This window comes from Tursiops truncatus, chromosome 1 (assembly GCF_011762595.2).
Source record: "Tursiops truncatus isolate mTurTru1 chromosome 1, mTurTru1.mat.Y, whole genome shotgun sequence".
In the NCBI taxonomy this organism is placed as follows: Eukaryota; Metazoa; Chordata; class Mammalia; order Artiodactyla; family Delphinidae; genus Tursiops; species Tursiops truncatus.
In genome coordinates this window covers 162,759,083-162,829,806 of record NC_047034.1, presented here as the reverse complement: position 1 = coordinate 162,829,806, position 70,724 = coordinate 162,759,083, and the positions used below count along the sequence as shown (strand labels likewise).

Here is a 70,724-nt window from a genome sequence, read left to right as displayed (position 1 = left end):
CAGCGGCCATGGCTCACGGGCCCAGCCGCTCCGCGGCACGTGGGATCCTCCCAGACCGGGGCACGAACCACTGCATCGGCAGGCGGACTCCCAACAACTGCGCCACCGGGGAAGCCCCTTCCTCCCATCTTTACTTCTCTTGGGATCTCTTCTTGATTCTACGGTCTCTTATGACAATCACATCCCTGCAATATTGTCTTTAGCCCCTCTTTCATTTCATTTTACTTAGCAAAACTCATCCTTCTGGTGCCTGTGTTCAAGTATCTGAAGATCACTGATAAAATCATACAATTAAGGCTGACTGGTTTTCTGTTCTCAAACAGAAAATGGACTCAACATGGAAAATTCTACTATGTTTTTTGAATAAGCACAATTTTCTTCTTCTCTACTCTCTCAAGATGACAGTTTCATTTCTTTTCCTTGTTCTTCAAAATTTGTACCTCCTTTCCTAGGTTCATTCTTGTTTGGTGACCTTGCCTCATTTTTTCCTAAGAGAATTAAAGCCTTCAATCACACCGACACATTTCATCTTCCCGCCGCTAAATCTGCAAACCCACCTGCTTCTGCAGGCCCAGGAGAAGCTGTCCCCGCTTCTTTCAAGGGTGTCTGACTCTGAATCTCTGCCTCTTTTACATTCTCAAAGTGTTTTCTTCTCAACTGGGTCATTTTCCAATAGCTCACGGATATCTGTAATATCTCTCTTGTTTCACCCAATGAAACAAGACACATATCTCTGTTCACTTTCTATTCTGTATGAAACATAACCACAGACTTAGCGGCTTAAAACAATCCAGATTTATTGCGTCACAGCTTCTGTGGGTCAGAAGTCCAGCAGGTTTTTGCTGGGCTCTCTGTCCAGGGTCTCACCAGGCTGAAAGCAAGGCTCTGGTTGGCCAAGGCTCTGATCTCCTCTGAAGCCCAGGTTTCTCTTCAAACTCACTAATTGGTGGCAGAATTCAGCTCCTTGCTTCTCTATCCACACTGTCTCCCTAGGTTAATGTCAGTTCATCTGGTGATGTGGCTTTAAACGCCATTTAGATACTGAAAGACTCACACCATTTTATCTCTAGCCCAAACCTCTTCCCCAAGTTCCAGACTCATTTCTGTGGGAACTTATCTGATAGTTTCATTCAGGTCTCTCACTGGCATCTCTAACTAAACGTGTCCTAAAGGGAACTCTGGATTTCCTGCTCCCCAAACCCGTTCTCCCTCTGGGCGACTGCACCAACCCGCACCCAGTCAGAGAGCCAGGAACCTGGAGTTTTCCTTGATCCCTGCCTTTCCCTCACTTCTCATACACAGCCTGTCAGGGTCTGTCATTACACCTCTAAATTACACACATCTGCGTCAGCACTGTCTGCACCCTAGCCCTGACCTCTGTCACCTTTTCCTGGACTACTGTTCTAGTCTCCTTACTTCCATCCCAGACCCCCTAAATCAATTCTCCATATGGCCCAAAGGAATCATTTAAAAGCATAAATCAGGTAATATAACTTTCCTGCTTAAGTCATGTGAATAATTTCCCAATGCACTTCAAATAAAATTCACTTTCTGGGACTTCCCTGGCAGTCCAGTGGTAAAGACTCCATCTTCCACTGCAGAGGGTGCAGGTTTGATCACTGCTCGGGGAACTAAGATACCACATGCCTCGCAGAGCGGTCAAAAAAAAAAAAAAAAATTCACTTTCCCCCCTGGCCTATGAAGCCTGTGGTCTGTGTAATCTGACCACTGTCTTCTCTGAAGCTCTCAAAACTGTCATTGTCCTGCCTGTCCCTCTGACAGAACAATCTCTCTACTGTTCATCAGGGCTGGTTCCCTCTTTCCTTCAGCTGTGGTTTAAATGCTACCAGCTCAGAGAGCCCTTCGCTCTCCAATGAATCTAAAGGGTCCCCTCCTAGTGCTCCCTCCGTCTCTTTCAGGGCACTTGTTTGATGTGTGCACTTGTTTATTGTGCATCTGCCTTACCAGTCCATGGTTGGTTTCACCTTTGCACGAATGGTGAACTTGCAGAGAATGGGACGCTATTCTAGCTGTGGGACAGGGCTGACTTCTAACCAGCCAGGCTCCCAGAAGCCTCCCAAGTAGCAGCAGAAGAGCGAGTGCTGCAGGGGTGAATTATCCAGGATGTGAACTCAGGGCTGGTCACTAGATTTTTTTTTTTTTTTTTTTTTTGCTGTATGCGGGCCTCTCACTGTCGCGGCCTCTCCCATTGCGGAGCACAGGCTCCGGACGCGCAGGCTCAGCGGCCATGGCTCACGGGCCCAGCCGCTCCGCGGCATGTGGGATCCTCCCGGACCGGGGCACGAACCCGTGTCCCCTGCATCGGCAGGCGGACTCTCAACCACTGTGCCACCAGGGAAGCCTGTGGTAGCTGGATTTTTATTCCCTGTTCAGGCAAGGGCAGTGGAGTGTTTCTATGATACTCCAGCCAATCCATATATCTTGACACCACTATTTTTATCAATGAGACCCATTTCTATAATTAAAAAAATTTTTAATTTATTTTATTTTTTAGCAATAAATGTATGTATATTGTTTTTGTAGACAGTGCTATTGCACACTTAACAGACTACAGTATAGTGTAAATATGACTTAAAAATATTTTTTATTTTATATGGGACTACATTGATTTATAATGTGTTAGTTTCAGGTGTACAGCAAAGTGATTCAGTTATACATATACATATATCTGTTCTTTTTCAAATTATTTTCCCATTTAGGTTATTACAGAATATTGAGCAGTTCCCTGTGCTATACAGTAAGTCCTTGTCGGTTATCTGTTTTAAATACAGTAGTGGGTATATGTCAATCCTAAGCTCCCAATTTATCCCTCCCCCTCTGTGAGACCCATTTCTAATATTCAGTGTGCCAACTGGCACGGCTTCTGGGGTCAATGAGAATTAAAATAAGCTGAAGCTCTGGTAGTGGTCAGGACTGGAGAATGGCCCTTCTGGCTAAATGAGAGCTGATAACTTCCAACCCTCTTCCCTCTCAGTGTGAATTACCAATCAGAGCAATTGTCTGCTCCCTGGAGCAGAGCTGAAACTAATACACATCTAACATCACGCAGTTTATGCCCAAATTCAGACACTACAGTGAAGTAGAACCAGTGGAACAGGCTAAGCAAAAGGGACCTTGGGGGTTGGAGGGTGGGTCTGGAAAGCCAGCCAGTGGACCCAGGGCTGGTGGGCTGCTGAAACAGTGAGTCTGGGTGATGTGTCCTCCAGGGCACACACCCAGCCCAGCAGACGTAGATCACATCAGAACACAGTCTTCCCTTATGACCTGCCACCTTGTTTCAGAGCCACCCCTGACCTCCCCCTTCGCCTTCCACGATGCAGGCTGGTACCAGGGGCTCCTTGGGGATGTGGAAGGAGAAACAGCTCCAGAGGTGCTTGACCAAGGCTGCCCCCTTCTCTTTCTCTGCAGCTCCCAGACTTTCCACCTTGGACTCAGGGACTGCCTCTCCTGGGTTCAATTTCCTTGGTCTTTCTTCCTTATATCACTCTCTGGGACACCCTGGACGCTAAGAAGGTGGGCTTCAACTATCTACAAGTGTCCCCTTCCACACCCCCCCCCATTCTCTCCCTGAGCACAGAGAACAGCATACAATGGGTCCTCAAAAAATATTCCTTGATGGAAAATTGCTTTCCTGGCTCTCACTGGCATGGTCCTTTTACTGAGTTTATGACGTGGGCAGTAATTATGAATCCTTTGCTACAGACAAGGAAATGAGGATGAGTGTGTCTGCCTCACCAGACTGCCAGTTCTTCCAGGATGGGGCTCTGTGCTTCCGTCTCTCCACACCAACACACACCCCGCACTGAGCCTATTTGCTGAATTGCACGAGGGCAGCTAAGGCTTAGTTTCCTTATCCGTAAAATGATGCATCATGTCTGGCGTTCTCCATGTGCCAGTACCGATCCACTCTTCACTTTTCTCCATTCTGCACTGGTCAACAGAGGCTGACATTTCCTAAGACTGCAGCTCTCATCAGGTTCTGGGACCATCCCTTGCTCCCTGGGTGGTGAAGCTTCCTGCCGCTGCTAGCCCCTGAGCACCTCACCAGCCTTTGTTGGTTCCTTTAACTGTGCCCACTACTTTGAAATAATCCTTTCATCAAACCCTTTTCAATTACTCCTTTAAATGTGCCATCTGTTTACATCCAGTGCCCTGACTGCTACAATAATTGGTACCAGAATAGCCTCAGGAAACAGATTCTTGGCTGGGATTCTGGGATTGGGTTGCTCACACATCTTGATTAGTGTGTGAACAGCCTCCTTGAGGGGGGTAATGGACGATGGCTATCTGCGGCATCACAGTTACTGCCTTTATGACCAGTGGTGGCGTGACATGAACTGGTAAGATGTTGGGAGATCAAGTAGCTATGACACTTAGTCACTATGGTGACAGAAGTGATTACAAAGACTGGAGTGGCCTTCTGACTCTACATTTGATTGCCCTTGGAAACACACACAAAGGAAAAAAAAAACAGATTGAAAGCCTTGAACTGGACTAAATGGGAAAGAATTCTCATTATGGTCCTAGAGGCAATGAGAGGTGATGGAGTGCATCCTGAGGAAATCAGCATCCCTTGTGAGGAAACTGCCCCAAGTGAGGTCCCTGCAGGATATTTATGCTAGGAAGGCTGGTTTCCTCAGACTGAAGGCTGGGGGTGGGGGCTCGGGGCCGGGTAGGGTTGCTGCCTTCACCAGTGAGGAAGATTCAGGAGGTGTTGGGGGTTCCAAGTTCTGACCAAATGTCCCCATCCCATGCTTGGGTTTCCCATTCTTTCTTAACCAGTGCCTTTCCATTAGCATAAGAGACTTGGTAGGGTTGCACATTTAACTGGCTCTGCAACCCTGGGGCCCTGACCATCAAGGCCTGGGCTTGGTCCTCTGCTGTATCTGCTCTGTGACTACCAGAATCAAAGATTCCTTCAGAGTCATTCTGGAGGCTTTTTTTTTTTTTTTGCGGTACACGGGCTTCTCCCTGTTGTGGCCTCTCCTGTTGTGGAGCACAGGCTCCGGACGCGCAGGCTCAGCGGCCATGGCTCACGGGCCCAGCCGCTCCGCGGCACGTGGGATCTTCCCGGACCGGGGCACGAACCCGTGTCCCCTGCATCGGCAGGCGGACTCCCAACCACTGCGCCACCAGGGAAGCCCTTCTGGAGGCTTTTTGAATATCCACCCTTGCACTGAGTCATGAGTTCAAGGCTTTCAATTCGTTTTTAGCCTGAGTGAGCTCAATGTGACCACAGACCCATCCTGTGTCTGTAAATTAACTGGCAGAATCCCACCACTGATTTCCTGACTCACGGTAGAAGAGCACTTAGGCGTGGAAGGGTCAAATGGAAGCCCTTGAACGGCAACGTCCCCACCATCAAAACAGCAAACCAAAGGCAACACTACATCCCTAAGGGAATTCTAGAAATTAGCACCACCATCAAGGGTCTGAGATATGTCAGGGGGTCATTCCTATTAAGACTCAGTTTAACATACCTATTTGGCTGGTGCAAAAACCAGTTGGGTCTTGAGGAAAGACTATAGATTACTGTAATTAATTATAGATTACTGTAATTACTATAGTTAACTAGGTGGGATGCCAATTGTAACTGTGATTCCAGACATGAAATCTTTACTGGAACGGATCAACACAACTCTTGCCCTCGTGTACATCTTTGACCCCAAATTCTTACTTTTCTATTCCACTAAGTAAAGATCGTCAGAATTAGTTTGCCTTTGTGTAGCAGGGACAGCAGTGTATCTTCACTCTACTACCTCAGGGCTTTGTTTAGTCTCCTGATTTCTGCCATAATAGAGTCCAAAGGGTTACCGATCATCTTGACATGGTTCCAAACATGCTGGTCCATTATATTGATGACATTATGGTAATTGGGCCTAGTGAGCAGGAAATTGCAAGCACTTTAGATTCTTCGTAGAACATATGTATGCCAAAGGAAGGGTGATAAATCCCATAAAAATTCAGAGGAATGCCTTGTCAGTGATGTTTCTAGGGTAGCCAGCGGTCTGGGGTATGTCAGGGTATCTCCTCCAAAATGAGAGACAAGTTACTGAACCTGATACTGCCTACAACAAAGAGGGAGGCCAAACATTTGATGGGACTCTGGATTTTTGAGGCAATATAGACTACATTTGGTCATGCTGTTCTACCCAGTTACTGGAAAAACCTATAATACTGCAAGTTTTGAGTGAGGCCTGCAGCAAGATAAGACCCTACAGCAGGTCCAGACTGCAGAGCAAGCTGCCCTGTCACGTGAGCTTTACGATTTAGAAGTTTATGGCAGAAAAATATGCTGTAGGGACAAGCTCCAGTAGGAGAGTGGCAGTACAGTTACAGACCCTTAGGGTTTTGGATTCATTCATGCCCTCTTCTGCCAATAGCTCTTCTCCACTTAAAAACAGCTCCTGGCTCACAGCTGGGCATGATAAAGCCTGAATGCTTGACTGTGGGACACCAAGTGACCCATGCAACCGGAACTGGACATTTTTGTTTGTTTGTTTGTTTTTGTTTTGCAGTACGCGGGCCTCTCACTGTTGTGGCCTCTCCCATAGCAGAGCACAGGCTCCGGATGCGCAGGCTCAGCGGCCATGGCTCACGGGCCCAGCTGCTCCGCGGCATGTGGGATCTTCCCGGACCGGGGCACGAACCCATGTCCCCTGCGTCGGCAGGCGGACTCTCAACCACTGCGCCACCAGGGAAGCCCGGAACTGGACATTTTCTGATCCATCTAATCATCAGATTGGACATGCATGGCAACATTCTATTATTAAATAGTATATGTGAGATCAGGTCTGAGCAAGCCCACAAGGCGCAAGGAAATTGCAGGAACAGGTGGCTCAAATCCCCGTGGGAGGTCCTCGTAGTGCTTCACCGCTTCTCTCTCAACCCAAAGGTCGGGAAGTTGCGATGGCAAGTTATCATGGAGGAAAAGGCAGACATGGTTTCCAAATGAGTCTGCATGGTATGTGAGCGCCAGCCACAAATGGATAACTGCCACATTAAAGCCACACTCAGAGTGTCTCTAAAGGACAGCGATGAAGAGGTATCCTCTATGGGCAGAACTTCTTGTTATACTGATTGTTCATTTTGCATGGAAGGAGAGATGACCAGAGGTACAGATCTACGCTGATTCATGAGCAGTGGCTCACAAGTTGACTAGCTGGTCAGGGACTTGAAAATAAGAAGATTGGGAGATTGGTGATGAAGAGTTAAGAGGTCTAAGGGAAAGACATATGGATGAATTGCTTGAAATGGGCACAGGTGTTGAAGTTATTTTTAACCCACACAAATGTCCTGAGAGGGCATCCATTGTGAGGGAGGGTCTCAGTGAGCAGGTGGACAAGATGACCTATCCTGTTGATGTCAACTTCTTTCCCCATCTGCCCTGGTTCTTGTTCAATGGGCCCACATACAGAGTGGCCATGATGGCAGGGAAAGGGGCTATTCATAGTGTGGTAGACGAATAATGACCTCCCAGAGATGTCCATGTCCTAATCCTAGGGACCTGTGAATATATTTTATATGGCAAAGGGTAAATTAAGGTAGCAGATAGGATTAAGGTTGCTAATCAGCTGACCTTAAAAATAGGGAGATTATCCTGAATTACCTGGGTGGACCCGGTGTCATTACAAGGGTCTTTAAATGTGGAAGCAGGAGGCAGAGTCAGAGTCAGGGTGGTGTGAGGTGAGAAAGATTCTACTGGCCGTGGCTGGATTTGAGAATGTAAAGAGGCAGCAAGCCAAGGAATGCAGGCAGCCTCTAGAAGCTGGAAAAGGCAAGAAAACAGATTCTCCTCCAGAGATTCCAGAAAGGACCGCAGCCTTGCTGACACCTTGATTTTAGCCCAGTGAAATTCCTTTCAGTCTTCTGACCTCCCAAAATGTAAGATAATAAATTTGTGTTGCTTTAAGCCACTAAGTTTGTGGTAATTTATTACAGCACCCGTATAAAGCTAGTACACATAGACTCAACAGATTTCCCTCACCAAATCTGATTGGGCAGTTGGCACTGTTGAGTGCCCAAGCTGCCAGCAGCGAAGACCAAGCTGAGTTCCCCGTATGGCACTATTCCCTGGGGCAACGGTTCTCAAAGTGTGGACCAGGAAGCCCTGGGGGTCCCCAAGACTCTTCCAGGGGTTCTATGAGGTCAAATCTACTTTGTTAATACTAAGACGATATTTGCCTTTTTCACTGTCATTCTTTCATGAGTGTACGGTGGAATTTTCCAGAGGCTACACGACGTGTATACAACAGGCTGAATGCTAAAGCAGATCTGAGAATCTAGCTCTCTTTTATTAAACCAGACTCTAAACAGATTTGCAAACATGTCAAATAATGCCACTCTTCTCACAATTTTTGTTTTGAAACTTATTTTTCATTAGAATGTTATATTTATGTTGCTATGTAATAGGTTTATTAGTTTTAAATAAATAAAGCTTTACTTTCTAATCCAGTAAAATAAATATAAACCGTATAAACAAAAACCCTTTGCAATTTTTAAGAGTATAGTTTTTCAATAATTTTGAAGAGTGTAAAGGGATCCTGAGACCTAAAAAATCTGAGAACCACTGCCTTAGGGGGACCGGCTACTTACCTATTGGTAGGTTGATTGTCCCCTTCTTTTGTAAGGGATCTATGACCTCATGGTAATGAATATGTATTCCTGCTCCGGACTTGGCTTCCCTGCCTGCAGTGCTTCTGCCAGCCTCATCATTTTTGGACTTGCTTATTCATCACTATGCTATCCCACACATTGCCTATTTTCATTTTATGGTGAAGGGCACATAGCAATGGTCTCACCCATGGAACGCACTGGACGCACAATGTGCCCCATCGCTCAAAAGCAGCTGACTGGGTAGAGAAACCTTCAGCGCCAGCTGGGAGACAGCAACCTTCAAGGTTAGGTTATTGACGTGTAGGATGCAGTATAAAATCAGTGGCTCCACCTCTCTCACAGCCAGAATGCAGAGGCCCAGGGACCAAGGGGTGGAAGTGGAGGTGGCTCCTCTCACTATTATTCCAATTAACCTCCTGGAGGACTTTTTGCTGTCCATCGCTCAACTTTGTGTTCAGTGGGTCTGGAGTCCTTAGTGTCCAAGGGAGGAATACTTTCTCCAGGCAACACAGATGTGGTTCCTTGAAATTGGAAGTAGAGTCTTCCTTCTGCTCATTTTGAGCTCTGTATGTTGCTTAACTAAAAGGCAGAGTGGGCATCAACTGTACCAGACAGAGTGATGAATCTGGGAAGTGGAGGGCGGGCAGGAAGCCCACGTCTAGAATCCAGAGGATTCCCTGGGTACCTCTCAGATCTCCCGTGTCTAATAACAACAGTGGAAAACGGCAACCCAATAGACCACAGACCAATAAGAACCTGAATCGCATAGGAATAAAGACTTAGGACACACACACACACACACACACACACACACACACACACACACACCTGGTAAAGAACCAGATTAGGACACACACACACACACACACACACACACACACACACACACACACACACACACACACACACACACACACACACACACACACACACACACACACACACACACACACACCTGGTAAAGAACCAGATTAGCCAAAGTGCTGGCAGCTGGTGAGAGGAGCACGGAAGGGGTGGAAGAAGGCGTGACTGCTAACTCAGACCTCGTGACCAGCTACCGACGCGGGGCTGGGGCAGGTTTCTCCCCACTCTGCTGTCTGATTGGAAGAGCCTTGATGATGACTAAGTTAGGCTCCAGGTGAGTGTGACTGAAGGATGACAAGGACGTGGTGAGTATGACAAGGACATGGTGGCTGATGAGACTGTTTTTTCCCTGTTAGGGATGAGCTTTCTTTACCCCTTAATTTTTTTTAAGTATTGAGGTGAAATTCACATAACATAAAACAAGCCATTTTAAAGTGAACAATCAGTGGCATTTGTGCAATCATCACCATGATCTATTTTCAAAACTCCTTCATTACCCCCGAACAAATGCTGTAACCATTAAGCAATAGGAACATGAGTTTAACAAGGACAAGAGTGAATGGTGGGGGGAGAGGGGTAAGGAATTTCTTTGCTTGGATACCCTGTCTCCCCTCTAAATCCACTCTGCCCTTGTTCCATTCCTGGAAGGCTGACCTCTGTGGACTACACTCAGTGAAGTCACTCAGGTGCCTCTGCTTTGGGCTTGCAGATGGGTCTGACCCAAAGGGAGGCACCAGCAGGATCAAAGTCAGAATATTTATCCCCTGGCTCCGTCTGGCAGAGGCTGTGTTCTGCTCCCCATGGCTGCAGCCCTGGCAGGGCATTCCCCTCCCCGCCCCCATAGTAACAACTCCCTCCTTTTGCTCTTCAGGTCTAGGAGTTGTAACGGCTTCCTGTAATGTGAACCCCCTGGGTCCCATCCCTGGTAGGTTCCCTTAACCCTGCCCATACCTCTGTAAAGACTTCCTTAGTCGAAGGCTCTTCAGTAACCCTTTGAGTGTACCATCCATTTCTACCTGGGACACTGATACAGAAATGGATGGTGTGGTCCCTCCGTATGGTCCTTTTGGCATGGACCACTTCAGATTTTATGGATCAAACCAGCTCTGTTCACAGGTCCCAGTCTGGGCAAAGGAGATGCTTTCCTCCACAAAGCAGGTTCCAAGGGTGCCGGGGGTATGTACCAAGGCCTCACTGCCCTCTGGCGGTCAGCTCCTGAAAATGCACCTCAGGGATCCAACCTCAGCGGATCTCAGCCCACTGGGCACTGGTGCTGAGCCCATTTCACTCCTGAGCACGTTTCACCCAGGGGTTACTGTCCCCACTTTGCAGCGGAGAGCCTCTCCATTGCCCTTAGTATAAATCAAAATCTTGACCATGGGCTACAAGGTCCCATCTTCGCCTCCCCTCCTGTCACTCTCTGACCCAGCCACATCAGCCTTTCCTCAGATCCTAGGGTGTTCCCACATGCAGCTCCCAATTAGAACATATGGGCACTCTCTGAAACCTTCTTCACCTGGTTAACTTCAGTTCATCCTGTAGTTCTATCCATCACTCAGGAAAGTCCTCCTCGTCACCCCTTCCTCCCCTCACTGTCATACACACACACACACACACACACACACACACACACACACACACACACACACACACACACACACACACACACACACACACACACACACACACACACACACACACACACACACACACACACACACACACACACACACACACACACACACGGGTTTTCCTGATAGCACTGATTAATGTTGCTCTTCCCCAGAGGCTGAAGGAGCGTCTTGCTTTGCTCACAGCTGTATTCCTGGTGCTGCACCCACAGTAATAACCACACCAGCCCCTGACATGGATTAAGTGTTTCTCTGTGCCAGCCATTGAGCCAAGTCCTTGGGGGCTCTGGGCCACCCTCCTCCCACAGGTCCCTGGTCCCCAGGGAGCAGCCCTCGACTCTATCAAAAACTCACACGGATTTATTAGAATATGAAAAAGATTCGGTTTCTTCTGTACAGGCGGCAGAGCGGCAGCAGCTGTGGTGGCTTTGAACATGGTTGTCAACGTCACCCTTGCATGGTGACTCCTGCCCCAAACAGCACTTACATGGAGAGGAGGGGGGACAGATGAGCACCCACTGCCCAGTCCATTGGGAAGGGGGACGCTCTGACTATTGCACAATCCTGGGGAAAGGAGTACCCTTGGGAGAAGGACAGACACCAGTAGGCCTGGGCCTGGCCCATGGTGGCAGTGGGAGTAGGAGTGTGTGCCTGTGAGCAAAGGCCTCTGGGGACCCAGGACTCAGCCCACCCACCAGCCCTGGCCGGTGGGAGATGCTCAGGGGAGGCCCCTACCCTGAGGACGGGGCTCCACAGCAAGCTGGGTGCAGTGCTTATAAGAGAGGTTCCAGGGGCCAGTGGGGGAGGGGAGAGGGATGAGAGAAAACAGGCCAGCGGGAACTGAGGGTCAGGCCCAAGAGAAAGAAGGTGCCAGGAGGCCTGGCATCTGTGAGTTAGAGAAAATCATGATTAGGGTGGGTATGTGAGCGGGTGAGGTCATTTCTGAAATCAGAGCCCTGGGGACAGAGGACTGTTTTGGGGGAGAGTGTTGGGCAGACAGGCACAAATGAGGATGGGTAATGCTCCAGAGTAGGATGGCTGGAGCTCTGTTCAGCTAGAGGTTTTCAAAAATGTTTTAAAAACAGGAATGCCCTCTGTGCAAATAGAATCTTACATGGAAGTGTGAACAAACAAAACAGATAAAAAGGCAGCACTCTCTGGTGCCCCTGACAGAAGCCCCTGAAGGGCCCAGTGGTCCCCGCTGGAGCACAGTTTGGAGAGCTGAGTCATATCATCGTCCAAAGCGCCTCAGCTCCAGACAGAGCTCAGAGATGCCCTCAGCCTGCAGCTCTGAGTAAGGACAGGTCAGGTGGCTGGCCAGGGTGACACAGCTGGCGGGAGGAGGGTGGGACGGCCATGGGTCACTGATCCCTCCCCCAGTCAGATGCCTGGTCCCCTAGTCTTAACGCTGTTAATGGAGGGACAACAGAGGCCCCGGCTCCTTCCCTTTCCAGGAAGGACCAAGGCTGAGCCAGAGGCTCTTTGGTTAGAAACTAAGATTGACTTCAGTGAGGAGGGTGACAGATTGGGAGGGGGCCTTCCGAGGTCTGGGAAACTCAGAGGCCCTGGTCTGGGTATGGGAGAGAGCTTGGATCAGGAAGGGCAGGGTTTGCCTCAGCCCAGCAGGTCTGCCAAAGGACTGGGAAGGCAGTTCTGGTGGGAGGGAGGGCGCTTCCCAGGAGGCAGGGGGAGCCGTGCTGCGGTGGGGGCTGTGGGCCCAGCTGCCATGCGACAGGGGGAGGGGCAGGGCCAATCCAGGTCGGGAAGGACGAGGGGAGCCCCGCCAGCAGACCCCTGCTCTGGTGGGAGAGTCTGTGGTGGGACGGGCACCGCCCGCTAGCCCCAGTGCTACTGGCCCTTGGGGATGAAAGGCTCTCCCTCCCCAGGCTCAGGATGGGGGCCTGGGTCACTGAGGCAGCGCTGCATCCTCTGGGAGCTGGGGCTGTCACTTGACGCAGGGGTGAAGACGTCGTCGGTGCCCGGGGACGAGAGCTCCTTGGTCCGCATCATGATGCCCCTGTCGTCCTCGTGGTCCTCCTTGGCCACCCTTCCTGGATCCCGGTTCAGCCCCAAGACCTTGCCCTTCAGCTCCTCGTTCACCAGGTCCACAGACTCAGGTGACTGCGGGGAAGCTGGGTCGATGGTGATCACAGGCAAGTCGGCCTTCGGCTCATAGGCCAGCGGGTCTGGGGACAGAGAGCCAGGCACAAGCTGGCTTGTGCCCCTGAGCCCTGCCCAGCGTGCGCCCCACCTCAGCCCGTGCCAGCAGCTCCTACAGAACCTCAGCAATCCTGGCGCGCTTCAAATCACTCCACAGGGGCCTTTCCAAGCCCTTGTCAACACGGCAGATTGCTTTTCCTCCCCTCGGACTGGGGTCTGAGAGGTAGGACTGTGTTCCCCTCCTCCTCGGCCCTGGGGCTCCCATAGGAGTCCCTCCTCAGACCAAGAATTCAGGCTCCCTCCTGAGTCACCGGGTCCTGGAAGGCCTGCCCTTGTTTTCCCCACATGCTGGTGATCCCAACGGCGCAGCCGCCTCCAGCCTCCCTGCCAGGCACCCAGCTCCTCAGCATGAGCCCCACGTGGAGCGCTCTGTCCCTGGGGAGGACAGCAGGGCCACTCTTCTGCCCCCTTTGGTGAACCCCAACTCTACCCGATGTAGGAGGAGCTTGGGAGGTCAGGGAGGGAGCAGCCCGTCCTCCCCGCGGGCTCTCTGAGGCCCATTCCTGTTGGAGCCTCATCCTCGAGATGGTGGCACTGTGTGCCCAGCCTTGAGGCCCCTCGCCCAGCACCCTACGCCCTGCCTTACCTGAGCCAATGCGGGCCCGCGACATGGTGGGCGAGTCCAGCTTGTGGGCCGGCACCGTCAGGTAGTTGTTGATCTGACAGAGGAAGGGCAGACAGGGGTGAGCATGGGTGGCCCCTCTGGACGGCACCCAAGGCCAGTGGCCACACCCTCCTTTGGTGTGTCTGGGGTGCCCGTTCCCTCTCTGCCCGGGCCAGTGCTAGGTCCTGAGGGCTTGGCCCAGCCTCTTGTCAAGCTCTGCAACCTCCGGGGTGGCCTTGAACACCCCCCTCGCTGCCCCGCCTCTCCCACGGTGACACTTGCCCAGACTCTAGCTCCAGCCCACACCTACCCCTGAGGTACAGACCCAGAGAGTCAACTCAGGAGTGTCAACCTGGGCCCTGGATGGCCCCCAGGTATCTCAATGCAACACGCTGGAACTGAACTCAGCTTCTCATCCTCCTTCAAAAGCTGTCCCTTCCTTGGTGCCCCCTCTCCCAGCCACCACTCCCGACTACCCCAGTGGAAGGCTAGACGCGACCCCTGACGCCTTCTCCTCTTCCCTCAGTCCCACCTCAGTCTGGTGACCAAGTCTTGCTGCTTCCACCTCCTTCCTCCTTGAAGCTACCTGCTCCTTCCCTCCCCCCGCCACTGCCCTAAGCCGGGCCACCCCCACTGCTCCCCATGTCGTTCCCTTGCTTAGAACCCTCCTTCGTGACTCTCCACGCCCTTGGAATAAAGCCCAAACCCTAACACCATTAACAAGCTTCCTGGAAAGCTGAGCCCCCTCAGTCTGTGGTCAGCAGCTTATGCCCAGCTTCTTCCTTCCGCCTGGACCTCCCTCTGCCACACTCCCTCCCCTGTGGCTCTTAATCCTAAGCATACGCTGACCACTTCCTTGTTCAAGGTGCTCAGGGCCCCTTGCACTTCCTGTCCTGCACGGGCTACTGCATGAGAAGCTCCGTAAGGGAGGGACTGGGCCAGTTCACCACCGGATTCACAGAGGGTGCTCTGCTGCTTGGCACTTAGGAACCGCTCCACAAACGCTTCCTGAACAAATGAATGAAGGCGTGTGTGCCTTGCTTTGTGACTTTGGACAGGTCCCTTTCCCCTGAGCCTTAGTTTTCTCACTAGAAAATGAGGGGTTAGAGCACATGGATAGACTCGTCTAGCTCTGATGCCTGAGGACACAATGGGGAAGGGGGCCTCTTTGCTGCTCTGAGTGGGGAAGAGGGAGAGAAGGCAGCTTTCTGGAACCCGCCCTGGGGCTCAGCCTTTGAAACAAGTGGAGGAGGCCGAAAAACCAGATCCGAGTGGCTCTATCCCCAAAAGGGCCTGGTGGTGGCGGTGCAGGAAGAGGAAGAACCCAGGCTCCCGGAGAAAGGTGGGAGCCAGCTCCAGTCCCAGACACACCTTCTGCTCCAGTTGCCGGGCCTTCTGTCTCTGGAGCAGCATCTGGTTCCAGGCCTCCTCGTAGGGGTCTGCCACCAGCGTGTGTCTGTTGTAGGACCGCAGCTGTGGGAGGAACAGTTGTCAGGCAGGGCAGGCCCCAGAAGCTGGGCCTGGAGGGGCTGGGCGGCTCTGGGCGTGTGGCGCAGGGCTGGAGCAGAGAGGGGGCGGAGGGGCTCCTCTACTGTAGGGGGGCCGGGTGGGGAGCAGCTCCTCACCCGCTGCCTGGTCTTCTGCAAGTTATTCCTCAGGATTTTGCGGATCTCCTCTTCCTTGTCCTTGGACAGTGCTGGCAGGATGCGCTCGGCAGGCAGGGACTTGGGGTGGATGTTCCTGGGATAACGGGGCACAGATGAGAAAACTCCTGGGACCCTGGGGCCTGCTGGGCTGGGCAAGAAGGGTCCCCCCGGGATGGCTGGGGTGGGGGGTGGGCCAAGCCTCTGGTCCTCAGTGTGGCCCTGCAGCTCTCCCGCCCACCCCGTAGGATGCCCCAGGGGGCCTGCTCCAGGTGCGCGTCGAGGGGTCAGTGCGCCTGCAGAGGCTGCCAGGGTTGGCCACTAGCACTCACTGCATGGAGACGGTGGAGACGGCAGAGGGGATCTTGCCCATGCCCCCACTTTCCACCAGCTCGATAGCCTGCTTCATCTCCATCTTGTGGTAGAAAGCGATAAGCTGGGGCTCCTTGGAGCGCTCGCCAGCTATCAGACACTTCTTCACATACTTCTTATTAAACCGATTGAGCCTGGTGGGAGGAGGGAGGACATGGATGAAGCCACCTCCTGGGACGGGTTGATGCCCAGGCCCCGGGAGACCCTTACCTGCCCCTCCCACCCTCCTGCCCACAAGGCCTGCCACCTACTTGTCCTTCCAGTGGTGGTGGCCGTAGTGGCCACAGATGTCCTCGATGCCTGTCAGAAGGTGGTCCAGGAACTGAAACGGGCCCAGGGCCAGGTCAAGCCTTACTACTGGGCTCCTCCCCTACCAAGACTTCTGAATGGGCGCCCCCCTTCCACCCTAGTGCAGCTCTGCTCAGCCCAGCCCTATAGTTCCAGGACCAGCCAGGAGGTGGCACCTATACCTCACTCATCCTGAACCCCAGGGAAACCTCAAGCCTCTGGCCACTGGGGCCCGGCTGAGACCCCTTCTCTGAACCCACTTGTGCCGATGCCTGGGATAGGTTTCTGCAGAGGCAGAGACTGCGTGACGCCCCTTCCTCAAGTTCTAGGCTGCTCATACCACACCCCGCTATGGTGTGACCTGGTGACCTCAGGAGGCTGAAGGGCCACCCGGGCACTGGGATGAGGGAGGAGGGGCTGACTGAGGGCATGGACGCGAGGCCTAGCTGCTCCCCAGCTTCCGGAGCCTCCTCCTGCAACACAGGGCCCAGGCCCAGCTTCCAGTACCTGAGTGTGGATCTCCTCGTTGATAGAGCGCTTCGTTTCTTGCTTTTTCTTCACAGCCAGGAGGTCTACCAGGGGCCGAATGGTCATGCCCTGGAGGGCAGGTGGGTGTCAGGCACTGTAGCTCTGCTACTCTGGCAGGGAGGCCACAGAGGTACCCCACCCCAGGGTCCTTGAGTCTGCCCTCTGCTCTGAGGTCCCCGATCTCCCAACCTCCCAGCAGCACTTACATAAAGCAGGTCCTTAAGGCCCGCTTCTTTCCAAAGACACAGCCAGCGGTTTCACAGCCCATCCAGCCGAGTGACTCACACACAAGGCATCTAGCCCAGGTCAGGGGTCAGAGGGCCTGGGTTCAAGTGTGAGCTCCACCACAGATGCATTCTGTCACCCCAGGGAAGTCAGGCCTGGCTAACAGGGAGGACCACCTCTGCTCCGCCCCCCTTGCAGGACTGCCACCCAGGAGGACCTAGGAAGAGCAGCAGCAACTGATTTAACTGCACACTTGCCATGTGCCAGGACCAATTGTGTTTTACTAGGATTAGCACTTCAATACCCACGATGACCCTAAGAGGGAAGCCCATTCATTATCCTCATTTTACAGATGAGAAAACTGAGACTCAAAGAGGTTAAGTAACTTCCTAAGGTCTCACAGAAGTAGTAAAGCTGGATTCAAACTCAGGCAGGGAAGTCCCTACCTCAAAGCTGCTTTCATTAAAAATGGGCTTGGTAGGGCTTCCCTCGTGGTGCAGTGGTTGAGAATCCGCCTGCCCATGCAGGGGACACGGGTTGGAGCCCTGGTCTGGGAAGATCCCACATGCCACGGAGCAACTAAGCCCGTGTGCCACAACTACAGAGCCTGCGCTCTAGAGCCCGTGAACCACAACTACTGAAGCCCGTGTGCCCAGAGCCCATGCTCCCTAACAACAGAAGCCACCGCAATGAGAGCCCGCGCACCACAACGAAGAGTAGCCCCCACTAGCTGCAACTAGAGAAAAGCCCGCACGCAGCAACTAAGACCCAATGCAGCCAAAAATAAATAAATAAATTTATATTTTAAAAAAAGGGCTTGGTAAACCATTAGCATATACAACTGCAAAGTCAAGGTGGAAGCAGGGCAAGATGACAAAAGAGGCAGTCCCCTCTGCTTTTAAAGGACAGAAAAAACAAGTCCAGCCCGAGGAAGTTTCCTCTGTACTGTTTTTTCCCCGAGAAGGCAATGATGTTTCCCATCTAGGGCCTGGCCAGGATTAGTGTCCAGGAAAGATGGAGGGGATGGTAGAGAAACAGAGGCCCAGACAGGGTGTTTCTCACTTGCCCAAGGTCACAGGTCAGATAAGGAAAAGCAATTTACATCATCTCAGGCTGGGCTTCCTTGGGGACTCTGAGGGCGGTGAGGCTCTCAGCTAAGTCTGGGTTGTTTAAATGCACAGGAATCACGGCCAGCAGGCTGGAAGGATTCTTCAGGATCATCCAGTTCAGTCCCCTCACTTCACAGATGGGGATCTGAGACCCAGAGATGGGAGGAGAGTCCTTCCCGGGGTCACACTGATAACAGCAGAGCTCTGGCTAACTCCAGACCTCCTGCTGGCCAGTTCAGGGACCTTTCCAGTTCCCCATGTTGCGCTATTATTCCCATTTTACAGATGCAGAAACTAAGATCCTAAGACATTAAACCACTTCCTTAAGCCCCTACAATGAGCATCATGGGCCTGCTGACTGGACCCACTCCTCTTAATGCTATCTGGATTCCTAACTAAACTAGGCAGCAGTCTGGTTACTTTACATTCTGATTGGTCACTTTTCAATGACGCATGATCACAACTCTCCCTTTACAATTTAGGACACTGGGGCCCAGAAAGGGGGAGTGGCTTGTCCCTGTGATAACTGCACTAGTTATCAGTGGAGCTGGGACTAGAACCCATGGGCCCCCTCTTGGGTCACGTGCTTCCTCTTTCCTGCTAGAGTCAGGGTCCCCAGGCAGGGCTGCTCCACCCTGTCCAGCACCTGCACAAAGACGGTGAAGAAGATGACGGTGATGATGGCCGTGAGGAACAGGTCACACATGGGAAAGTGCTTCTTGTCCAGGAGGTAGCCCAGGGAGAAGGCGATGGCCCCTCGCAGGCCCCCGTAGGCAATGATGAACTGGTCCTTGGGGGTCAGCTTCACGATGCGGAACTTGTTGATGAACCAGGTCAGGCCCAGCACGCCTGCCGGGGAGGGGAAGAGAGGGGTCAGGCTGTCCCAGACCCTCCTGGCTTCTGCAGCAGAGAGACTTCTCTGTCTGGAGGAAGCCTCCACTAGTAAGCCCACCCGGCTCACTCGTTTCTCGGGTCCCTCGGCCCAACATGCTCCAGATCCCTCAGTCCAAGAGCTGGGTGGATCTTCAATTTAAGGGGGTCCCTCAACCTGGATATATTTTAGCGACATTACAGAGGCCTCCAGTGGCTGGAGGTCAGGAGGGGTTGGGAAAAGAGACGGCCACAAGTTGATACCTATTAAATAGGACGGATCTACTTTTCTGTGTGTTTGGAATCTTCTGTAATAAAAAGTTATTTAAAAATGCAGAGTTCAGAGTCCAATCTCAACCCACAGAACCAGAATTTCTGGAGGATTAAAGGGGTTTTAAGACAGTGCAGCAAGTAAATGCGACGCCCAGACCTAACCTCAGAGAGGAGGTGAGATCCAGAGCGGGGAAGCCGTGCCATCACTGAGGTAATGTGTGTCTGGCAGGTGAAGCAGCAGCCAAGGGCCTAAGGCCTGGTCCCCGTGTGCACCCCAGGCTAGCAGCAGAGGTTGGAAGGAACTGCAGGCAGCTTTGAAAGTGCTAAAGTCCAGACACTCTCAGACCTGGCTCTGTGGGCCTCCACTGGCACACCATGACTGTCTCCCCAGAGATCACAGATGCACCTCAAGCACGTCCCTCTCCCTTCAAAGGCCCATCATGGCCTCAGCGCTGCAGACAGCAGGAGTGGGGAAGCCCAGCCAGAAGCCAACCCCAGCCCCTCCACCCAGCGCACTTCTCACACACACACAGACACACACACAGCACCCACCCCCACCACGCACACACACCTCCCCTGGCTCAGGCCCGGGACCTCACCCAGCACTCGGGCGATGAGGCAGAAGAGCAGGGTGCTGATGACAAAGGTCCAGTTCCAGTGGTGGGAGCCGGCCACGGTGGAGACGCCGAGGAAGATGAAGATGAGGGTCTCGCTGACGCTGCTCCACATCTTCAGGAAATACTTGATGGTCGTGTGGGACTTGTGGGAGATGTTGGCCTCCACGTAGGGGCGCATCACCACTCCCGAGGCAATGAGTCTGGGGTCAGGGAAGCGCGGGGTTCAGGGTTCAGAGTCGAGCTGCGCCCTCCCAAAGCGCCTCCACAGCCAGGGAGGCGGACAGGTGCCCGTCTCCTGAGCTCCCCTTACGAGTCAGACGCCCCCGCGGGCTTCGCACACCTGTTCTCACTCAATCCTCTCACCCAACCCTGTAGACACAGGCATATTCTTGTGTTTTCTAGACGAGAGATCTGAGACTTGTAGAAATAAAGTCGCCTGCCCACAGCCACACGGCCAGCGAGTGGCAGAGCTGAGACGCAAACGAAGGGCTGCCCAGCTCCTAGGCCTGTTCCTTCTCCCCGAGGCCACGCTGCCACCCCACCTTACAGAAGTCAGGTCTGCAGCCTCAGGTTTATCCCCCCGAGTGTGGCGTCCCTTTAACCTGTGGGGGTCCCCACGGGGAGCTCTCTTCTGAGCAGCAGCCCGAGGCCTCCCAGCCTGGTGCCCACACCTGGGCCCCATTCCTGCTGGCCCAGCCTCCTCGCGGTCACCCCCAGTGCCCCACACTTCCAGTGGCCTCCCCTACTGTGAGCGCCTTTGCACCTCACTGCCCCTCCACACTCCCCTGGCTTCAAGACCCGTCTGGGGCCTCAGGACCTCCAGGACCCTCACTTCAAGGGAAGCCTGGAGCCTCCTTGCTGGGACTGCTGAGGGCAGCAGCAAGCGCGAGTGACTGTGTCCGGCTACCACCGAGGGGTTCCCTTTGCGACAAATGAGGGGAAGAAATAGCTGGGCTGAGACTTTCCAGAACCTTAAACTCAGTGCTTCAGGGGCAGCCCCGGGACCTGGAGTCTGGATCTGGGGGCTGGGCGCTGGGTAGCTCCCTTTGACCCTACCAGCCTGGGGAATCTGAGTTGGCAGCCCCCCACGCCACGCCCAGACTCACGCCATGATGCCCGACAGGTGGAAGAGCTCGGCTGACAGGTAGGCCATGTAGCTGTAGAGGAAGACGAAGAGCGGCTCGATGACGCGGATGTGGGAGGTGAACCGGGAGGTGAAGGCTGCGATGACCCCGTAGACCACGCCCACAAACACCCCGCCCAGGGACACCACAAAGAAGCTCAGGAAGCCGAGGACGATGTCCACGATGCCCACGCGGTCGTAGTTGGCAAACTCCTCAAAGAGGTGATACAGGACCTAGGAAGAGTGCGCAGGTTGGTCGGCAGGATGCCCCACGGCTCCCTGGGGTCCACCCAGGGTGATCCTGTCCCCTCCGCTGACCACGGCCATGTGGTAGCAGAGAAACCCTAGCACCAACCAGAAGCCAAAACCACCAGCCTCGGGGCCAGAGGGTCTTCGGGCCTGCAACGTGCTGTGCAGGTGGAGAGCACAGCTCTGCGGCCAAACCACCCGGGTTGAAGTTCTGGCTCTGCCGCTCCCCAGTTGTACACGGGAGGCAAATTACTCAATCTCCCTGTGCTTTAGTTTTCCTGACCAGAAAATAGGGGTAATAGTCCCGACTTTACAGGGCTATTGTGAGATTAAATTAGTCGATGAAGGCAAAGTGCCTATCACAGTATTAGCTGCTACTGCACCAAGTTCGCCTCTCATATCCTTGCCTGGATTTCGGTTTTTCCTTCGGCACAAAGCAGGGGGAGTTCAGATAATGAACTAGGACAGGACTTAACCGCTGAAGTTCTCTGAAAATATACACGGCCAGGCCATACATACCCGACTTGGACTGTCTGGAAGTGGGGCCCAGAAATCTCTGCTCAACGGGTGGTTGCAATGAACCACCAGGTTCAGGCACTGTGGGACGAGAGGCTCTCCATGGCTTCCCCACCTCCGGGCGGGGGAAATAAACGGTCATTGTATCACTACCATCAGACCTCAAGCGGCACTTCATACACAGTAAAGCGCTTTGATTATGGTCATGCTGCTCGACACACTACAGCCTGAAGAGGTAGGCAGGCTAAGGATGCTTGTTCCTTTGCTAAACTTAGGCTCAGAGGAGTGAAGCAACTTGCCAGACGGCCCCCAGCCCAGGAGCAGCAGAACCGGGCCTAGAGCGTGTTCCCTGACAGCCGTGGATGGGGCCTCCCCGGGCATTCAGCTTGGAGGTTCTGCCCCCTCTCAGGTGCTGGCTGCTTGGCCTGCTCCGAAACAGCTCTACCTAGAAACCAGCTGGGGAGTGTCCAGGCCCGGGGGACGCTGAGGGAGTGGGGAAGAGGACCTGAGGGTCCCTGAGACAGAACCCTCCGAAGCCCCCAGTACCTGGGCCGCACCTGGAAGCAGGGCACCTTTGCTCCAGGGCAAAGGCCTGAGGTCACTCAGCTTGGGGCAGCCTTCAGCTCTACTGTCTGGAAAATGGGGCACTCACACCCATGCCCAGAGCTCTAGAAAGGGCCTGACTGGGGCTAGGCAGGAAGGGGAGATGCCAAGCACCAGCCAGTCCCCGGTGCTGCCAGGACACAGCTGTCTGGGAGACAGGGCAGGGCTCCGGTGAAGGACAGCAGTGCATTCTCAGCCCTGGGCTACCTAAACTTACTCCTGGCCTGAGGAAATTCATGGGCCCCTAAAGTGCACCACCTGGGCCAATGGGGCATGTATAGAGGGCAAGGTCCTCCTTTCTGGCCTGGTACCACTGTCACTGGGACTAGAGAAGCAGAGTAGCATACTGGTAAGCATTTGGACTCTGGACTCAGACTGTGTAGATCTGAACCCCAGTTACATCATTTATCAGCTAATATGACCTTGGACGAGTTCCTTAGTCTCTCAGTGCCTCAGTTTCCTCACCTGGAAAACTGGGGAAAATTACCATGCTAAGCTCATGGAGTTTCTGTGCAGATTAGATGAGACAATACATATTCCGACAGGAAGTACTCAGTGAACACCAGCGATTACCACCAACGCTGCCACCGTCTTGGGGAGGCGTGGCCGTGGCCCAAGGTGGCTGGACTGAGGTATCCACTCTTGCAACCACGCCCTGCTGCTCCCCAGTAGTGCCAACCTGAACCCCGACACCCAGATCCTCTGGGGAGGGCTTCGTCTCTGGCACTCACTGATTTTGCAGACATCAGTGAGTGTGACTCCTGTCAGAACCCCGGGAGGATGACAGGCTAAGCACTGCAATCCCTGTTACAGATGGGGCAACAGGCTGGTGTGGTAACCCTGGGCAAGAAGAGACAGGACAGACGCCAGCCTGCTCAGGTCAGGCTGCTGCTCCACCAGCCTCCTGAGGAGCTGACGAGGGTGGCGGGGAAGGAAGAGGGAGAGGAAGCCCAGGCTGTCAGCAGCCGACCACCACCGTCTGTCGCTTCTTTCAGGTGCGGCTTCCTGAGGGGCTGGGGGGGAAGTGGGAGTGTGTGTGCGAGCGTGCACACGTGTCCTTGTGTTTTCCTGTGCGGGCAGCTGCTCTCTGAGGGGTCCAGCTAGGAGGGGGGTGTAGGTGTTTCCACAACACAACGTGAGTGTGCACATACACGTATCTGTTTCCTGAGGAAGCCGACTGGGAGGAAGGGTATGTGCAAACATATACAGCCTTGCCACATGCAGACCCTGCAGTAGGAGGTGTCTGTCCTCGCTAGACCCGGAAGGAAAGCACTAACTACTCTGCCACTTTGCAGCTGTCAAAGGTGAGGCCCAGAGAGGTACAGTCACTTGCCTAAGCTCACACAGTAAGGAAGTGGCCAACCCAAACCAACCCACTTGTCACCTTCTGTAGGTTTTAGAGGCAAGGCCCCCTTCCACAATTGCTGCCCTCGAACTCTGCACAAATTAAACTCTAACTTAAGACACAGCTACCATGAAAGCCGAAATGCGCCTCAGAGACTAAACGGTCTATAAAGGGTAAACTGAGGTACAAAGAGGACAAGTAATTTAACCAAGATCACACCACAATCCATCAGGGACAGAGCACATGACCTGGTAAGGCCAAGAGCTCAGGTCCTGGGGTCAGACAGACCTGGCTTCTAATTTTGGTTCTATCATATTCTAGTGAGTTATTTAACTTCTTTGAGCCTGATTCCTCCTTTGTAAAGTGAGAATAATAAGCACCTCCTAAGGTGGTCATGAGGATGAAACGAGATAATCCACGTCCAGTGCCCATCATGATGTCCGCACACAGCAAGCAGGAAGGGACATTTGCTATCTTATTACTATCATTAGCGGGTGGATGTGGGATTCACTCTGGACCTGAATTCGGATCTGCATCTTGTGTGCACGTGGGTGTGGTCCCTGCCCCCTCACCACAGTGACGGCGTCATTGAGCAGGGACTCCCCGAAGACAAGGATGTGCAGCAGCTCATTGATGTGAATTTCCTCGAAGACGGCCAGCACGGCCACGGGGTCCACGGCTGAAATGATGCTGCCGAAGAGCAGGTTTTCCAGGAGGCCGATGTTGTTGATCTGCTCGCCGCCCACCAGGCACACGGCGTACATGAGGCCGCCCAGGAAGAAGGCATTCCACAGCGTGCCCACCACGGCGAAGATCAGGATGGTGCCCAGGTTCTCTGTGAACTGCCGCAGGGGCAGGAAGTAGCCCGCATCCAGGATGATAGGCGGCAGCAGGAAGAGGAAGAAGACGTCTGACTGCAGGAAGGGGGGCGTCTCGCCCACGCCCTTGATCAGGCCCCCCACCAGCAGCCCCACCACGATCAGTAGGCAGCTCTCCGGGACAATGCTCGAGATGGTGGGGATCACGTGGAAACCTGCAGAGGGTGAGAGAACGGGAGGCATGGGCTTGCGGGGAGCAAGGAGAACAGAAGGCTGGGGATGGGGTTGGGGACGAGGAGGGCAGCTGGTGAGAGGGGCACAGGCTTGGTTTCAGAAGGCCGCTCTGTTAACTTCCTGAGCCTCAGCTTCCTCGCCTGTAAAACAGAGCTGATGATACCAGCCCCAGAGGGTTGCTGTATAAACTAAGTGATGATGTTGTTAAAGTGCTTTTTGCAAAGGATATACAGATGCTATCTCTGTCACTGTCATAGAGTAGTATAAAGAAGCAGCTCTGTATGCCTCCAGAAAGCAGAAATTATACACTGATTACGGGGGCTCCAAGTACCTCCAAGTTCCCTGACCACCCTGTAGGCCCAGGTCAGGGCAGGAGTTCTTTTCTGGTGCCGTCCCCACTCACAACTTCTATCTGCAATCCTAAGGGCATTACCTACACCTGAACCCAAGTCACTTTCCAGGGACAAGTTCAGGGAGACAGATGTGAGCTCAAGACCAGGCCTAACAATCCAACAATTCTGTCTGAGGGAAGACAGCCAGTTCCTCATCATGGAGGTATTTAAGCAAAAGGCAGACAATGGTTGGTAGGGAAGTGACACAGGAGATAGGAAGAAGCACAGAGGAGTCAAAGAGTATCAGTGCAGGAAGGAACCTGGGGAATCATACTGCCAGGGGCCTGCAAACGTGCAGAACGCACGCAGCAACTTCCAAACCCCAGACTCGCGTACTTTCCTGCTGAGCCCAGAGAGCTGCTCAGGAGGCCGACGGCAATACATCACTTTTGCATGTGAGACAAAACCTGTTTGCCACCCTGTTTCTAGCCCAATTCCACCCACTTTAAAGACAGGGCAACTGAAGCTCAGAAAGGGGAAGGGACTTGCCCAAGGTCACACAGCAAATCAGTAGCAGAACCAGGACAGAACCCAGGTCTGACTCAGAAGCTCCCATCGAATTCCGCAGTTCTTTAAGTCAACCCCTCCTTCCTCCCCATTAAGGCATAAAATGCCCCTCTGCTTGAGACCCATCAACTATCTCCGCAAGCCAGGTCCTGACCAGCAGTAGCAGCAGGCCACTCTCTGCAGCGGGCCCCCTTGGTTCCAAACCCAGAGCTGGGAGGTAGCAAAAATCCCTTTCAGAGAGGGTACCTCTCAATGCTATGGGTTTGGCCATGGGTTTTTGGTTTGTTTTGGGTGAGGAGGTGGGTGGAGAAGACCTGGGCATCTAGCTGCATGTCGGGCACATAACCCCCAAGGTCCTCTTGGTTAAGAGGGTCTGCTTGACACTTTGCTCAAGGTGAAGGCTCTTGCTCTCCTCCCCTCCTTAGCCTGTAAGCTCTGTGCAGGCAGATTCCATACCTGTTTATGATTATATCTCCAGGGCTGGGGACACAGTAGGCACTCAACAAGTATCTACTGATCTGAAAATGCAAAGGGCTTGGCCAGGACCCACATGATTCCCGATAACCTGTTTGGCCAGGTCTCTGCTCTCTTCATCCCTGAGATCCTTGGGAAGGAAGAGGAACATCCCTCCCCATGCCCAAAGCCCTCCTGCTCTCAGGTACTGATCTGGGTGGTGCCAGTACAGCTACAATTCAAGACTCAGTACACTATCCGGCCCAGAACCTTGTCACAGCGCCCAGCACCCAGGAGATACTCAAAACATGTTGGAAAAAACGCATCTCCATCCTAGGCCAGGAGACGTGAAAACAGACCTGACCAAAAGTCACCTCTTAGCTAAAAAGGCCCCCTCCCCCGTCCCCTGTCTTTGAGGGCCCTTCAGTAACCCTCAGTGTTCACCCGGCTGGTACACTGGGAAGGGTAGGTCAGGTTGAGTCTGAGTCTCCCTTGATCACTTGCTAAAAGGTTAAAGTCCAAACTTTCAGCACTGCCTCCATCATCTGGTCTTGCTGAGGTCTCATGCTCCCCGCTCCCCACTGTCAATTTTTTTTTTTTTTTTTTTTTTGGCCATGCTGTGCAGCTTGCGGGATCTTAGATCCCTGACCAGGGATCAAACCTGGGCCCACGGCAGTGAAAGCACCGAGTCCTAACCACTGGACTGCCAGGGAAGTCCCTCCACTGTTTATTCTTACGTTTCAACCTTGACGAATTCCTTGCAAATGAGCTACATCCTCTTTTGCCTGCAGAACTTTGCGTAGTCTAGTTTGCCTCTCCAGAACACCATTCCTGTACCTCTACCTGCCCCCCCCACCATGTGTGGGTGACACCATATCCTTGGGGAGACAGGACAGCATGTGAGTTTGGGGAAGCCAAACCCAGCCAGCTGGCCCCCACCCCCCTACCCCCCACCCCTGGGAGCTGAGCACCAACGGCTGCCTCAGGAGGAGGCAGAGTCTAAAGAGACAGCCCAGGGCAGGTGGAGGACAGCTTCCACCTCCACCTAGCATGTTAGGCCCTCTCTGCCATCATCCAATCCAGAGCTTTCCTGGCCCCACGGAGACCCAGAGACAAATAAGCCACAGCCCCAGGGTGGGGGTGGGGGGCTGTGTGTGTGTGTGTGTGTGTGTGTGTGTGTGTGTGTGTGAAACAAGTCAAGAACAATAACATGAAGAATGTTCATTACTCCTAAAGGTGCATCAGGAGCCAGGCCCTGAGCAGGCAGCATGGCACATGTCACCTCTTTAGTCCTCACAACAGCCCTGTGGGATAGCTACTGTCCCCATTTTGCAGAAGAGAAAGCTGGGGCTCCGGCAGAATTCAGCAGCCTCCCCAGAGTCTAGTGGAGGAGCCTGACTCTAGCTCAGAGCATCTTACTTTCTTCAAATAAGCCAGCCCCCAGAGTACCTGGGGCTGGAGCCCTGCTCCGGGAGCAGATCCTCCCAGGCCTTCCTGTGTTGGCCCTGCCTCTTCCAGGCTGGGGAGGAAGGTCTGGGATCCACTCTGGCTCCTGGCCTCCGGGTAGGCGGCACATTACTGGAAAGCAGCTTCGGGGTGGGGGGGGGGGCTAGATTCTGTCATCAGCATGGTGGAAGGGGGCCTGAGGGCCTGTTCTGGCGTGTCCCTCTCCCAAGGCCCTGACTCCACCCTGAAGAGTCCCCTCAAAGCGCAGGAAGCTTGCTGACACTGAGTGAGGTGGAAGGGGGGACAGTTGGGTTCCTGGTCCCCTCACAAAGGCCCAGCACTGAGGCAAGACCCCAAGATGCCAAGAAATGAGGCAAAACTTCCAAGGCTCGAACTCGTGGCAGTGGTGATGTCACCAGGATGGAATCGGGGGTGGGGCAGAGGCAGTTAGAATCAGATCCAGCTCCGTGAGAGGTGAAACAGACCTTGGAGACCATCCAAATCCTCCATTACACGGTTGGGGAAACTGAGACTCAAAGGGAAGCGGTGACCTGTCAGTGGTCACGACCAGTCCCACCACGAGAACCCGTGAGGCTCCAAGTCCAGTGATCGCTCAAGCCACACGGCCTCCTTCAGGAGCACCCAGGCCTCCCAGGGCAAGGACAGGAGGAGAAGGTGTGGAATTCAACATCCCCGCCATGGGGCAAACCCACCGACACAGGTTGGGGCTGGCCTCCCTTTGATGTGAAGAGGCTGGGGGAGGGGAGACGTGTTTCTCACTCTGTCCAGTGTAGGTGGCAGTTGGGCAAGTGGGGGCACTGTGGGAACACACACACACACATACATACATACTCACACACACTCTCTCTCTCTCTGACACACACACTCGCTTTCTTACACACACACATGCACACAATCACCCATTCTTGCTCTCTCTGACACACATACTCTGACAAACACACACATTCACCCACCCTCTTCTTCTTACACAGACACACGCACATACTCTCTCTCTGACACACACACGTAAACGGAACAGGCACTGGGCTAAACTTCATATTGATGAGGGGCTCCTGGTCCTCTGCAGCCTCTCTGCTCTCCACCATGAGAACATTTTATTTACAGCTCCTCAGACTGTCCCCATCTGCTGAGACTGGCGCAGTGGAGCAGGCAGACGAGGCTCTCCCACATCACCCTTGGTTGCCGGGGTGACCAGACACCCCAGTCCCACTTCCCGAATCTTTCCCCTGCCCTGGCGGTCAGAGGAGAGTGCCGGGAAGAGGGGCCTCCTTGGCCCACCAGTGCCGGGTCACCAGGGACCCAGGGGTACGCGATGGGCTCTGCTGCCCTAGTTCCAGGCCTGAGGACTACTCTGGGGCTGCAACTCGGCCAGGTCCCAAGGGGTTCCTGGTTGCACAACAATTCCGTTTAACTCCCTCTTCAACTGCCCCAGCAACCAGTCTCAACTACAGTAATGAAAGGTAATACCTCCCAAGGAAAGCCTGGCACTCTATGGTTTATAGCAATGTGTTGACACGTCTAACTTACTTGCACCTCACCAAGCTCTGGGAAGTCACAATTACCATCCCCTCATTTTAGAGATGAGGAAACTGAGGCACAGAAAGGTGAAGCAACTTGCTCAAAGTCAAGTGGCTGGTAACTGATTCAAATCCAGGCAGTCTGGCTCCAGTCTCTGTTCTTAGCCACTCCCTACGTTATCCCTGGTTTTATTCTTATTTTGTTTCTAAGGGGAGCGTCAGAACCCAGGACTGAAGAGCCCCAGAGTGGTTCCCAGGGTGCCAGAGGTGTTTCTTCCCAGGAGCTCTTCTCCAGGGAAGTCGCACCACTGCTCCTCTTCCACTCTAGAGGCCGAGGAAAGACCTTGAGGAATCTTTCCCATCTTTTAAGCCTGCCGCCTCACTCCCCAGTTAACTCAGCCAGAAGGGGTCAGTCTTCTCCTGAACTCCTAGGGTAGGAGGAGGGAATTGTCAGCCCCTGCCTGCCTGGTCTGTATTCAGCTCCGGTCTCCACTGGGGCCGGAGGGTTCTTTGGGGTAGGAGGGGCTCTGATTGTTCTTGAGTCAGATTCCTCTCCGTGTTGATTCTTCCCACCATCAACGTCAGCTCTGAGGACCAGGGAGAAAGATAAACCAGATGCAGTTGGCGGCGCCTCAGTAGGTTTGCAGCCAGACCGGCAGAGACAAAGATGTGTGGCGCTCGCCCCTCTGCCCTTGGTTCCAATCAGGGCGTAGCCACTGACTAGCTTGGTGGCCTTGAGCAAGTTACATCTCCTAACCTCAGTCTCCCCATCTGTGTAAAAGCCTATTTCAGAAGGTTTCTGGAGCACAAGAGGACATAATCAGGGCAAAGGATGCCAAACAATGCTAGCACTCAATGCTGGCAAAAAGCGGTGAGTGCTATTATTATTAGAATCTTCAAAACCCAGGTATAGCATGAATCACTCTACGTTATCATGACCTGCTGGTGCGCACCTGTCCATCACTTAGGTGTTAAGCTCCCTAAGGGTGGGAACTTTCTAGAGTCAGCTGGGTCTCCAGCTGCCAGCATAGAGTAGGCATAGTAACTATTTGTGAATTGAGATAAAACTGACTTTCAGATGTGAAGTGTGGGAAAAAGGAAGGGGGCTCTGAAATTTCAAGAGTAGGTGATGCTCCCAGAGCAGGGACCATCTGAATTGGGCTTTGAAGTTTACCAGAGAGAGAAGCAGGAAAAAAGGCCTTCTAGGGTCTGTATCCTTTAAAGACCCCAGCATAAGTACCCTGCACGTAGCAAATGGATGTATGGGTAATGAATGAATGAAAAACAAGGAAAGAAAAAGACAAATAGGAAGGCTTGACTTCGCCAAGCCTTTGCCAATATCCAAATATGAGTGTTGCTGAAAAGATTAAATGAGATGGCGTATGTCAAACACTTAGCACAATAACTGTTACATTTCTCTCTGAGTCTTGGTTCCTCCTCTGTTGCTGGGGTGATGCCTGACCTGGTCACCCAGTGACCAGGGTGGCTGTGTCACTGAGATCATTTATTTAGAGCTCCTGGCCCACAGGAGTCACCCAATGAGCGACAATTTTAAAAAAATGTAAACCAACAGTGCCCACTCAGTAAGACTATATTTGATCATGATTCACTTTAAGATACAATCTCCAGCACAGAGAAGGAGAAAAACACTTACTGGACACTTAGAGTGTCTGATGCAAGGCTTTTCCATAGCTCCTCTCATTTCATCTCATATCCTGACCCCCATTTGACAGATGAAGAAACTGAGGCTCAGAGAGGTGAAGTGACTTGCCCAAGGCTACCTACCTGGGAAGTGGCAGAGTCAGAATTAGAACCCAGGTCTCCTAATTGCCAGTTCTTTGTGCCAGGCTGCATCAATGAAAACTAAATGTGTGAGCACCAACAGGAAGAGAATTCAAGTCTGCAATATGCCTCCCCTGCAAAACAGCCAAAAATAAATCTGTTCCAAGTACCTGGAGAAGAACTCTTCCCCATGCTGGTGGGGTCTGTCTCTCTCTGTGCCTTTTCCCATCATTCTTCCAAATGGTACCTCTATCTCTTGCCTGTTTCAATCCACATCTCAGGGAGACAGGGTCCCACCCTCTGGGAACATCGAGTCTGGGTGGGAAATTAGCTAATAAGCTAGCTGAGAACACAACAGCATACGCTGGGTCACCTGAGGCATGGGGAAAAGACGACTAAGCCAGGAGGTCAAAACCTGGGTTTGAGGCCCAGCTCTGCCCTTTAGTAACCAGGAGGCTTGGGCAAATCACCACAGACGACCTCAGTTTCCTCAGGTGTAGACAAGTGAGAATCAAGGGACTGCATACAGAAGCACCTGTACATTGTGACATGGCAGACAAACTTCAGAGATGATTGATAAAGGGGAGGTAAGGACAGAAATGCCACATGGGCCGGAGGGCAGGGGGGACAAGGAGACTCGAAAGCAGTAAGCAGAGTGATGCTGTGACTTGCCGGGCCCTCTCGGAGACCTGGCAGGAGAAGCTGTGATCAGGATTCCAGGTTCGTTAACCCTTAGCACTTAACCTCCCATCCCTATCGACCCCTGTCCTCCAGTTGCTAGAAGTCCCCAAACCCCATCTCTGTGCACACAGAGGGAAATCCTTCACCTTGAACTTCTACCCACCTTTCAAAACCCAGCGCAGGTGTCACCTCCTCTGGGAAGCCTTCCCTGAACCCCCAGGCTGAGTCAGGTGCTCCTGCAAACTGAGGAGTGAGAGCTCTGCAGCTGGTATTCTAGGCGACTTGGCAGCCCAGCACGCGGGGCTGGCACTAATCTTGTCGAATGGATCTGAGGTGGCTTTCCAAATATCCTGAGCCCCATGAAAATAATGCTCAGGATGAGTGGGTTCAGGGAAAGATGGAAGCTTCCTAAAGGATGTGGAATTGAAGTTGGGTCTGGAGGGCAGGGGGCTGATGGGGGAAGAGTGAACAAATGCACAGAGAGGGCGTCTCAAAAGCCTTCCGAGGACCCTGAGGCCTCCAGCCAGCCTGGAAATGAGACTGGAAGTGAGGAAGGTGCTGGCACACAGCTGGAGGAGGCAGGCATGCGAGGACCCAAGTCAAGGGGCCCGAGCTGATGCTGCGGGCCTCAGAGGGGCCCCTGACCTTCAGGTCTGGCCCTTGAGTCAGGTTCTATTCCTGCCCTGTCTTTCACTCCCACCAGACTTCTCCCTGGGTCTCAAGTCCCATTTCAGTATCCCCTACTCCCCCTCACCTCACCCTGAGCTGGAACAGCAACTCTAGGTACCCAGTCCAACCTCCCCAATCACCCAAGCTCTCCATAAACATTTGCTGAATGAATTTCACTCCCGCAGATTCTCCCCACCCCCCACAGGATAGATGCTGGATGGAGTCCCCATGCGGTGAGGTGGAGGATGACTCACGGAGGGGCGGGGAGGTAGGGACAGGGACAGGGACAGGCAGTAAACAGCCTGTGCGTGTTGACAAGATACAGAGCTCCAGCAGGCAACGGCAGGCAGCAGAGGTCTCCGCGCAGCCAGAAAGGGCAGCAGCTCAGGGGGGTGGGTAGGACCTCAGGCTCCAAAGACACTCGTGGCTGGTTTGGGTCCCTGGCGGGGGACCATGGGATACACACTGGTTTCTTCTGATTTTTTTCAAAATGGAAATATATTACTTTGGTGATTTAAATGAAATCATGGTCGTTTAAAACTTTTTTCCAAAAGTATATGAGTCCATTAAGTCAAAGGAGAATAATCCGCCGGTGATTCTCCGTTTCCTACACCCATTCGACGACCCCCCAACCCCCGAAACAGACTGATACATAAACTTCGAAGCTTTTCTGTATCTATAAGTTTAAAATTTTTGTGTAAATGGTGTAAGCTACACACTGTGCTGTGACTGCTTCTGTGGGGCAGAGACTGGGCTAAACACTTCACTGCAGCATCTTGTTCAATTCTCTCAACAACCCTACTGTAGTAGGTACTATTATTGTCCCCATTTTAAGGTGGGTAAAGAGAAGGTCAGAGGGATGACCACTTACGTGCCCCAAGGTCAGAGAGCCAGGGTTACTGAGCAGTGTTTCAGACCCAGGCTGACCCCACGCCCCCAGCCCCCCAGCCCTGCCCCCTGTGAAGCAACCTCACTGTGTGTACGGCCTTGCCTGTGCCATCATGTATTGGATGGTCCCTCCACGATGGCATTAGGCTGAAGCCTGCTTCCTTATACTCTGAGATCCTCCACTAAGAGTTCCAGGGAGGCCTCACCTCTGCGGCTGGCAGTGAGACCAGAGGGCCTCGGCTTCTGCTTTCTCCTGACCCTGTGGTACCACTGGTATCAGAAAAATCTAAATCACATCCCTTTCAAAGGAGGCCTTTCTGCGCTCCCCAGATTTCAACCACAGAGTGTGGAGGAGAGGAAAGCACAGAGTGCTTGAGCTGGGAAAGAACCTGGCATCAGTCTGGTTTCAAGCCACCATCCCCTTCCTTTCCTGGTGCCCCAGGTGTGCCACTCCCTAGCTCGGGCTCTGCCCTCCCTGCCCATCCCCATCCCCAGCCCTGTCGTGGCTCCTGCCAGACTGCTCTCAGGACTTACAGACAGCAGCAGGAGCTCCAAGCACCAGTCTGCCCCACACCTGGGGTGGGGAAGAAACAAGAGGTTCAATAATAGAGGTTCTATTTCCAGAAACCTTAGAGCCCTGGGAAAGCTGGGTTTTTCTTTTCCTTTTGGTGGGGGTAGTGTGTAGTGTTTGCAAAATCCAAATTTAAGAGAAAACTGAAATTGAGTATACCAAATACCTGCTGTTCTTAATGTCCCAGCTGAAAGTCACTTAGCTTAGAAGCACAACAATGAACTAAATTCATTAGATATAACTTGAACTTGCTCACGATATCATCGTACTCAGATATAGAGAGGTGGAGTACAGAGAGGTGGCCGTAGGAAAGCAACACAAAGAGAAATTCTACCATTTCCAGGACAACAGCTGTGCAGAAAGCAAGTCCTGGCGCCCCATTTTCAGCTGCCGCAGAGGAGGGAGGGGGAGCTGCAAAGAGAGAACAGGACTTAGGTGGTGCTGGCTGGGCGGGGAGGAGGGAACAGCGCCCTGGGGAGGCATCCGGGGCCCCTTCTACCCCTCCCAGCTCAATTGGCTACAGAGTCTACTATGCGCTTCACAGCATCTGGGGGTGGTGATGAAGAAGGGGTGCCTGGCAACCCTCAGCTAGGTTTTGGTGACCACTCAGAAAGGCCAGAAAGACACTGATGAAAGAAAATGACTCTCAGAGGACAGAGCTTGGAGTGAGCCTGAGAAGATGGGGAGGCTTCCGGTGGGATGGGCGTGGGGTGACCCTGAGGCTGGTGTGTCTGGGTGTGCACAGGGTGGACCTGCAGAGTAGCAAGGGCACAGGAGCTGAACTCTCACTTCCCCACCCCCAAACCTGCTCCTCCTCCCACGGTCCCCGTCTCCCCAGCATCACTCAGTTGCTCAGGCCCCAAACCCTGGAATCATCCTGACTCCTTTCTTTCTCTCACAACCCATAACCCAGTCCAGTGGCAAACACCGGATCTGGCTCCACTCACTCCCTTCTGGAGCTACTGGCCTCCTTGCTTTTCCCTGGATGCAAATATGATTCCACCCCAGGGCCTTTGCATTTGTTGGCTCCTCTGCCTGAAACGTTCTACACTGAATACGTGGACGTGGACGGCAGATTCCCTCCCTTCTTACGGGTCCCTCCTCAGGGAGGCCTTCCCGTACCCTCCTATCCGCCTACCCTGCTTTATCATTCTTAAGAGCACTTATCACTTCCTGTTTGTGCTCACTGACGGTTCCCCTGACCCAGAATGCAAACTCCATCAAGGCAGACTGTCCCAGTCGCTGTCGTGTCCCTAGCACCTAGAGCTGTGCCTGGCACACGGTAGGCTTGCAATCAGTATTTGCTTAGTGGATGATCGTCTCCTGCCTCAGTGGCCTAACAAGGTTGTTGTGAGGACCACATGAGACCCAGACATGGGAGCACTGAGCAGACCCAAAGAGTCTGCTCACACCGTGTGGCTGGTTGGCCGTCTCCCGTCCAGATTGCTCAAGGGCAGGGACCCTGCCTTACTCACCGCTGACTCTCCAGCACTTAGCACAGAGCCTGGCACAGGGCAAGGGTAAAACTTGTTTGTTGAGTCTGCATGACTATTTGAGGGCAGAATTCCTGTCCTAATTTAACCTAATCTCCAGTGTTTGGCACTAAGCTTGTGTGCACTAAACACTAGCTGAACTGGCCTGAGTCTGAAGGAAGGGCTGGGGTTAGGGAGACACGGGGAAGGTCTTCCAAGCAAAGCCCCAGCGTCCGAAAAGGCAGGACAGGCGGAACGAGTGTGGTGTAGGCAGAGGACTTCTACTGGGCGTAAATGACAGTGAAGGCTGAAGAGGAAACCATCACTCAGATGGTCATAAAGCAGCCTTTTCTCTGGTCCTCACTAAAACCCAAGGCCGTAGACAACAGATGAGGAAACAGAAGCTCAGAGAGATCCAGACATGCAGCCAGGATCACGGGTAACAGCAGAGCCAGGTCACAAAGCTGAGACCACTGACCCAGTCCAGGGCTCACCCAGGGCCAGACTGTGAAAAGGCCTTAAGCAGCCTGGAGAGAGAATTCTGGGTCAACCTGGTGAACCAGGCAGAACTGCTGGAGGGCTGTGACAGAGGAGGCGAAAAAGTCCTGCCTGCAAGCACCCTGGGGAGGAAGTCAGGGAGATGGTGCTGCCCCCAGGCTCAGCACCCTGGGGTGGAGCAGAGCTCTCCAACTGCCTAGCCATCAAGTCTAGGATCCAGGGGCAGCCGGCACTGCTTCCTGCAGATTCCAGCAGGTGGACCAGCCCAGCCTCCATCTCACCTCCAAATGCCTGCAGAGACCAGGAAGCAACACTGGGAGAGGAAAGGGGCCTGAGCCAAGCCCAGGGTGGGGCTCAGGAGATCCGGATTCCAGTCTAGATCCTGCCACCACCTCACTAGGTGCTTTGAACAAGCCCTTGCCTTTCTCTGGCCTCAGCTTCCCCATCCTCAGAGGCATGCTGAGAGCCTTTCCAGCTCTGACATCTGACCGATGAGCCCCGCTAGTGGACAAAGTGTAATACCGTCTCTGTCCATGCCAACAAGCACGATGTCTGGGCTCAGAACAGTCTTCATGCAGAGCAAGACTGCACAAGCAGCATGGGGCACTGTACAGAGTCCTGGTCTGCCAACAAGGGAGCTGGCTTCTGTTCTAAACTTGAACTTCTCGGTGATCTATGGCAAATCACGGTACTGCCCTGAACCCCACTTCCTTCCCCTCTAGCATGGGGATAAAGCAATACCGTGGCACAGGGTGGCTGTGAGAAAGAGGAGGGAATGGAAGTAAAAAGACTGAGAGGAAAATAAAACAAACACCCAGAGAGCTGTGGCAATCACCGTGATGACTCCGCTTTCAAGGAAGATGCAGAGGGAGAAGGACACATCTTGGAGGGAGGGGTGGGATGGCGAGGGGCCTCTCTGCTCCTGGGGAGCAGGGCATGTCTGCCCTCCAGGGCTCAGCCTATTGTGTGGCCCAGCGTGGCTGCCACCTGACTTGGGTTCCACAAGAGCACAGCAGGAATATGGTGACACCAGAGGTGCTGGGCCCTCCGCAGGAGTAGAGACTCACTCTGAAGCCTTGGCCCAGCCAGGCAGCCAGGCCCTAGTGAGAGGAGGAACCCCGGTCAGGCGGCAGTCTGCACTAGAGGCAGCTTCCCTTGGGGGCCCGGCAGCCAGCTCTCTGGAGGACTGAGGCAGAGGGGCTGGTCCCGGGCTTGTAGGAGGGCTGGGCCAGGGGAGGCAGTCCAGGTGCAGGCTGGGAGCGAGATGGCTGGGAAGGGAGACACTGAAAAAACACACCGGGGTGTCGCCTCAGAATTCTGTCCCGAGTTTCAACTCAAACTCAGTTACCAGAGGAGGCAGGGAGGCTGGCCTTGAGAACCCAGCAGCCTGGTTTCCTGGCTCTGCCACCTACTAGCAGGCACTCAACCACTGAGTCCCCATTTCTTCATCTGAAAAGTGGGGCTCATAATCATTTCTATGTCAAAGGGCTGTCCTGAGGGTCCGAGGAGGTGATGTATCTGGAGCAAAGGGCTGCCAAAGAAAGTGCTCAGCAAAGGGCGTGGTCCCGTCACTGTCTCCCCAGTCCCAGGCCAGAGAGGGCCCGCTGGCACCAGAGCACGGCTGCCAGGGACGCAGCTGTCAGGAGACCAGGGCACCTTCCGAAGCAGAGCTTGTGCCCTGTCCCTGCCATCACTGGTTCCAGGCTGAGTCTGGCTGGCAGGAGTTTCTAGAGGTGCTGAGAGAAGACAGAGGGGACGCTGAAGAGGGGCAGAAGCCCCACTGAACCTGCTTCTCGTCCCCTATAAGACCTGTAAAGCTTTCTCCCAGGGTACCTGAGTACAGATCTTGAGAGCTGTGGATGTGGCTGGGGCCCTGCAGATGCAGGTTCCCTGAAACCTCAGCAGCAGAGTCCCTGCGGTTAAGTTGCTGGAGCTTCCCCCTAAGCAGGTGCCCGAGGCATCCATCTCGGGTCTGCCCTGAAAGTCTCCACACACTTCTCTTGAAAACAGCCCAGTTGGCCGAGCGTTGCGAAGCGTTGGGGGCAGGGGGGCGGACACAGAGGGAGCATTGGCGGGCCTCTCCCCGCCTCCTCTCCCTGTCCACTGGGGACAGTTTGCCGCCTCAGGCCTCTGGGAGCCAGGAGATATGCGGAGGAGATGGGAGAGCTGAGCATGCTCAGAGGAGGCTGCCCTTTAGAGGACACTGCAGAGATGAGGACACAGCCGGCTGCAGGCCTTGGTCCTGGTGCCAGGAAGGCCTGGGGCTCCAGAAACATCAAAGGGAAGTTGGACCTCTCCTGGCGAAGAAGATGGGCAGCAAAAAGCCACAGGACGTTAGAAGAGGCAGGGCGTCCCCAGACCATTTCAAACTGAACCCTCCACTTCAAAGATGCAAAGAATGAAGCCCAGAGACAGGCAGGGACTTGGCCAAGGTCACACTGCAAAGTGGTGGCAGAGCCAGGATTCACACCCAGGACTCAATATTCCAAAGCCAGTCCTCACTTGGGACACAATACCACCCCTCATGCTACTCCCACCTTTTTCAAAGAACCACCTTTTTTCTAGCACTTCACTGTGACGCTTTGTACACATTAACTACATGGTTCTCCTGAAAGTTCTCTGATACAGGTATTGTCATCCTCATTCTGCAGCTAAGAAAACGGAGGCAGAGAGAGGTGAAGGCACTTAGCCCAGGCCCTACAGCTGGTCTTTTTGACTCCAGAGCCACGGCTCAGCTCGGCTGCCTCCATCTCTGAGCCCTGGCTTTCTGTCCTGCTGGCTGGGAGCAGAAGCCTCAGTTTACTTCCAGCTCTGTCACTCCCTTGCTGTGTGACCTTGGAGGTAAGCCACCCACCCACTCTAAACCTCTGATTCCCTCTAGGTAACCCCTAGCAGTACCCACGTGCCCTGGTTCTGCGTGTGCTTTGCTTGCAGAACCAGGAGCCATCTGGTACCCTAGTGAAGAGGAATAGAACTCTTGCAGAGGTACCTCCCAGGCCTGGGTGGGGCCTGTGCGCACTGCCTCAAGGGGCACAGTGTAGCCCTCCAGCTGCCCACCAGCATAGGAAGGGAGAGTCGCACCAAGCCTGTGCTTTCTCATTTCGCCTTAGTAACGCCATGAGATAGGCAGTGTTTCCATTTTCGGAGGAGAAACTGAGGCTCAGAGCCTACAGAACTTGCACACAGCAAGCAACACAACTTGCTCGCTGTATTTGATCCCAGGACCACCTGATCCCCGAAGACAAGCTCTGCCCTCAAGCCAGGCTGCTCAGTAGGAAACGACCTGTAACAGCTTCCTACTATCACTCTCGTCCTCAGGGCACAGGTTCCAGAGTCCGGCTCAGATTGTGCGGGGAGAGCCTGGCCGGAGGCTGGGAGCCCATCAGTGAAGAGCCAGGCATGGAGGGGCAAGGTCCCAGGTAGGCTGAGAGGCTGCCCATCTGCCTACTTGCCTGCCACCAGCCCGCCCCATAGAAGGCAGTGCCCCGTGCCCAGGAAGGAGTAAAGAAAGTCTCCATGAACACCTGCTTCCCCCTGGGCAGGGCCCATCGTACGATCCTTCACATGGTAGAGAAGTGGGGATACCTGTGGCAGCAGAAGCCAGGAAAGTAACCCCTGCAGGGCAGGACACGGAGGGCCTGGAACTCCGGCTGGAGCCCCAGTTCTAATCAGCTAGCTCGGTGGCCAGCTTCCGCTTGCGATAGGGATGTTAATGATGACAGCCTCACTGAGGGCTCCTTAGTCCTCACAACTACCCAGTGCGGGAGGCCCTATCATACCCACATCACAGATGAGGAACCTGAGGCTCAGAGAGGCTAGGTTACTTGCCCAAGGCCTCCTAGCCGGTAAGTGGCAGGGCCAAACAGGACTCCAGCCCAGGAAGCTGACTCCAGAGCTGACAGGTACTCATCCTCCAGGGCATTTCTCAGCCAGGTTCCTCATCTGAGCCACAGGGAAAATGATCTGGATACCATTTTCTCAATTCTCTGAAGGATGGACCTAACTAGAACTGTCTCAGAATGTTCCAAGGACCAGGCTGGGGGCCTCAGTATGGAATAACTATTGTTGTTATCAGTGAAAAGGAAAGAACACTGTCCCTGAATGCCAGTCCCCACACTGTCCTAACTATGGGTCTCAGGTTTGCTCCCCTGTGAGCGGAGGGGACCAGGGAACCTCCAATGGGTCTTTCACTCTGGCTTCCCAGGATTCAAGGTCACTCAGTTCTTCCACTTTCTGGTGCGTGTGACCCTGGGTAAGCTAGTTAACCTCTCCAGACCACAGGGTCCTCATTTATAAATGGGGACACTTCCACCCACCTCACAGGGTCAGGTGAGCCCCACTGTGTTGCTGAAGGCAAAGGGCCCGTGAGGTAAGGCTCAAGCACCAGGTGGTGGTGCCCCCTATTCTTTGAGCAGGACTCCTGTGACGTCACCACTCACCGCCTCTAGAACACATGTCGCTCCACAACCTCACCCTGAAAGCAGATACCAGGACTCAGAGCCCCTCCCCAAGCCCCACCCTGGACCAACAAGGCACTCGCAGGCAGGGCCTTGCGAGCTCCCTGATATCACTGCCCTGGTGCTTTCATAATGAGCTGCGGCTCCTAGACGGATGGGAGCCAGAGCACGGGAGCCATTTCCGCCGCTGTGTGCCTAGCACCACATGCAGTGGCTAAACACTGAGGAAAGTGGGGCCCTCCTGGGCTGGTACCGTGCAAATCTTATCATGCCAAATTCTTCCCGGGAAGGGGTAGGTAGTGAGGCAAAGGCCCAGCCCATGCTGGTCAGGGTTTTGTTTCCAGATTCTTGACCTCAGCCTAGGCTGTAATCTCACAGGCCTGGACAACCCCCCTCTACCCTCTCGTAGAAGCTGTGAGGGTGAAGCCTCAGGAGACCTGAACACTGAGTTGGAAGCTGTCTGAGCGACTACTCAGATCCAGGCCTTTGTCCACCTGAGGACAGGGGCAGCGGTGCTAACTTGGTTTCTTAGGAGGAGGAAGTGAGCTCCGTGGGGCTGGGGGACTCACACAGCCCCAGGTTTGGGGGTCCTAGACCAGGGCTGCATCTCCTATCCATCCAAGTCCCATCCAAGTCCCCGCTCCTCTGCCCCACCTCCCTGCTTCTCTGCTTTCTTGGACCAGGGGAGGGTGGGGACAGATCAGTGCCTGGAAGATCTAGTCCCCAGTGGCCTCAGTCAGTAACCAGGGGGAGAGCACCCTTCCTGCCTAGCAGGGAGTCCCCACAGATAGGAGGTGGACCGGTTAGAGCCAAGCTCTGGTCCAGAGAGAGTGGGAACGGTGGGCAGGGGGGCGGCGGCGGCAGGCGGGGGTGAAGTGCGGTGCTCTGTGAAGCTGTGGCTCCTACGCCTCCCTTGGTTCAGGTCTGGCTCCATCACTTGCGGGCTCTGTGACCTTCCCGAAGCCACTGTTTCCTCACGTTTAAGATGGTGGGCTGAGTTAGATTCTCAGAGGCCTCCTCTAGCTCTGACAGCCCCTGAGTTTACATAATAACCAGCTCACTTTCCATTTTGCTTTGTACTTTCGCATACTTCATCTCATTTAAACCTCATGGCATGCTTCAGAGGCAAGTATGGGTTCTCCCAGGTTAAAGATGAAAAAGCCAAAGCTCAGGGCATTTAAGCCCAAGAACACATCCAGATAGGGGGCAACAGAGCCAGAACTTGCACCCTGGGCTCCACATTGAGGAAAGCTGAAGGCAGTCCAGCCAGGCCAGGGTGAAAGGCCCGAGAGACCGGTTCAGGAGCTCACTTAGCCTGTCTCTCTCAAAGCTGCTCCACTGACACAGAGAAGGGGACTCTTTCAAAAGATCAGATTTAATGACAAAAGTAAGTTGCAAAAGATGACGGACAGCATGATTATTACTGTGAAGCTGTTTTCATTAAAAAGAACATCATACAACTGTAGGGAAAAGTCCAGGCAGACACACTGAACTGTGAAGACTGATCAGCTCTGAGGAGCAGCTGGGGTGAAAGGTATGATTTGCATTTTTTTCTTTAAATACTTATGTAGTGTTTGTTGGTTTTGTTTTGTTTTTTTTTTCCCTTTTTACAAACGACAACAACAAAAATCTGGGGGGAATTTTCTGGGCAGCAGCTCTAAGTCAAAACTCAGCATTAAACATGTTACTGTAATTGATTATCTCACTGAATTTTCAAAAACCCTATGGAGGATAAGAATATTCATAGCAGCTTTATTCATAATTGTCAAAAAAGAGAACCAACCCAAATGCCCACCAACAGGAGAATGAACCAACTGCGGCTTACTCACACGAGGCGATGCCGCAAAGCTATGGAAAGAACAAACCTCTGGGACATGCAAAGATAAAGGGAAACCTCCCAGAAATGCTGAGCAAAAGAAGCCAGAAACGAGAGTACCTGTGTCTGACTGTGGGTGTCTATGGAGTTGAAGAACAGGTACAGCCAAGTGACAATGACGGAAGACAAAATGGTGGTTCCCACAGGGAAGAGTTGGGGTATAGATTGGGAAGGGCAGAGGGGACTCTGGTGGGGTACACAGGTGTCCTTTATCTCCATCTGGATGTGAACATTTGTAAATAATCAGCGAGCTATATGTGCACTTTAAGATCAGCGTACTCTACTGCGCGTATGTATGTTATTCCTCGATTAAATGAACAGAGGGAAAAAGGTTTAAAAAAAACATGCAGGCGAGGTACTTCCCTGGTGGCACAGCGGTTAAGAATCTGCCTGCCAATGCAGGGGACGTAGGTTCGATCCCTGGTCTGGGAAGACCCCACATGCCGCACAGCAACTAAGCCTGTGCGCCACAACTGCTGAGCCTGCGCTCTAGAGCCAGTGAGTCACAACTACTGAAGCCCATGAGCCTAGAGCCCGTGCTCCGCAACAAGAGAAGCCACTGCAATAAGAAGCCCATGCGCTGCAACGAAGAGTAGCCCCCGCGAGCCACAACTAGAGAAACCCTGCACACAGCAACGAAGACCTAACGCAGCCAATAAATAAATAAATAAAACAAAATAAAATTTTAAACAACAACAACAACATGCAGGCGAGAATTATTTCCAGATAAAAATGATGCTGATGGGTCAGGTACTCAGCCCAAGGTTACACAGCTGGCCGGTAGTAGAGCTGGGATTCAAAGCCAGGTTTGTTAGATTCTGAAGACCTTAAGCTGCCAGGCTATACTGACCCCTGACTGCCCCGAAGGATGCCCTGAATCTCCCAATGGGTCCCTGTGTCACTGCAAAGGCAGCCTTGCCCCTGGGTTCAAGACCGTCTACGGCCATCTGGCTCTTCACTGTTATCCCTGTGGTTCAGTCACCTGCTCACACCAGGTGGATGGAGCTTGGCTCCCCAGAAGGCTCGGCACACTGAGGGCTGCGCTTTAACCGGTGAGGCCAAAAAGGAGCAGAGGCCACACCCACAGCTAAAGTCTTGGGCCCACTGGGAGCTGGGATGCGAGGAGTGCTCTGTGCCAGAAGGGGGTGCCTGGTACACACCCACTTACCATAACAGGCCCTGGCCCACAGTGATGGAATTTCAGATGTGTAAGGATAGCTAAGCAGCAGTGCCGGGCCTGGGCTTGGCTCTGATACCCAGCCCAGCGCTCCAGCCGCGAGGCTTCACTGCCTCACATTCTCCCATTAGGACCCCAGCTCCTGTTGACCCAGAAAAGCCAGACCCTGCCAGTCAATCTCACCCTTCTTCCCCACCAGGGACCAGGAACAGAGGAGCTCTGAGGAACTTGGCTTCCCCGGAGCCACCACATTCTGCTTTAAACTTCCAGCCTGCCCAGGTTCCCCTCCCCCTCGAAAGGGAGCCACCTCCTGCTGCTTGGCATGGATCTCCCTCTCCCGCTACATCCTCTCCACTCTCTCCCCAACTCCTACACAATCCTTGTCCCAAATCACTTCCTGCAGCTTCCCATCTGATCAGTTTCTTAGGAAGCATAATTATCCAGGGAGGGAGGAGGTGGAAAATTCCCAGAGCCAAGAACACTGGGGAAAAGTTCATCCAGTTCATTCTCCACCTGCCAGGAGAGCCTCTGTCCTAAACACAAGCCAGTCAGTCATGGTCACACCTCCCTCCTAAACCTCCGCAGTTCCCGCCACTACACTACAGTCCTTGCTGCTCTGCAGTGAATCAGAAGCCCTTCTGATCTGGCCCAACTTCGGTGTGGGCCTCATCACCACTACATTCTAAGTGACGGCGCCAGAACTGAGACCGTCTGCCACCAGGGCCCACGCTGCACTGTGCCGCCTCCCTGTGTCACTTCAGCCTGCCTTGTATTTAAGCTGTTTACACGTCTGTCTCCTACACAGCCGTGCCATTGCGTAGCAGGTGCTCAGACGCAAGCTGAGGAGAAGGTGGGATGCCCAGGGCCAGCCACCTCACACCTGCAGAAGGGCCAGAGGACTGTTCCAGAGGAACAGTGAAGGAAGGAAGGAGGGAAGGGCCACTCACTCCATCACAGAAGAGCTCCGGACCAGGAGCTGAAGACCTGCACTAGCCCAGCTCTGCCACCGCCCCCTGTGGCCTGTGGGCAAGTCATTTCCTCTCTGGCCTTCTGCTTCCTCCTCTGCTAGATGAGGAGGCCTCGCCGCTGCTCGGTGCTCTGCACGGCACTGTCACCGAACCTCCACATCTCTGCCCTCAGTCACCACACAGCTGCAAGGACAGGAGCCTGGATTCGAGTCCAGGCCTTTTAACCTCCAACGCCCTTATCTTTTTCAATTACACCTCCTGGACTCCTAACTCCATCTCTAGCATCCCTCCCAACAATCAAGTCCAATTATCTGATTCCAGGCCTGCCCTTTCTGGGCCTGATAACTCCCTAGGCCACATGGGACCGTAAGGTTCAGGTGGTAAGAGGCATGTCAGGGCCCTGGCGCTCGGCAGTGCCACGCCTCCCACATGACAGGTCTGGTGACATCCTGCCTAGAGGTGCTGGGGCTGGGCAGGGGAGGGGCAGGAGTCCAGCAGAGCCTGGCACCTCACTCAGCCCCTCCCCTCGCCACGTGCTCCCGCTGCCCCCCTCCTGCTCTGCTCCGCTCCCTATCCACTCCTCCCTGGGCACGGCTCTCCATCCCGCTCCTGGCCTGGCCAGAGATGCCTGTTGGGAAGCTTCGCTCTTGTTGCTCTCACAGACCTGGCTGAGTAGCCCTGGGCCAGGGTCCTGCTTTGCTTGGCTCGCTGTGGCCCAAAGCCAGAGCCGACCCTGGGAGCCGTCTCTTGACCCCTAGGCTGCTCTGCACATCCCTCCCCAGCTCAGTGGCACTGCACGCACCTAGAATCCAATCCGATGCCTAACCCAAGGCCCACGGGCCAAGCAGGGTCTGGCCCCCGCCTTCCTCTCCGTCCTCACACTGCACCTCCCTCTTATTCCACCCCAGCTTCCTCAAAGATGCTCTCCTCAGGGGCCCTGATCTTTGCAAGGTGGGCGCCTTCTTGTCATTGGCTCAGCTCAAAAGCCAGCTCCTTAGAGAGGTCTTCGCTGACCATCCAAAGTAGCACATCTTTCTCATATTTATTTTCTTCCGGACACTTATCACTGCCTGACGTTGTGTCCACTGTGCAACGCCCCACACTGGCCTGTGAGCCCCCTGACATCGGGAGCCTCCTCATCTTGCTCCCGGCTGTGTCCTCAGCACCCAGAAGACTGTCTGACATGGGCTGGGGCGGAGGGTGGTGAGGTGTGGGCTACCTATTAGACTAGGTGGCCACGGAGGCCTCTCTGAAGAGACAGCATCTGACCCAGAGCATGAATAAGGCAGCCGGACTGCGGCCATCTCCAGGCAGGCTTCCAGGTTGGGGAAAGCAAGTGCCACAGCCCTACGGAAGGGGAAGGGGTATGGCAGGGCTTGGTGTGTTTGAGGAACCCAGGAAGGTTGGTGTGAGTGGTGGGAAGAGAGCAGCAGGGAGTGAAGGAGAGAGAGGAATAGGCCACACCTCTCCTGGATTTTATCCCAGGTTCATCAGGAAGCAACTGAAAGGTTTTAGCAGGGGAACACCACATTGTGAGTCAGGTTTCTAAACGACCCCACTGGCTGCTCTGTGGAGAGCTGATTACAGGCAGAGGGGAGTGGGGCCAGGAGGCCACTGGAGTCATCCGGGTTAGAGATGCTTGTGGCTTAGATAGGGAGAGCAGAAGTGGAAATGGAGGGAAGAGGAAAGCGTTCGATCCGTGGAGCCATCTGGCCACCGGCCTGAGAGGCCTGGCCGACTCTATACCCCTCTGGCTGGAGTTCTAGACGCCTGGGAATCCAGCCCAGCCCACCTACCCAATCTTATTTCTCAGTGAACCCCAGCCCAGACTTTCCCCCCAGCTGGCTGGGCCTCCTCTCAGCTGCCCAGTCACACCTGCAGCAGGTGCTGCAACCCTCACTTGACCTGCCACCTGCCCTCCCCTTATGAGGGTCTACTGAAGGCACCTGCGCAAAGGCCCCTGCTCCCTGCTCATTCCAGCCACATTTCTCCCCTCTCTGAAGTCCTCCTGGGCTTTGAGGCAGTGGCACAGCAATCATCAAGCACTTAATTATTCCCTCTTCCACTTTCCCGAGGTAGCTGTAAGCTGGATAAAGGCAAATACCAGGACTCGCACCCTTCGGGGTTGTCGTGACACTCAGACAGTGATGCGCTGTGTGGAGCCCTCAGTACAAGGCCAGGCACTCAGTAGGTCTCACTCAATGGTAGCTTCCTCCTTATCGCCTGCATATGAGGACACCCATCCCTGGTGTTCACTGTCCCACAGGGAAGCTCAGCTTCTCTGCCCAGCCAGGCACGTGGGTTAAGTACGTTTGGGGGTGAGTGAGGTGGAGGGGATGCAGAACGCCCCGATGGGCTTCAAAAGCAAAACTCAACGGCTCTGCACTATCTATGCTCTGCATTATCCACATCTCGTCTTTCTCCAGCTCCTCCCTCCGCGTGAAATGAGCAAACTCCTGCTTAACCTTCAAGCTCTGGGAAGCCTTCCCGAGCCGCCCACCACCCAACTCCTCCCGTGCACCCACAGTCCTGTGGGCCCCTGCTGTGGCAGTTCACCGCACACGGCAAGTGCCAGTTTCCATGTCAGCCGCTCCCATGAGGCTGGGATTATATTTATTCATCTTTCCATCTTCAACACAGCATTTATCATGCGCAAATCAGTGTTTACTGAGTGTGTGTCTCCCCCTCTTCCAACTGAAGGCCAAACTCAGACACTTCAACTCACAGTCTCATTTTATGCCCACCCCATTCCTGGTGACATTCAGCCCTACCCCAATGTCCTCCAGCCCCCTTACCTAAAACCATCCTCCACTGCTAGTCTTCACTCTCATCTCATCTGCCTTTTTTTTTATTATTTTTTATTTATTTATTTTTGGCTGTGCTGTGCAGCTTGTGGGATCTTAGTTCCCCAACGAGGGATTGAACCCGCACCCTTGGCAGTGAGAGCGTGGAGTTCCAACCACTGGACTGCCAGGGAATTCCCTCCTTTTCCTTTGATGTTACAGGACAGTGGTGACTCCCATTTCTGAGAGCTTATGATGTGCTCAGGGCTTTACAGACATTACTGCATTTGACTGGGAAGACTGAGGCTCACAGGGTGGGGTGGTTACGAAGTGGCAGAATCTTCTGCCCTTAACGCTGGCACAGATCACCTGGCACCTCATCACAGCTGGGCCTATTTTAAAAATCCTCATCTGGGGGCTTCCCTGGTGGTGCAGTGGTTAAGAACCCGCCTGCCAGTGCAGGGGACACGGGTTCAAGCCCTGGTCCGGGAAGATCCCACATGCCGCGGAGCAACTAAGCCCGTGCGCCACAACTACTGAGCCTGTGCTCTAGAGCCCATGAGCCACAACTACTGAAGCCCACACGCCTAGAGCCCGTGCTCTGCAACAAGAGAAGCCACCGCAATGAGAAGCCCGCACACCACCACGAAGAGTAGCCCCCGCTCGCCGCAACTAGAGAAAAGCCCACACGCAGCAACGAAGACCCAACACAGCCAAAATAAATAAATTAAATAAATTTATTTAAAAAATAATAATAATAATAAATTTTATTTACCTGGAGCCACCTGCCCCCTGTGTTTAGCACAGCACTGGATGCCCAGCAGGGCATCAGTAAATCTTGCTGAGTGATTTTTCAGTTGCTGGGAGATTCAAGACTCACAGAAAACAAGCTGGTATTTCTCCTCCTCCTGATCCTAGAAGGACTCCTAAGTGCCACCATTTGTCATATGTTCAGACTGTGTCAAGCCTGTGCCATGTATCTTACAAGGGTGCTCTCCCTGAGTCCTCCCAACATCCCTGCCAGGTGTTACCCCATGCTGGGGGTGATCAAAATGAGACACAAACAGGGTAAAATGACTTGCCCATAGTCAAGGTGCTACAGTGGTAGAGCTTAGATTTGAACCCAGGTCTGTCAAGTTGCAAAGCCTGTGTTCCTAACCACCAAGTTTCCAAAGGAAACTGCTCTGGGACACTCCTCTGCAATCCAAAGGTCCTGCCTCAGGTAGAAGCTTCCGGCTGTGCCCAGTGAGCCCTGTTTCACTCGAGCATCTCATCTAAATCCTACCTATTCTTTAAGACCTAGTTCACCAGTCACCTCCATAAAGCCTCCCTGATCCTCCCAAGCAGGAAGGTCTTTCTGCCTTCTCTAAACCCTCAAAAACTTCCATCTTCACCTCGACTCGCACCCAATTTCTACCGCCTGACTCCCCTGCAACTATACTGAACTTCTCAGACCAGTCCTTGAGCTCCTTGAGAGAAGCAGTTCTTGGGCATCTTTGTTTGTTCCACCAGCCAGGCAGGCCCAGAAGGGTGTGGTAGGGTGCCAGCTCCCCTCCCCCACTGAGCTGTAATCTGAGTCTTGGGCTGGGCTCAGTGAGGTGAGCTGGCCCTGCCTCCACACTGGCATCCTGCCTACCTGGTACGGCATCCAGATTCCTGTGGGCCCTGGCCCCAGGAGATAAGATCTCATTCCCTGGTTTGAGGGCAAAGATGCTATAAAAAGCAGAGCACCCAGGCTCAATATTGGCTTGTGAAGGAGTACAAAAGCCTGAAGAATTTGATGGGTGAGGGCAGAAGCTTCTGGGTCCCAAGGCTTGCACTTGGTTCTCCTGCAAAGACCTGTATGACCAAAGCCAAGTGGCTTCTCGGCCAGGAACAGCTCTTCTGATGCACAGTCCAGCACGAAGCTGCCGTTCCTTAGGCTTTTAGGGCCCACTAGAGAGGTACCAGTGCTTAGATACCAACATCAAGGCCAAAGACCACAGCCCCTCCTCTTGGTCCAGCTCTTACTGCCTAGAGACCCCTGAGTTAGTTAACAGAGCAGGGAAAGCCCTCCCTGCCCTGCCGTTAATTCACTTGTGAATATGGGCACATCCTCTCTCGGCCTTAACGGGGAGATGAGAGGACTGGATCAAAACATCTCCATCTCTCCTTGGGGCCCTGGGGCCACAGGCTATGATAAGGTTCTTTCTACCTCTAATATTCTACAGGTAGAATAATATTGTCTACTTTCACTCCTGGAAACAGAGTCAGAGCAGGAGATGGGGGTCCTCAATCCAAGAAACAGCAGAGGCCAATCGGGGCTGCCTAGTATTGGGCCCTCAAAGCCTGTCCCCTTAAAAGGCAATGCCTTGTTTCTGCTGCCTCCAAGGTAGCTGCTTCCCGTAACAGAGTCTCAGAGGACGGTCTGGGCCCTGGCCACTTTAGGAAAAAGGGCAGGAGGACTGAGTTACCTCCCAGGGTGTCAGCTGAGCTCACCTTGGAAACCCACCAGAACCAGGGGGCAGAATGAACCCAGTACTTGCCCTGTCTACACTGGGCAGGGGAAGCCTGCTTCATCTGCTTTGATCCCCAATCCGGAAAAGTTTTTCTCTGCTTTACAGAATCATCTTCCCTCCTCTTCTCCTGGGACACAGCTTGTTCATTCTGACTGGATTCATTCCCCTTGCCTAGAAGGAGTTCTGCAGTTCCCCGGGCAAACCCCTCTCATCCCAGAGGTAAGTACCACTTCGTCCAAGGAAAGCCCTTTACCCTTCTTCAGATTCCCACAGGACAAGGGCCAAAGCTCTTAACCTTTGGCCGGGGGGTGGGGGCACAAATCCTGCTGAGAATCTATGGCTACTGTGGGCTTTCTTCCTCTGATACAAACACACAAATGTCTGCAGATATTTGGAGGAGGATGGTCCATGGGTCCCCTGAACTCCATCAAGAACTCAGAAAGAATCTCAGAAACCTAGATCTAGATCCTAGAAGAACAGCAGGTCCCCAAGTCCATTCTCCCACCTAAGCCAGGATCCCTTCTAACAGCAAGTCCCCCTGAGAGATGTTCCTCTTCTCCACCTGGCCCACTGCTCAAGATCACCTCCTTCAGGGAGGCTTCCCTTGTCTCTCCCCCTCCTCTCTGAGCCCCTCTGCATCCTAGCCAGAGCCACACAACTTCCCACCTGTGCTTTCTCCCCTGTGTGTTGTCTTACTTCCCCTGCAAGTGAGCTGGCTCTCTGCCGACCCATTCATTTAACCCCATAACCCTGAGCTAGAGTTGGAGATGACCATTACCATGAACTTGAGAATTCTGTGCTTTGAAGCCAGTGCTCATGATAGCAGTGGCCCATTCCCCCAAAGGATGGGGCTGTGGAGATCTCCTTCCGAGGGCCTCAGGCTGCCCAGGCCTCACCAGAGGAGGGGCTCCTCTGGGACCACTGCCTTTCCCGCTGGAAAGTCCCGGAGAGCCTTTCAACAACTGAAATCAACAGACAGGGAAACTAAGACCCGGGGAGGCAAAATGACAATATTCAAGAAAGAGGCAGAGCTAGGACTAGGATCCAGGTCCCTGATTCCCAGCCTGGAGCTCTTTTCCTTACACAAGTGGCTTTATAAAAACTAAATCCGGTTACAATAGCCAGGACATGGAAGCAACCTAGGTGTCCATCAACTGATGAATGGATAAAGAAGATGTGGCACATATATACAATGGAATATTACTCAGCCATAAAAAGAAACGAAGTTGAGTTATTTGTAGGGAGGTGGATGGACCTAGAGTCTGTCATACAGAGTGAAGTAAGTCAGAAAGAGAAAAACAAATACTGTATGCTAACACATATATATGAAATCTAAAAAAAAAAAAAAGGTTCTCACAAACCTAGGGGCAGGACAGCAATAAAGATGCAGACGTAGAGAATGGACTTGAGGACACGGAGAGGGGGAAGGGTAAGCTGGGATGAAGTGAGAGACTGGCATGGACTTACATACACTACCAAATGTAAAATAGATAGCTAGTGGGAAGAAGCCACATAGCACAAGGAGATCAGCTCGGTGCTTTGTGACCACCTAGAGGGGTGGGATAGGGAGGGTGGGAGGGAGACACAGAGGGAGGGGATATGGGGATATATGTATATGTATAGCTGATTCACTTTGTTATAAAACAGAAACTAACACACCATTGTAAATTATACTCCAATAAAGATGTTAAGATTAAAAAACAAAAAACAACAAAATCCGGAATTCCCTGGCGATCCAGTGGTTAGGACTCCATGCCTTCACTGCTGAGGGCATGGGTTCAATCCCTGGTCAGGGAACTAAGATCCTGCAAGCCTCGCAGCCACAAAAAAAAAAAAAAAGATTAAAAACTAAAATCTGCCCTCACACTCTCACACTCATATATGCACAGAAAATTTCTGAAAAGATGCAGGAGAAAGTTAACAGTGGTAACCTCTGGGGAGTACGACAGTGGAGGTAGTCAGAGAAGTGAGGAGGAAAATTTTTACTTTTTACCTTAATACCCCTCTCTACTGTTGAACATGTTTTATTTATTCATATTATAAAAATAAACCTGCCACAGAAAGGAGATTCTGGCCCCAGCCCACTCCCAACACACACACAAAAACAAAGAGAAGACATAAGTCAACGTGTCTAGGTACAACTATAAATTTGCAAGACTGCCTTTTTGCATGGTTTACGGCACTGGTCTCATTAATTCACAGTCACAGTGCGGTTGATGACTCGATGAATCTTCCTAGGGAAAGCTTAATTCAATTAGGGCTCTCGGCAGTTCCCTGACGAAGCTCTGGTATCTTGCTTTTACTTATACAAATTGAGGGTAAACCAAACAGATGCAGACTTTCCCAGAGGGACCCCAGCCAGCCCAGAGATGATGCCCTAGAAGACCCTCCATTAGAGCCAGGCCGAGGGAGGCAGAGGGGGAGGGAGGCGGCTGTGGCAGCAGCACTTACACAGGTGCTGGCTGACGCCGAGAGCATCACTCTGTGTCAAGCTGGTTTCTTGTCTTCCTCAAAGGCTTCACGTGGACACTATCTCTACACGGAAGTCAGTCATGCACTTATTTGTCCCCCAAGTATTTAGGAGCCCTCCCCCTGTGCCAGGCACAGAGAAGAAAGTAAACAAAGGCTCTGCACTCAAGGGGCTTCCATTCTTGTAGGAGTCCTGTCCTAAGAACAGCTCTCCCTGTCCTGCCTGCTTGCCTAATTCCTCTCCATCTTCAAGACTGGCTCAAATTCCACCTCCTCCGAGAAGCCTTCCCTAACCACCTGTGCCCTCGGGGACTGCTTGTTCTCTCTGAACTCTGCCTCTGCCAGGAGTCTGCCGAGACCTCAGCACAGATGGACCATTTTCTCCAAACAGACTGGAAGCTCCTGGTGAGCCAGGCCTGGGTCTCACTCTCCTTGGTTCCCCAATGTGCCACAAGCTCAGAGCCCGCAGGCTGGTTTCAGCTGACCTGCCTCTACGACCCCACCTCGGACAGATGAATTGATTAGCTGCTCTCAGTCCTGGCTGGCCAGCCCAAAGCCAGAGCCTCTGTCAGTCTGCCTGGCACACAGCAAGTGCTACGTAAGTGTTAGCTACTTATTATTTTGGTGAGCTCATAGATTCTGCCTGACACAGCTGTGATGTCACCTCTCCGCTTTTCAGTGGCCTGGTCTCAGATAGGCCCAGCGCTGTGGAAGGGCCAGTCTGGGCTTAGGGGTAAGTGTCCCCCAAGGGACTGGGAAGGGGACTTGGGAAGGAATAGGAATTTTCATCATGAATCTCACTCAGAGCTGCTTAAGGCTATATGTTTTCAGGAAAGAACTTGCCTGGGTAATTTGGGGAAACTCCAGGTTCTCAGCAAGTCAGTGTCAGAACTCAGGGGTCATGTATGACCTAACAGACCCCAAAACTGGCCCCGCATGTTGAAAGAGCTTTCAGGGGAAGGAAATGAAGTCAGCACGATTCCAGGGAAGGGGGGCAGCCCACTGATCCCGGCCCAACTCAAAACTTAGTTCAGTTAAAATTAGATTAGCCTGTAAGATTAAAAATACCCACATAGGGCTTCCCTGGTGGCGCAGTGGTTGAGAGTCCGCCTGCCGATGCAGGGGACATGGGTTCGTGCCCCGGTCCGGGAAGATCCCACATGCCGCGGAGCGGCTGGGCCCGTGAGCCATGGCCACTGAGCCTGCGCGTCCGGAGCCTGTGCTCCGCAACGGGAGGGGCCCCGACAGTGAGAGGCCCGCGTACCGAAAAAAAAAAAAAAAAAAAAAACCCACATATAATCACGGCCTGCCTTAAGTATCAGTTGATGTTTGTTGGCATCTAAAGAGATGGTTGGGCCCCAGCGCAGTGTGTGCAGACAATCTTGGGGAGACGTGTCTGACTCAGACGTTTACAGGGGGAGCGAATGCTGCAGCAGGAGGTCCACACAGGCAATGCATGACTCAGGAATAACCCAGGTCCTGGGTTTGCTTAGTGAGCCTTCTCTCCCCACCACGGAAGGAAAGGGGGGGCAGGTGGGGGAGGGTGACAGGAGGAGGGAGGGAGGGAGGGAGGCAGGCCCGCCAGCTGTGGACAGGCTGGCATTCCCGAAGGGAGCCCAGGGCTACTGAGCTCCAATGCCCTGTCCCTCCTGTGTTTCTGAATGCCACCACCTCTGAGAAGGGCTATTTGCTTCACGGTAAGACTTGGAACGGGGGGGGGGGGGGCGGGTGGTCACTGGTTTCCCCCCCAACCCAAGAAATGATCCACAGAGAGCAGCCAAGACTTGAAATGCCTTTAATCCTTCCCTGTTCAAAATGATCATGGGAAAAATAAAACTTTTGAACCGAAAGGGAATCAGGGCATGATGATGAAAAGAACAAGAGCTCCAAAGTCAGACAGATCTGGGCTGCAACCCCACTGTTTTCTAGCTGTGCGAGTACCTGACACAGCCTCTGAAACAGGAGCTGAATAAGTGACAGCTAATATAGTTAACAAATATTTAACGTAAATATTACAAATTAGGAAACGAGGGCTCAGAGAAGTAGTGCCTTGCCTAAGGTCACACAGCTAGGCAGCAAAAACCTAGCACCATACCATATCTCAGGGTCTCTTGACCCCTTCCCTCTCCTGCCCCATTCAGCATGTGTTCTGTTGTAATTCACTTCTCTGCCTCTCCTTTCTCCTCCCAGAGGGCCTACAACACATCAAGGGAAAGGAAAAGTTTCCATTTCAAAAGTCTCCTGCTCCACAGACTGTGAGAATGACAGGTCCCAAGGCTGAGTCAGCCTTCACACTCTCACACACTTTCTTCATACAAATACAGGCATGCTTGAGGGGTTAAGAACTTGGAGTTAAGTTGGCCTGGGCTCCAGACCAGCCCAAACCACCATGCTCCTTTAGCCCCTCGCTCCTCCGAGAGGAAACAGTGTCTCTCCTGTCAACCACTCAAGTTACCAACGTGGATGTGCCTGGTCATTTACTCTAGTTAAAGACCCTTGGAACCTCTGGTCGCCCTTGATCTTCACAACGACCTGGCCAGGCAGGAAAGAGGACACGGCCTTGGGTTAGAAATCCAGGGATTGTGTCCTTTGCCACTTACTTGCTAAGTGACCTCAGGCAGGTCACAACCTGGGGCTCGGTTTCCTTAGATGTAAAATGGTTACATCAATACCACCTGCTATTCTAACCCACAGGACCACTGAGAAGATCGGAATTAAATACTGTACATGCAAGTGCTTTGGAAACAAGTTACAATACTAATGAGAATTACTACTAAACTCCGCTTGCCTTACAGGGCTAAAGAGAGTTGTGCCATCTGCTTCCAGCACAGAGGCTGCCTCTCAGGGGATCCTGCTGGGCCCCAAGGGTAACCAAAAGCAGCCCAGTACCCTTCCAGCCCAGAAGCAGGAGATGGTAATCACAAGGTTAGCCATCCCCTGCTGGGCAAAGGAAACTACTCTTTAAGTGGCATTCCCCTGCCCAAGCAGGGAAGAAACAAGCTCAGTCAGACCACTGAGAGAGCAGAGAGACGGCAGGCAGGGTCACTAGCAGAGGATAAGGGATAGGCCCAGCCTGGCTGCGGGATTCAGGTACACATATATGGACTCACAGGGACAGAGGATGGGCCCAAAGCCGGCACAGAACCCCTACAGCTTTCTCAGGGCAGGGAGAGGGCTTCCGCCATCAACAAGTGTCAGCCCCCAGAGGGAGTCCTAAAATCCCGGAAGGCAGGTGCAGTGAGCTGGGCACCCACCCCGTGCAGGGGCCCGGGCATCTGCTGAGGAGGACGTGAGGGGCAGGAGATGCAGCTGCACCCTGAGAGGAGACTGTGCCAAGGCTCAAACAGAAGATAAACGGCAATGCAGCATCACAGCAGATAACCCCTTTGCGCTGTTTCCTCATCTGTGAGACAGAGAGCCTTTATCTCATAGGATGATAGTAGGAATCAAATGAGATTACTTTTATAAAGTTCCTGACACCACTCTGTAGATACTCAATAAATGGTAATTCTTACTAAAACACACAACCCCCCCCCCGCCCCCGCAACAGAAGAGATGTCACAGGGCAGGCTAGGCCTAATGCCAAAGTTGTGGATAAACAATAAGGGATACGGTTTTAGGGGAGAAATGAAAGCAACGGCTGTGGGCTGGAGTGGGCTGGGAAGACCGCCCAAAGTGGAGGAATCTGAACAGGCCCTGAAAGCTGCCACAGCACGCTGGGCTCTGCGCTAGCATTCCCACGTCTGGTCTCTACATCGATCCTGGAAGGCAGAGATGGCATCCTTACCTTCCCAATGAGGCAAGTCAGGTTCAGAGAAACCAGGGGCCTGGTCACACAGGTACCGAGGGGCAGGGGCAGAGCCCAACATCTGTCCTTCCCACCAGAGCTGGAGGGCTAGGCGGGGCGGGAAGGAGAGGCAGGGTGCACCTCATGGGTGTTCAGCTGAAGGAAGTCCAGGCGATATGACCAACAGAGGCCCTCTAAGTGTCCTGGAGCTTCATGTCCTACCTGAAGCTTCTTCCCAGTCCCCAGATGACCTCCCCTCCCACTATCCTGAAGTCACTCAGCTGTTTTCCCAAAGAGGAAAAGGTCACCTTTTTCTTTTTGGAGAGTTCCATCTGGGCTTCTAGAGACAGTTTCAAGGTGACCTTTAAGTTGTTCCTCTCTCCTTCTGAGAAGGGAGAGAGGGAAGTTCTAGTCTTACACAGGAAACCAGTTGCTGGGACTGATATCCACGCACGTGAAGTGGGCAATAACGATCCCCATCTCCCCTCCTCACGGGCTTGCTCTAAGGAGGAAGTGGCAGAGCACTCCTTGCAAACACCAAAACCAGAAAAAGCCATAAGATGTGAAGGGACAAAGGAAGGTGTTTTGGTCTCTGATGAATACCTGCTTCATAGGCTGCCAGGAGTTCCGGGTCCGGGATATGGGTAAACAAACGCACGGGGTGCCAGTGGTGAGCTGGGTTACAGTGAGGTTCTCCCTTGAAACAGGCACTGGACTGGGAGCCAGGTAAACAGGGACAACGCGGAATTCATGCAGGGTCCAAACCACAATGGGAGGCGGAGGTGGGGGAGGGGAATGGGCCTACCTAAGGCTTGGAGTCATTCTCAGAGTTCTCCCAATAGTCTAACCCCAACTCACGAGCCCCTCCTCACCAAGGAAAAGGCAAGAATCCCTGGCTGTCAGAGAGAGAAAAAAGGCCCAGAGATGGGAAGTGACTTGCCTAATGTGACCCACTGAGTCACTTAGAAAAGAATCCATTAGCATCTACTCTAGAACTTCAGCTCTAACCCCACCCTTCCCACACGCATCTCCGACAGTATCTACCTGAGGCTCTGCTCAACGATTAGGACAGGAGTGAGAACTACGCACAGCACCTTCTATTTTTAAAGGAGGGGTAACTTGCAAGGGAAGCAGCTGCCCCAGATGACAGAATGAGGCCTCCAACATGGCTCCTACCCATGCTGGGGTCTGAGAGAATAGATAAGACCCCAAAATGAACTCCTAGGCTCCTGGGTAACTGATAGTACAGAGGGAGCATGGCCTCGGCACACACCCCATCCCCCAAGTCGGTTGGTGCCATGTCCCCTCCCCACAGGACCTGCTCTGGAGGCAGCTTAAGGGAAGGAAGAACAAAGTCAGTAGGACTGATTTTCAGTCCTTCCTGAAACCTTAGGGAGGGACTGCTGGTGGCAGCCTAGGTTGAGAGATTTGTAATCCTCCAGCCTCAGAGGAAGACTGTAGGAGGGGCTGAGGCAGGGATGCATTTACCTTAGGTGGTTAAAATACCAACAGGAGCAGCTGCAACTCACTGAGTGCTTCCTATAGGTACAAAGCCAGCTTTACGTGCGTTGATTTATGTCATCATCACGCCAGCAGCATTATAGCTAGATACTATTGTTTCCCCCTTTTTATATTTGAGGAAACTGAGGCTCAGAGAGGGTGTGTGGCAGAGTGGTGCCAACCTCAATCCAACACTGCAAAGGGGAAGCTCCCCGGTGGCCTAGTGGTTAGGATTCGGGGTTTTCAACTGCTGCAGCCCAGGTTCAATCCCTGGTTGGGGAACTGAGGTCCCGCAGGCAGCGTAGCCAAAACAAAAAAACAAAACAAAACAAAAACACTGCAAGGTAAAGGGAAAAATGGGCTTTCACTTTTTGCCACTTGAACTGGGACCCTTAAGATCTTTTGGCCATCTTTCTCCCTACCCTCTTCCCAGGATGGCCAGATGCTAGGGCACTCCTGTTTTCAGTGGCAGAAAATTGCCCTATCAAGCCAGAGACACAGTCTCTTGGAACTACAAATGCCCTCGGAGATCATATCCAGCCTCCTCACTTTACGATGAGAAAACTGTGGCCCAAGGGTGAGTGACTTGCCAGGGTTACCCAAGTCAGTGGAATGGCAGAAATGTCAGACCTGCAAGAGGCCACAAAGATCAACTGACAAGTGGAGAGGCATGACTGGCCCAAGGTCACAGAGGGAGGTGGTATAAGAGGCCAAGTTTCCTAACTTCTAGACTGATACCCTTGTCATGGTACCACCTCTGCCAGCTGCCCAGGGTCCCGGGCACAGTTCTGGCGGGGACGAAGCAGGCCAAGCCTGACCCCATCAGGATTAGAGGTAATCAGGCCTGCAGAGACAAACTCCTGACTATCCAGAGTAGGGTCTTCGTGGTCAGGCTGTCGACCCACCAGAAGGCACTGAGACCCACAGTGTGTGCACTAGCCTCGAACGCCCTAACACAAGGCCAGGTGAGGGGGTTGGAAAGAGGAGGGCAATGTATAAATAGTGCTTATGAGGCCTCTCCTGGTCTCACACAGGCAAATGACACATCAGTCACTTCAGCTTCTCACCAACAAATTAAGACACAGGGTTTCACGATTCAATTGAGACGCTTGCCAGTTTCACAGGTGGGCGAGACCTGCAGAAAAAGGCCCCGGCTTGTTCAAGGTCATGTATTTGTCAGAATCAGTACACATGGCTCCCCTTGCCCAGGCCTTGATTTTTTTCCGGGAAGCTGGCTGCCATCAGGGGATAGGTGCTGGTGGCCCAGCTCCATGGGCAGGCCTGCTACTGTCACAGCACCAAAGCCCCGTATCAGGAAGCCAGCTCCTGGATCAAAACAGAAGCACGAGTGCCCTCCTGCAGCATGTCCCAGAGCCTGCCTCATACCAGCCTGGCATCGCCACTGAGCTCCTGCATGTCCTTGGGAAAGCTGCAAGGCTTCCTGCCAAGAGTCACAAACTCTCCAAACCCAAACCAGCAGAGTTCCAGGCCCCCGTGCCTTCCACAGCTAGCTGGGGGCTAGAAAAGCAAAGGCAGCTTTCAAACCCCCCCACCCCTGCCCCCCGGACACCACCTCAAGGGGCTTCTAGGCTATGCAGGCTCTGGTGAGCTCCATCAATCAGCCAGCAGAACAGAGTGCTTGGGCCTAGCAGGGTGATAATTCTCTGGAAGGGAACAACTTTTCTGCTTCCTTCTCCCAAAAAGAACGTTTCAAAGTCTCTTCAGCTCAGAACATGCTGAGCTCCTCCACCTGTCCCTCTCTCTCTTGGATGAGCAGCAGGCAGGCCAACATGACAGCACCTTGAGACACAGCTGGGCGCAACCTGGAGATGAGCTGGGGCCAGACCAAGCCTGACCCTCCTCCACTCTCCCTCCACCCCCAAACCAGACTTCAGGAATTCCCAAGGCCCCCGTCCCATAAACTGTATAAGGAATGGCATTCCCAGGCAGGAAACTGACTCAGGGGCTCCTGAGCAGCCTGGGCAGGCAAAGCTGAGAGATAACACTCTGGGGATGAAGGAAGGTGAGGATATGGGGATGCCTCATCTTCCCCCACACCTGTAAGTCTCCAGCACACAGGTCCCCCACTACACTCAAACTCCTTAGACAAACCAAGTAGAAACAGCCTTCATCCTGGAACACCCTCCCATGAAGCATGTAATTACACTGGTCGCTGTGGACAGAGCGGACTGTGCCACTTGCTGAAGACACTCCTGTCTCACACAGCTGGGTGCCTGGCTCCCCTCGGGGTCTGTCCCAGCCAGAGGAGACTTGCCAGGCCTGGAAGCCTCGCTGAAGGTACCTAGTACCTGAAGCATCCCATCCTCTGGTCCTGCTCTCTCCCATGAACAACGCTGGCTCCCATCTTAGGAGGCCTCAGACCACAGAGGCCACGGAGCTCCAGTTTGAGAAGGACCACGATGATGGGATAGAGGCTGCCTACCTTACAGCAGTAGTCCAGACCTTTATTCCTAGGCAGCCTCAAGTGGTAAGGATGGTTCAAGAAGCTCATTAGTTTGGTGGCGGCGGAAGCGTCGGGGGCGAACTGCACTTACCTATCTTCATAAGGCAGGCCAGCAGGATCCAGAGGGAGATTTCGAAGGGTGTGCGCACGTGTGTGTAGTCGATGCCCAGGACTGGAAAGACCTTTCGAGATTTCAGGCTGTGTTCAGTGAAGGAATGGTTAACAGGGCGGCTCTCGGGGGCGAGCTCCGGCGGGGCGGTGGTGACCTCCCCAATGGAGCGTTCCCGTGGCGGCTCTGAGCCTCTGATGGTGCTGGCAGTAGGGCTGGGCTGGAGGCCATGGCTTCTAAGAACGGGTAGCAGCCCCACCAAGGCTACTGCCACAAGCAGCGAAGGGAAGATTCGAGGCGGAGAGAGGCCACAGACACCAGACCAGAGAAGCATCCTGCTGCCACCCTCGACCCTTAGCAGAGTGAGAGTAAGACCTGGGACATAGGTGGCAGGGGGTCAGCAGTGGGGAAGAGAGACTGGGGGAGTCTCTAAGCAAAGTTCATGTTTTAGAGATGTGTTTTTGTGGAAGCAGTCCTCTGGAAGTGGAGGAAGGCTGGGTTCACGATCTAGAACTCCAAACTGGGGAAGAGGGACAAGGACTCAGGACCGTAAGAGAAGACCAAAAAGGTCTGGAACTCCAGGCCTGGGAAAGGGGGTGGGGGAGGGGAGAGACTGCACCCTAGGGACAGAGGAAAGGACAGGATGGGTTGGAGCCCAGGCAAGGAAAAGGAAAAGGGAGGGTGGGGACCCTCGGCTGCGGAAAGTGACTGATGAGCTGGGACTCGGCTACGGTAAGGGGCAGGGAGCCTGAGCTAAAGGAAGGGGATCGAAGGGGGTGAGACCCAGTCCAGGAGAAGAAGAGAGGGGGCTGAGAGCCCAGGCTGCAAGGAAGTGAAGCCAGAAAGCGGCAGGGAGTTTCCCCACCCAAAGAAGGACCGGGTGCAGGCGCGCCGGGCTGAGATTCCGGGGAAATGGAGGGAGGCGGAAGGCGGAGGCAGGCGGCCTGGCGAGAGTGCGCCTTGGCGCGCGCTGAGGGCGGCTCGCGGTGGGCCAGCAGCGAAACGCCCCTCCTTGCGGCCCCGGCGCGGTGCTGCGCTGCGCCCTGGCCCAGCTTCTGGTCCTCCGCGTCCAGCTCCACTTCCAGTTGCAGCCCCGGCCCCAGCCCCGGCGGCGGCGGACTGCTGCCTCTCCAAGCCCGGCGCTGCCACTTATAGGCACCAGCGAGCAGCCGGTGCAGCGGGCTAGAAGGACCTGTCAGCGCCCGCTCAACGCAGCGACCCCTGTCTCCGAGGAAAGGAAGTATCGCGTCGAAAGAGGAGGGAGAGTCAGGGATGGCAAAAAAAAAAGTCTGGAATCTACAGAGATTCTGACTAACATGAGTAAAATGCTCTACTATTTACAAAGAGCCTTCATATCCACATCCACATCCACAGTCTCTTGGAGACTCCCCAATAATCTTGTGAAGGATGTATTATTATCTTATACATTTAGTTACCATGTGATCTTGAGCAAATTACTTAACTTCTCTGTTGCACAGTTTTCTCATCTGCAAAAGTGGGGATAATGGGAGTACCTATATCTGCTGATCTGCTGTAGTATAGTATATGTGATGACTAAATGAGATAATCTATGTAAAGTGTTTAGAATGGAGCCCAGCCTATAGAACAATTATTATGGTTCCACTTTTGCAGATGAGGAAACAGGTAAAGAGAGTTCCTTAACTAGTATGTAAATAGTTATATCGGTTTGCTAGGGTTACTGTAACAAAGTACCACAAACTGAGTGGCTTAAAGAACAGAAATTTACTGTCTCATATCCTGGAGGCTAGAAGTCTGAAGTCAAGGTGTCAGCAGAGTTGGTTCCTTCTGAGGGCTGTGAGGAAGAATCTGTTCCATGCGTCTCTCCTAGCTTCTGGTGGTTTACCAACAATCTTTGGTGTTCCTTGATAACTCCAGTCTTCACGTGGTGATCTCCCTGTGTCTCTGTCTCTGGGTCCAGATTTCCCCTTTTATAAGGTTTCCAGTCACACTGGATTAGGGGCCCACCCCAATGACCTCATCTTAACTTGATCATTTTCAATAACCCTATTTCCAAATAAGTCCACATTCACAGGTGCTGGGGGTTAGAACTTCAACATCTTTGTGGAGGACACAATTCAACCCACAGCAGCAGTGGAACTGAGATTTGAACATATAGTGTTGGTTGAAATTTGTAAGATTTGAGAGATCCTGACCGTACACTGGAATCCTTGGAAAGCTTTTAAACACTACCATTGCCTGAGACCTTCAGAGGTTTGTATCCACTTCCTCCAGGGTAGTGCCCAAGCAAGATGGATAGTTTTTCAAAAGTTTCCCCAGGTGATTCTCAACTAGGGTTGAGAGTTATTGAGATTACTGAAATGCCACCCCTGTTTTGCAGAAGAGTGAATCAAGGCAGAGGAAGTCCAAGTGACTAGCCTGAGATCATAAATGATGTCAAAGGGCTTAGTTCAGTTTAGCAACTATTTATGGGCCTCTTGACAAGGCTTTGTGATGGGCTTTGGCAACACAGACATAGACATGGGGAGGAAGGAGGTGGCAGTGGTTAGGAGGGGGCACAAAGTGGACACAACAAGGGCTTCTAGGGTGCTGATAATGTTCTCTTTCTTTACTGGGTGGTGGTTACAAAGGTTACACAGATGTAGTTGTTCTGTGATAACTCATTGAGCACTCATGATCTGTGTACTTTTCATGAGATATGCTCTCCCTTCACATAAAAGTATATTCAAACGCTACTAGAGTGATGTGATTGTGACTGAAGGTGCCGACATTAAACTGAATTCTCTGTACTTCACATTCTCCTGGCACAGGTCCAGCCATTTGGGAGATGACAGAAGAGCCTAGAAAAGCCTTCAGAGAAATCCAAGGGCCTTGTGTCACCTGGAGCAGATGAAAGGAGAACATCAGCTATAATGGAAATAACCAAAGAGAGGAAAAGCATTTAGGACAAGGATCAGAACAACGACAATATGCCTCACATGGTTCGGTCCTTTATACTTTACAACCAAGTGCCCCAGGTTTATCAATGATCCAAGTCCTGGTGCTCAATAAATAGTAGCTATTATTCTCATTTCCATTTCACAGATGAAAAAACTGATGACTCAGAGACATAAAGCCATTTGGCCAAGATCACACAGCTATTAGGTAACAGATCCAGGACTTAAGTCAGTTTTCTAACATCTTAATCCAGAGCTCTTTCAAAACACCACAGGTTCAGTGTAGAAAAAAGGAGGCAAAGGTGGGGCTAGTGGAGGGAATTTATGCAGGTGACATGGGCCAGAACCCTGAGACCTACAGTCCTTTCCAGTCTTCTTTTTTTTTTTTTTTTTTTTTTTGCCATGCCACGTGGCTTGTAGGATCTCAGTTCCCAGGGATTGAACCCAGGCCATGGCAGTGAGAGTGTCAAATCCTAACCACTAGACCATCATGGAACTCCCAGTCCTTTCCAGTCTTGAGGTCAACATTCACCCATGCACTCTGATCCTCCTCACTCTCTGACTCTCCCTCATTCTGGTCCTCAGTCAGTCCTTGGGTGCCAGCCTTGGAGGTAGCAGATCCCATGAGAACCAGGACATAGCAGCCCTAAGATCCTCCACAGCCTGGAGAAGGTTGTATCAACATGACAGTGCCAGGAAAGAGCCCTTGGGACAAACCACCTGGGACAGCCCGTGGCCAAGGTCTGGCCTAGACCAGGCAGTATAACATAAGAATTAAGACTAAGAATCTAGCCAGATTGTTTAGGTTCAGATCCCCACACCACCACTCACTAGTTAGAAGACCTTGGGTAAATCAGTCAACTTCCCTGATTCACTGTTTCTTCCCCCATCACATGGAAACAGTAATGCCAATCTCATGGGGCTGTTCTAAGGGTCTTAGCCAATGTACATATAGAACTCAGGGCAGCAGCCAGCAAGTACCACATATATTTACCATCTTTATCTTTATTTACATGTACTGAGGGCCTCAAATGTAGACTTTCTGTGTTAGGGCCACATGAAGTTATACATTCAGACACAGAAACACAGGCTAGAAAGAAGTCCTTCACATCTGTGAAACTGGTCCCATCATCAGACTACTCCCCCTGTGGTACGCTATGAATTTAATAATTTTATATAAATTATACTGCTGTGTATTCTGCATGTTTTTTAAATTTTATTATTTATTTTATTTTATTTATTTTTGGCTGCTTTGGGTCTTCATTGCTGCGTGAGGGCTTTCTCTAGTTGCAGTGAGCAGGGGCTACTCTTCTTTGCAGTGTGCAGGCTTCTCACTGCGGTGGCTTCACTTGTTGCGGAGCACGGGCTCTAGGCGTGCGGGCTTCAGTAGTTGTGGCACACGGGCTCAGTAGTTGTGGCTCATGGGCTTAGTTGCTCCGCAACATGTGGGATCTTCCCGGACCAGGGCTCGAACCCGTGTCCCCTGCATTGGCAGGTGGATTCTTAACCACTGCGCCACCAGGGAAGTCCCTCTGCATGTTGAAAGCATGATCTTGTTGAAGGTAATCAGTTAAAATATGCTGCAATATTTGTAACCCTGTTTTAGCAAGTCCTCTTTTTTTTCCCCCCCCCGGCCACCCCATGCGGCATGTGGAATTTCCTGGACCAGGGATTGACCAGGGATCGAGCCCATGCTCCCTACAGTGGAAGCACGGAGTCTTAACCAATGGACCACTGGGGAAGTCTAGCAAGTCCTCATTTTTTAACCATTGCAGGCCCACATTGCTCTTGACTCAGAGGGGCCATATATCTGCAGACTCTTCTTCCTGCAGATCCAGAACAGTCTCAGGATGCCTGGGCCTGGGTGGTAATCCCCCTTGCTTAGGCCATGTCTGCTCCTCAGTCCCCCTCATTGAATCCTTTTGCTAAAAGTAATGGGAATTTTATGGAATGGCTCTAGCTATGACAGATACATAGCAGACAATGTATGGTGCTTGGGAAGGATCCTCTGGGCCACTTACTAGCTGTACATCATGAGCGAGTCATATTTTGTTTATATCACTCAGTTTATTCATGTGTAAAAAAAGTGGGTGAGGTCAGAACACCTGCCTTCAAGGTTAGTGCAAGGATTAAATGGCTGACGTATGTCAAGCTCAGTTCCTTACACATTATTGGCACTCTGTAACTGAGTTCATTTCCTTATTTCCTTTGTTATATAACATCACAGCCCTGCAAGGCCCTCTTTCTTTTTTTTAATAGTCTTTTTTTTAATATTTATGTATGTATGTATGTATGTATTTTGGCTGTGCCGGGTCTCCGTTGCAGCACGCAGGATCTCCGTTGCAGCATGTTTAGTTGTGGCATGTGGGATCTTCAGTTGCAGCATGCAACCTTCTTAGCTGCAGAATGCATGTGGGATCTAGTTTCTCGACCAGGGATCGAACCCAGGCCCCCCGCATTGTGAGTGTGGAGTCTTACCCACTGGACCACCAGGGAAGTCCCAAGGCCCTCTTCTTTCAGTCTCCCCTTCACTCACTTCACTCCAACCACACTGCCTCCTTGCTATTTCTCAAATACTGACAGCCACACTTCTACCTCAGGGCCTTAGCACTTGCTGTTCCTTCTGCCTGGAACACTCTTCTCCAGATATCCACTTGGCCTACTCCATCACATCCCTCAAGCCTTTCCACAAATCTTCCTTCTCACCACTACTATGTGGTGACTCCCGATACATCCCCTGCCTGACCACTACTACCACTACCACTCAGGCCCAGCCACCTTCTCACATATGATATAATAAACCTATTTACTGTGTTTATTGTTTACTGCCATTCCCCCCCATAGGATGTGAGCTCCAGGAGAGCAAGAGAGCCCTAATGAATGAATGAATGACAGGGTATATTACTTGCACATGAGAAAACTAAGGTTCCAAGGAGAGAGTCAGTTGTGGCCACAGAGCTGGGAAGAAGGGGAGCCAGGTGAGAATCCAAGTCTGTCTGACTCTGAAATCCAAGCTTTTCCCACTTCTGTGGGCTGAGAGCCAGCATGAAAAAACATGCACGTCCTCGGCAACTAGGAGAGAGTTGGTAAGGAGGTAGAATTTGTGATCCAGTGAATGGCTTTTAAGCTAAAGTAATAATTCACTCAATAAATATTTAGCACCTACTGTGTGCAAGTCCCTGTGCTTCCTGCCGTGGAAGACTTGACTATGAATCTGATCGACATCCACTGGTGAACTTGAAACTCTTCTATCTACTCACAGGCTGGAAGTCCTGTGGGCACCTCCATCTCCACAGGTACTAAACGCAGCCCCCCACCTTCCCCTGAACTTGCTACCACTCCATCTTCTCAGGTACAGATTGCTTGGCCCTGCTGGAAACATTAGGATTTAGTAGGCTGGAGGGGAAAGGCCCAGGGTTTGAATTTTATTGAGTGCCCTTGGGAGATTTTGATGCAGATGGTCCTGTCTACACTTTGGAAAACTCTGGCCTGGACTATTAAAGTAAACTTTTTATTGTTCCCACATCCAGTCTGTGCTATACACAGCTTTCAGGGAGAACATTCTGAGCTATGGTCCCCCTGTTTAGACAGCTGCAGACCCCATTCCTGACATGGCACTCAGGGCCTTCACACATTCAGGGCCACAAACTATTTTTGCCCTCTAATTATTTATAAAGACATTTGAAAGTATAAATATAATATAACAAACATCAAACTTTTTACCTTTCTGAATTATTAGCTGTTACAGTTTGTTCTATTTGCCTTCAATTTTTTTTTTTTACAGATATCTGCACTATTTTATCAAATTTTAAAGTCTCTTTGAACCTTCACTGACATCAACCTCTATCAAGAATGTAATGTAGGACTTCCCTGATGGTCCAGTGGTTAAGACTCTGCCCTTCCAATGCAGGGGGTGAGGGTTCGATCCCTGGTCGGGGAACTGAGATCCCACATGCTACACGGCCAAAAAAAAAAAAGTAATGTACATCAACATCTACCAACGACAGGGCAACATCTATCATGAGCGTAATGCTTTATTTTTTTAAATTTTTAAAAAATTTTTTTATTTTTCTTGCGGTACGCAGGCCTCTCACTGTTGTGGCCTCTCCCGTTGCGGAGCACAGGCTCCGGACGCACAGGCTCAGCGGCCATGGCCCACAGGCCCAGCCGCTCCGCGGCATGCGGGATCCTCCCAGACTGGGACACGAACCCGCATCCCCTGCACTGGCAGGCGGACTCCCAACCACTGCGCCACCAGGGAAGCCCGCTTTTTTTTTTTAATTAAATTTATTTTATTTTTGGCTGCTTTGGGTCTTTGTTGCTGCGCATGGGCTTTCTCTAGTTGCAGTGAGTGGGGGCTACTCTTCGTTGCTTTGTGTGGGCTTCTCATTGCGGTGTCTTCTCTTGTTGTGGACCACGGGCTCTAGGCGTGCAGGCTTCAGTAGTTGTGGCATGCGGGCTTCAGTAGTTGTGGCACGTGGGCTCAGTAGTTGTGGCTCGCGGGCTTAGTCGCTCCGCGGCATGTGGGATCTTCCCAGACCAGGGATTGAACCCATGTCCCCCGCATTGGCAGGCGGATTCTTAACCACTGCGCCACCAGGGTAGCCCGCGTTATTTTGACACCTTAACACACATCTCTTCACCCCACACTCCCTTCCAGCTATTGCCAAAAACTTGAGAGAATTGTCTGTACTGCCTGCGTCGTTTCTCTCCTCCCAGACTCTCAAATCTGATCGTTAGGTTTTCACCCCCATATGCTGTACCTAAAACCACTCTTGTCAATGTCACTAATGACTTCTGTAGGAGAATGAAAATCTCTTCCTCTGCCCATCTTAGCTTCTCCAGCTGGGGCTGCGTAAATTATACTAGCAAAAGACAGATTAACAAGAGAAGAACAAACAGAAGTTCATAAACATGTGCATCATATGCCCAGAGATGAGTGACTCAAAGATTAGTTAGGAAAAAAAAAAAAAAAAAAGATTAGTTAGAACTTGGGCTGATATAGCATCTTAGCAAAGGAATGATAAACTTCTAGAGAAGTGACAAGAGAAAGGAAAAGGATCTGACTCTAGGGGCAGCAAATCGTGGGAAGGCAAATCAAGGGAAATGATGGTAGATAAAGGTTAGTTAGTAAAGTTTATATATAGATTCCTCCAGGGCTGTCTCTAGGCTGATAAGGGTCTAAAGTTGTCTCTGGTGATTGACTTCTATCCTTCCTGGTAGAGACAGGAGGAGGGACACCTTTATAGATGTGTGTCCTGCTTTTATGCAAATAAGGGTAGGGTAGAGAAGCCTCTCCTTTTTCTCAATTGCCTCTACCTCCAAATAATCCTTATTTGACGTGAGTTGCAAAAAATAGTAATAGTAATAATCCTTATGCCAAAGTGGCATATTTTGGGATGGCACATTCTGCCACCCTGTACCTCCATGTTGCTTGATCAAATGGTCATTTCTCAGTCCTCATCTTTCTTTACCCATCCGCAGCCTTCAACACTTTTGATCACCTGATCCTTCTTGGATCACTTTCTTCAATTAGCTGGCTCTCTCTCCTGGCTTTTCCCTGGTTTTTCTCCTGCCTCACTGGCTGCTCCTTCTCAGTCTCCTGTTGCTGAATTCGGCCCCTTCTCCCTTTCCTCCTCCTCAGCTGCAAACTCTGAATGTTGGGGCCCCAGGATTCAGTTCTCACATTTTCACTGCTCTATATCTGTATTCATTTCTGTGGTGATCTCATCCTTTCTTGTGGTTTCAAATAAGATCTATATGCAGACGATGCATAGATTTTCATCTCCTCTGCTCAAAACTCTAGACTTTTACGTCCAACTGAACGCTCAACGTGTCCACCTGGTTGTCCAACAGAAATCTCAAACTCACCATGTTCAAAAAGAAACCCCAGGCCTTTCCACCCCGTCCCCAAACCTGCTTCTCCCAATGTCTTCCCCAACCAGGAAACAATCACTCTGTCTTCCCACTTACACAGGCCAAAAACCTGAGTCATCCTTGACTCCTTTCCTGAATCCAATCACTTCTCTCCACCTCCACTGCTACCACTCCAGTCCAAACCACCACCCATTTCTTGCCCAGATTATTACAATCACCTCTGGGCAATCTCGCTTCAACAAAGAAGTCTAAGCCCTGTAAAGCTTAAATCAGATACTGTCACCCCCTGCTCAGACCCCTCCAAGGTCCACATGACTTATAAGGACCCACCCAATCTAGCTCCCACCTCTCTCTGGCCTCATCTTTTTTCCCCTTATTTGCCCTTATTCCCTCTGCTTTAGCCACCCTGGCTTCCTTGCTATTTATTTTTCAAACACTCCAGGTTTACACCTTCCCAGAGCCTTTGACCTTGTTATTTCCTCTGCCTGGAATGCAGTTACCCTCAGGTATCGGCATGGTTTCCTCCTTCGATTCCTTGGTGTCTCACTCAGATGTTATCTCTCAGTGGGGCCATCCATGACCACCACACCCCACACCCTATCTCATACTCCCCCTTTCCTTTCCTTCTTTTTTCTTTCTTTTGGCCGCGCGCCAACTACTTGCAGGTCTTAATTCCCTGACCAGATTGAACCCAGGCACTCAGCAGTGAAAGTGCGGAGTCCTAACCGCTGGACCACCAGGGAATTCCCTCCTTCCCTTCTTTATTTTTTTCCACAGCTCTTTCACTGTCTGACTTACTACACATTTTTATGGTCTGTCTTGCCTTCACTAGAATGTAAGCTCCATGACAGCGGGGGATTTGAGGCAGAGAGCATGATGGTTGGTAGGACAGACTTGGAGCCATTATGCCAGGATTTGATTGCTGTCTCTACCACTGTCCAGCTGTGTGACCCTAGCAAGTTACTTAACTTCATTGCCCCTCAGTGTCTTCGTAAGTTGGGGGTAATAACTAGACCCTGTGTCATAAGGTTACTATGAGAATTAAATGAGTTAATGCATGTAAAGCGCTTAGAATTTTACCTCTATAATAGTAACTATATAACTATAGCATAACTATATAGTAAATGCTACATCAGTGTCTGCTATTATTATTATTGTTATTATTATTGCTACTATTATTACAGAATGCTTGGCTCTTATTAAGTCCTATACAGTTGTTAGCCCTTATTCACTGCTATATCCTCAGAACTGAGAATAGCACTTGGCACATAATAAGGTATTCAAGAAAGATGTTAGGGAATTCCCTGGCAGTCCAGTGGTTAGGACTCAGCGCTCTCACTGCCAGAGCAGATCTAACCCCGGGGCGGGTTAGATCCCTGGTCAGGGAACTAAGATCCCACAAGCTGCGTGGCACAGCCAAAAAAAAATCTGTTAGATGAATGAATTAGGATACATGTATACATAAACAATATAAAGTATTTTTGTGTGTCTTTTAAATTTATATCAATGGTATCATATCATATATATCCTTCTTCATCTTTACTTTTTCACTCAATATTTGTAACGTCTAGCCATATTGATATATAGAGATCTCATTCTTTCCTTTTAGCTGCTGTATAGTAAATATTCCACCACATTTATATATCTCAATTTTTATATCTGTTCGCCTATTGATAGACATTCAAGTTGCTCCAATTTTATGTTATCGTGGACAATTTGTATCAAATGCCTTTATAAATACCTCTTGGTGTCCATGTGTAAGAATTCTTCTCTATATATACTTGAAAATGGAATTTCTGGATTGCAGGGTTTGTACATTCACTGCTTTCCTAGACTAAATTGTTTTCCTAAAGTACCTTTGGCCCTTCTGCCTGCAAGTATGAGAGAACCATTTTTCCCATATCCTCCTGGTTTATTTGAGTCAGACTTTTTATTCTTTGTTAATTTCATGGGTAGAAAATAGTATCTCATCATTTTTTTATAGATAAGATTTTTTATTTATTTAATTTATTTTATTTTTTAGTTTTGGCTGTGTTGGGTCTTCATTGCTGCGCGCGGGCTTTCTCTAGTTGCGGCGAGTGGGGGCTATTCTTCATTGCGGTGCGTGGGCTTCTCACTGTGGTGGCTTCTCTTGTTGCGGAGCACGGGCTCTAGGCGCGTGGGCTTCAGTAGTTGTGG

At 52.2% G+C, this 70,724-nt stretch overlaps 1 protein-coding gene across 2 annotated transcripts; it reads right to left on the bottom strand.

The window, feature by feature from the left end:
- Window positions 1-11,470: 11,470 nt before the first annotated feature.
- SLC9A1 (solute carrier family 9 member A1) lies at window positions 11,471-60,841 on the bottom strand. Of its 2 annotated transcripts, XM_033840174.2 has the most exons (12): window positions 59,737-60,837; window positions 24,290-24,750; window positions 20,988-21,238; window positions 19,864-20,081; window positions 18,768-18,970; window positions 16,767-16,856; window positions 16,223-16,293; window positions 15,932-16,105; window positions 15,582-15,696; window positions 15,328-15,429; window positions 13,939-14,011; window positions 11,471-13,318 (listed from the first exon to the last, which is right to left on the bottom strand). In XM_033840174.2, exons 1-12 carry the CDS (start codon window positions 60,086-60,088, stop codon window positions 12,981-12,983), a joined length of 2,448 nt encoding a protein of 815 aa, XP_033696065.1. In that variant the 5' UTR covers window positions 60,089-60,837; the 3' UTR covers window positions 11,471-12,980. The 2 variants fall into 2 exon arrangements, with proteins under 2 accessions (XP_033696065.1, XP_033696070.2); XM_033840179.2 differs by lacking the exon at window positions 18,768-18,970 and having other exon boundaries at window positions 16,223-16,271; window positions 59,737-60,841.
- Window positions 60,842-70,724: the final 9,883 nt, after the last annotated feature.

Bases quoted from the DNA above. Each gene is read 5' to 3' on its own strand.
- SLC9A1 (XM_033840174.2), bottom strand. From the start codon at position 60,088: ATGCTTCTCTGGTCTGGTGTCTGTGGCCTCTCTCCGCCTCGAATCTTC. The intron at 16,857-18,767 runs GTGCTGGACAGG...CCTGCCCTCCAG, and splicing joins TCTTCACCGTCTTTGTGCAG to GGCATGACCATTCGGCCCCT. The intron at 15,697-15,931 runs GTGAGTGCTAGT...CCGTTATCCCAG, and splicing joins GTCTCCACCGTCTCCATGCA to GAACATCCACCCCAAGTCCC.